Raw genomic sequence first — 72089 nt, 5'->3', positions numbered from 1 at the left:
TTCGCATATGAATTGGATTTACAAGAATTGTTCAATTAATATGCGCGGAGTTTTGACAAGGATAATGAATGGTTTTGATGGGAAAAAAAAATAGTTCAACTATTAACTTTGAGCAATTTCGACTAGGGTGTTTACATTCTGGTAAAATTACTACTATTTACTGCCCTAGTATCAAAACCAATGTTGCACTTACCGTAGTATTACAACCATTTACTGCTTTAGGATCCATTATTTCGAAATGCACGTTGGGCCGGAAGTAGACAAAAGCTGTCTCGCTTAGGCTCCGGGGTGGGGACCCTAAATGTCTCTACCAACACAACTTGCCGACAATATTTGACTATTTTCAGGTTATGAGAAAAGTTGTAAACCTTGAACTAAAGTTTATTCAAGATGCAAATATGATCTCAGAGTGAATAGAAGGTACAACAATGGAGATATGCTGCAGCAGTAGCCGTAGTTGCTTTGAACTCGCTCTCGATTTTCTGGGCTTGATCGATAAGACATTCCATTATTTCGGTGATGTTATCTATGAGCTGGAGATCGACGTGAGACTTTTACAAAGCTTTGATCTGTATCTGACAAAGTGTAGGAGGAGGAGGAGGAACCATAAAACCTGTTTGGAACAAGATAAGGAAGAGAAGGATGTTACTTCTTTCAGAATTCAAAATCTGATTATCAGAAGAATGCAAGATCTTGAATTTGCTTGCAGCGAATGCTTGATTCCTTCTCATTTAGCTGGTTTGACTCAGATCCTACGTGAGCTCACCAGATTTCGGGAAGCAATCAAGTTGTTTTTCGAGCGACATATCAAGGAACCGTGCATCAACTTTTTGTTGGAGTATTACTGGCTGAGAGATCCAGAACTAGTTATTGATTTCATTGATTCGGTTTCAAAGGCTCTGGCTAAAATGAATGGATTCCATTTGGAACGCCTTGTAGAGAACCTAATGTTCTTGAAGAGTTTCATTCTTTTTGCCATGCTTCGCGGCGTCAAGGGTCAGCAACTGATAGATCTCTTGATTCACGGTGAAGTGGTGGCTATCAATGCATTACACCTGGCTTCTGTATGGTGCTTTCACACAAATAAAGAAGTACAGAATGAAACAGAACTTCAAATGACTCGACTAATACGCGAGAAGATTAATCCCGGTGATCCCCAGGTCCGAGAAAGTTACATCCATGTCTTGACTGCTGCAAAGTTATCAAGATCATCAGACACTTCAGCTCTGGAGAAGAATAAGCATCTAGTAGTTGACTTTATGGATTATCTCGTTCACAATATTAAGGAGCTGCTGAAATCTTGTACCAGTACTCCAGTCCCGATTATGAATCAAATGCTCAAATTTGTCGAGGGGCTAAGATTCCTGACAATCCTCCTCAGGCATCAGGAGAAGTTCAAAGAGCTATGCCATGAAATGAAGAATCTGATTGGAGTTGTGTCCTGCGATGCAGCGGTTGTAATCTTCTCTCTCTCTCTGAATCAAATCAAAGAAGGCTTGGCCAAGGAAACCGATCTTGCTCTTTTTCATTTGCTTAAAGCGCTCAAGTTTATTAGGGCAGAAGTTACCGATCCAGTAACATCATTCTCGCCATTTGGTTTTCCTAGGACCAATGAGTTGGGCTGTATGGATTTTCTGCTTGAAAATCTGAAGGAACTAGAAAGTTGTAATGAGGCTGACGATTCAATTGCATTCCCAGAAGATCAAATCCACACAGTCCTAGAAGATCTCGTATTCTTAAGATCTTTCCTTGCCAAAATAGTAGACCAGCGCAACCGGAATGGAAAACTCCAATCTCTTTGGAGTCATGTTATGGAGGTTGCACACAGGGCAGAGTTTGTCATTGACTCTATAGTGGTTGGTGATAAACATCAATATTTGGAAAGAGTTGCCAGCGATATCCAGCTTTTGAGGACTGAGGCCCTTGAAACCTATGATAGCACGAGGCATGACTATGAAGCTCAGAGAACTAACCAGAAATCTTTCCGCATTGAGGCAAAACGTAGCACCCCAGTGTTGAATGAAGTTCTGGTGGGTCTTGATGATGAGGTAAAGACAATTATTCATAGTCTTACCAGGGGTTCAAAGCTGTTGGATTTTGTTTCAATTGTGGGTATGGCTGGACTTGGTAAGACAACAATGGCCAATAGAGTTTACTGATCCATTAATTTTAAGCCACTTTCATATCCTTGCTCGGTGTACTGTTTCTCACGTGTATAGCATGCACAGTTTGTTAGTTCAGCTTTTATGTAGTATTTCTTCTAAAAGTCCTGATCAATATCTTGAGATGGACGAAAGTGATTTGGCTCACAAGCTGTACAAACTTTTAAAGAGAAATAGGTATCTCATTTTTTTGGATGATGTGTGGGAGATTAAGGCATGGAATTTGGTCAAAAGTTCATTGCCCGATGATGCTAATGGAAGTAGGATTCTCTTCACCAACAGAATTCAATTGCAATTCAATCCTAATAGCAAGGCTCACAATCTCCGTCAGCTTACCAACGAAGAGAGTTGGAAATTGCTGCAGAAAAAGGTATTTGGCAAAGAAGGTTTTCCTCCGGCACTGGGTAAAGTTGGATCTCAAATAGCAAAATTATGTAGGGGTTTACCTCTCACAGTTGTCCTCGTTGCTGGAATTCTTGCTAATACTGCAGAAGACTGCTGGGAAGAAGTTGCAGAGAGTCTAACTTCCAGTATTGTCCTTGATGACGAATACTGCAGGAAGACGCTTGAGCTGAGTTACAGTCATTTATCGGATGATTTGAAGCCATGCCTCCTTTACTTTGGTGCATATAAAGAAGATGAAAATGTTCCTATCCGAAGGTTGTTATGGCTCTGGATCTCTGAAGGCTTCGTGCGAAAGACTGAAGAAAAGAGTTTAGAGGATGCGGCAAATGACTATTTGAAGGATCTGGTTGATAGAAGTTTAGTTATGGTTTCTGAACAAAGATCTATGGGTGGTGCCAAAGCCTGCCGAGTTCATGATTTGGTACATGAGTTTTGTGTGAAAAAAGCCAAAGAAGAAAACTTTCTACATGTTTTGCATGGTCGGAATGATCGTTTTATTCTTACTGGCCCAAGCAACCCCCTCCGAGTTTGTGATCAAAATGGCAGGAATTTCATGATTTGGGAGTTAATGTTAGAATTTCCCAATGTACGCAGTTTGTTATTGTTTAAAGAGGATGATTTGGGATTTTGGTTACCTAAACTTCTTAGAGTGTTGGATTTGGGGGAATTGGAGTTTGGTGCATATTTTCCTATGGAAGTATTTTTGCTTGCTCACTTGAGATACTTGGCTCTTCGTCTTAACTTAATAGATTCTATCCCAACTGCAATTGCTAACCTCTCGAGGTTACAAACTTTTCTGCTACGAGGAAACAACGCTGATTGTTTGTTACCCAAGACTATCTGGAACATTAAGACATTGAGGCATCTGTGGACTACAGATTCCTCTGTTGGTTTTATTTTTCCTGTTGAAAATCTTGAAGTATCCCCAGGCTTACTTCATTTAGACGCTTTAAGCCTTGCCATTGATCCCTCCTCTCAAAGCTTACAAAAGATACTGACAAAGTTACCAAACATCCGCAGGCTAAGATGTAAGATGACGGAATCAAGCGAAGAACCTACTAGAATTGGCGACGGGATTCTCGTGTTTGACTGTTTGAGTCAACTAGAATCACTTACTCTGCGTTACTTTGGCAGATATGGATTTAAATTCCCTTTGAATTTGAAGAAGTTGACTCTCTCTCACAATGAGCAGCCATGGAGTGAAATCTCAACAATTGGAATGTTGCCCAAACTTGAAGTGCTTAAATTACTCGATGACTCTGTCGTTGGGGAAGAATGGGAAATGAAAGAAGGGGAGTTCCCTAGCCTCCGAATCCTGAAATTGAGAGGCTTGTGGGACTTTCGCAGCTGGACTGCATCTTCTGATAATTTTCCCCGTCTTGAGAAATTGGTTGTGCGCGATTGTGAGCATTTGGAAGAGGTGCCTTCTTGTTTAGGGGAATGTCCGACTCTTGAAATGATTGAGGTGAGAGAGTGTCGTGAGTCTGTTGCAAGTTCAGTGAAGCAAATTCAACAAGAACAGATAGATATGGGAAATGAGGTTCTAGAGATCTTAATTGAAGATTGTGTTGATCCATGTAGTCCCAGCGAAGAAGAAGAAGAAGAAGAGTCAAGTCCCTCAGAAACAGAGTCAATCTCCTCACAAGGAGTCTAGTTGAAGTTAGCTAAGCAATTCTTCTTTTAATTCTGCTACAGATTGATATAGTTAGCTAAGCACAACGATGCACTTTTCCTTCTTTGTATTTCGGTCAGAGTAGTACAGAAACTTTTAAATTGCTTCTGTTTTTCCTCAACAAAGAACCATACACTCAATTAATTAATATGTTAAAACATTCTGCTGCTATTTAGTTGCTTGCCATGTTATTATTTTTGTAGTATGTGTATTACGGTTATTATTAGTATTATTTGTATTAGAATATATAATTTTGTGGTGTTTCTACATTTCTTATATTGGTTTTGTTCTCCTTTTTTTCCCGGTTTCTTTTTCCCTTTTTCCCCCAAATTCTCTTGCTATTAAATTGCTTACCATATTATTATTAATTTATTATTATATTGCTATTATTATTATTATTATTATTATTATTATGAGAGGTCTTTGCTGAATTGTGGGATTTAATAAAGGATCTTTGATGTGTGAATGAATAATGGAATTTGCGTGTGTTATGAGTTAAATAGGTGTAATCAGCTGACGACGACGTCCTAGTTTAGTAGCTAAAAATAAGGATGCAGAAATTAAGTGTCCTAACTTTAAATCTCATATTTATTTTTTTTTACCGACAATATTTTTTCTCAAGGTTATTGTTTTTTATAATATTTTTGTTATTCTAATAGAATATGCAATTGTGCTATTATGTATTTTTCTCCTTTTTCTTGAAAAATAGTTTGCCAAAGAAATTGCGCCTGCCAAAATTCTTTATTATTACGCGGTACTTTCCCTTTTTGGATGGAATGCTTCCTTCAGTTGTGCTCTTTTTTGTTCTTCTTATTTTATATTATTATATCTGTGGTGCTGCCGCATAGCAGTTGGAAGTTATGAAGAGCTCATTGGCATTTTTCTGCAAATTCTCGGGGCAAAAGGTAAATGTTTCCACTTTCCAAGTCAAAGTTGTATGTGTCGTCAATGAGGTCCAGGCAGGAAGACCTGGGGATGTATCTGGGGAATCATGAGATTGCTATGGCTCCAGTTTGGGTTAGAATCGGCTGTCTCTCACATAAGGAGTCTCTCTAGGGAGTTCCCCCTTCTTTTCCTTTTTTTTTTTCCAAAAACTTTTTGCTGTTAAATTGCTTACCATATTGTTACTTTTAATATTATATTACTATTATTATCTTATGATTATTGCTGTTATATACCTTTCATAGGTAGTAATAATAGCAGCACTTCTACTAGAGTTCTTACCTTTAACAGCACTTCTGCTAGAGTTCTTACCTTTTTATGTAAATGTAAATAGTAAATGATGGTATAATTGTGGTGCTATTGGAATGCTTATTGCTTTTGAAATGTTTTTTTTTTTTGAATGAATTACAATATTCCCCTGTGTCTTACAAATTAAATACGGATAGGATCCCCTTTTTCCCCTTGCTAGATGGGGTTGTTATTTTTTCTTTTCTTTTATACCTTTTTCTTTTTTTTTATATACAATTGATATCTTTTTCTATATTTTGTGGGGTTTTATTCTTTCTTTTTTTTTGTTATTTGAATTCTATTGCTTATGTAATAATAATCGAAAAAGACATCCTTTTTAGTGCAAAATTTTTTGTGCACATTTATTCTTTTTTTTTTCCTAATATGCAATTGTGTTACTATATTGTTTACTGCTTTTTTCTAATGATAGATTAAGAAAAAAATTCATCCTAGATTTTTAACTACCCATTTTACTGCATCTTTGTCATAATTATTTGTCTAAATTGTAATTTTTTGTGAGCTTTTTTTATAATAAAATATATAATTGTATTACTCAGTTGTTTTCTTTCTATTTTTAATAATAAGTTAGAGAAACAATTGTTCACAAATTTTTTTACCCACTTTGCAACAGATTTGTATTCATTTTTGTGCCTGGAGTTTTATTAAGGCCTTCACTTTTTCAATTTAAGGAAAAGAAATAAGCTTGATATATGATTGTAGTGCTGCTGCAATCCTTATTATTACTTTTATTAAGAGGGCTTTCATGTATAACTAAAAGACATAGAGGTGTAATCAGTTTCTGAGGTCTTGGTTTAGTAGTTAAATTTGAGATTCCAGAAATTAGAGGATCTAAGTATAAATCTCCTTGTCAGTTCCACCTATCCTCTACTAGGAAAAAAAACATAGATACAAGTGCAATCTATTTTTTGTTTTAACCTCTTGGATGGAATTGTTATTTTTTAAAAAAACAATTCATATCATTTTCTCTTTTTTTCGGGGGGGGGGGGGGGGGGGGGGGGGGGGGGTTTATTCTCTTTGCTATTTGAATGCTATTGCTATGATTTCAATGCATAATAATAATCACAAAATATTTTTTTTACCGACAATATTTTTTGTATGAGTTTATTGACTTTTTATAATAAAATATACAATTGTGTTACTATGTTGTTTTATGCTCCTTTTTTCCCAAATAATAAATTAGAAAAAATATCCCTACAAAAAAATCTCTATAAATTGTATAGTTTTAAGAGGTCTTTTATGTATTACTTTTAAGAGGCCTTTCATGTATAAATAAATGATGGAATTCATGTGACAGCCCCACCTTCCCTTAGGGCGTACCCCAGGGTTTAGCGGACCGCCTGCCCATCTCTCATCGGGACTCAGTCGTTCACTTCAGTTCTCAATTAAAACTAGAATAAAACCACAAGAAAAAGTATAATAACAATCCAAAACTTAAAACGAAACTTATATACATTGCTATCTCAAAAAGGAGTACAAACATCGAATATACAACGGTTCTCAATTCTGCATACATCCAACCCGTGCCAAGCACTAGGGCGAGAACTATTACAAAAACAAAGAACTAGACTAGGCTAGTCTATACCGGGCTCTCGTCCTTGCTCGTCTTCCCTGTTAAGGAAAACAAAACTAAAGAAATGAGTCAGAAGCTCAGTGAGGTTCCGAACACGTAAGCAAACAATAAAGACAATGCATTAACCATAGATAATCCATAATTCAAGAAACAAGTACAATGGAAAGCGATAAACATTCATTAAAAGGATACGTGCTCACAAGGAGCCATTTATTCGTTCGTTCATTCGTTCTCCTGTCATTCCCCTTATTCCTCCAATCATTTGAAAATGCATTTTTGTAAGTAAAACCCTTGTTCGTTCGTTCATTTTATTCACCCCCTTCTAGACGTTGGCCAGGCTCCACCCGACAACAAGGCAATACTCGAGTATACCAAACGTTCACCCAGGGTCACCAAATCGCCCGACCGAGTCCGCTTCTGGCTCGAGTCGACCGGCAACGAAGGGCAAGGGCCCAGTTCAGCCAAACGGCTTATATTCATGCGCAACTAGCATTTAATTATTTAATCATTGAAAATTTCACATTCATTTAGGTCGAGTGCGATAAAGTACACACTCGCCTAGAAAACTCATTTTAAGCAATCATTGAAGACATTTAACATGTTATCATTCGTTCATAACAAGTCATATAGTCAAGAACAAGCCACATAGTCAATGAAAATATAACAAACAAGGAACACTCACCTATTTACGCAAAACAACGTCCAAAATATCTTTCCGGGTAACACTCTCAATCACCAATGAACCCTAAGGTTAATCAAGAGAAAATATAACAATTCGTCCAACAAAAGTTAGGTGAATCGAAAACAATTCAAATACTACTAATACAAAGTATAAATATGATTTTGGAAGTGAAAAGAGTATATTTAAACCAAAGGACATGAGTAAAATATTTGAAAAACTTATACTCGCTCGCAAATCGTTACCTAATCCTCGAGTGTCAATTTGGGCAGCACGCCCTTTGTATTTACCTATTTTCCAGCCACTTATGACTTCATTATTTTCCTCAATCAATCCCAAAGTCATACACAATATAAATTCATCACAACAGCCGTTCAATAGGCTCAAAGTCATTCAAGTACAAGATTTAGCTAGGAAAATGACCGGAAATGAGTTTTAAGCTAAGAAACCAAAATGGCAGATTCACCGCTACTTAGCGTATCGGACATAACCGAAACTACGCTTATTGGATTAAGTGCAAGTTATACCGTTTCGAAACTAAGATAGAGGGCTATAACTTTGATGAAAACTACTTAGTCCAGTTCTCACCCTAACTAGGTCAAATTTACCAAAACAACCCCAGATTTTCCAGTTCGAAACTCACTGTGAAATTCGACTAACAGTCCTGATTCATTCAATCATATCTCAGCACACACAACTCCGATTCAGATAATTCCAAAGCCATTTGAAAGCTAAGATAAAAGGCTATAATTCTTAAGAAGACATCAACAACCAATTCGGTAATATTCCTGGTCAAACTAACCACTTACAGAGGCTGATTATCATATTTGACAGAAACAGGGCAGCAGGGGCAATTTTATCATTTCACGAGTTACAGTACTTGGATTGGGCTGAAATTTTACAGATAGCTAGATAACTCAATTACCAACAACTTTCATGTTTTGGGCAAGAACTAATTCGGCCTCTATCATGGCATAACATGTCCGGGCAGATCAGGGTAAAACAAAACCCTAAACTGGAATTCATGCATTCAAGTGCTAATCTGTGGTGCTGCCGCATAGCAGTTGGAAGTTATGAAGAGCTCATTGGCATTTTTCTGCAAATTCTCGGGGCAAAAGGTAAATGTTTCCACTTTCCAAATCAAAGTTGTATGTGTCACCGAATGTCAATGAGGTCCAGGCAGGAAGACCTGGGGATGTATCTGGGGAATCATGAGATTGCTATGGCTCCAGTTTGGGTTAGAATCGGTTGTCTCTCACATAAGGAGTCTCTCTAGGGAGTTCCCCCTTCTTTTTCCTTTTTTTTTTCCAAAAACTTTTTGCTGTTAAATTGCTTACCATGAGACTCTAAAAATTAGAGATCTTAGATTCAATCATTCAATAATACTTTTTTTTCATGAGACTCTAAAAATTAGAGATCTTAGATTCAATCATTCGACAACACTTTTTTTCAAGTTTAACCTCTTTTTATAATAAAAATATCTATATCTACTTACTAGGTAAATAAGGGTCCTCTTTCACTATAGCAACCCTTATTACGTGATACGTGGCAGCTAGAATGGAGAGATTTTTCTTAAGGGTCACTCGACATTTGAGTCATCAAACGACATCAAGGACAATTCTTTGTTGGGCTTTAAACTTTTAACAATGGAGCTCAACTACTTAGGGTCAGAGAATGCTTCTGATGGCCACAGTAGACGACCATGCATTTCCTCCAAATTCTGCCTTTCTCCAACTTTTAGGTGTACCTGTTGTCCATCAAAATCATACATGCCTTTCAAAGTTGATATGTTTGTCTCCAAAATCAGCCACTTTTGTGCTATTTATTGACCATGATTCAATATTTTTTGTAATGAATCTCTCTCAACCCTTAGATTTTTGGGCCATGTACCTTCTCGTTGTCTTGTCATTGGATTACACTTAATTATCATATTTTCAGCAATATATTTTCTATCCCTTTTTCCTCAAAATTTGCAAGCCTTTCTCTCATTTCTCTTTATTGAGGAGGACTCAACTCTCGCTGCTTCCCCTATTTTATTTGTTTTCCATCAAAGCTTTTCTTTACATTTGATTTCTTTTTTGTTTCGGCAATTTGCTTACTTTATTTTGGGAATTTTATTTTATGATTTGGCAGGAAACTAGGATTTCATACGAAAGCATCTTTTGCGTTGGGGTTTATAGGCAATAGAAATCACATGACATCTTATTTTCACTCTCATTTGGATTTTAATGATAAATGATGTCCTATTAGTTCATATTTCGGGTTTTGAGCTAATATTTAAAAGGCTGCTATATTTTGGCGAAGTTACCTTGATGGAGTTATAGGTGGCTTCTTCCTAAATTGCAACCTTGAATGTAGCCATAGCATTGCTCTTATCTCCTTGGTGATTTCGTAAGAATCGGACGCTAATTTTTAGTTGGGAAATCCACTACTTCAGTAATTTCAATTTGAGTAGATTTTTTCTGTTGTGTTCTGATACTAATTTAAACTCATATTTGTGATTTTGGTTATTTATAGGTTTTCTTGCCATGTAAATATCTACACAGCAATACTCTAATACAATAGCTACGTACTCCTTGTATGTTTTGATGTTCTGCAAGTCTTATTTTTTGTGCATTTTTTATTTAGTGTTAGAATTTTCTGGAATTAAAGTCTTCTAAATATGCTTGGGTTTCATTCAGATATATACTCATAGTTGTTAGCATGAACTGTTTCTGAATGTGGTAAACTTAATGTCTTGAAAGGACTGTGCATTTCTAAACTTAATGTCTTGGAAGGGCTGTGCATTTTCAAAAGTATTCATGTTTTGAAGGAGGGGCTGCTACATGAGGTTTTGACTTCTATAACTCATGATGATCAGTTTTTCATCCTGCAAAAGTCATGCTTTGGAATTATTTTAAATTACTTTGCAGGATGAAGGATTACTTATTAAGCCTTTGACCTCTTTTTGAACAATTATTAGAAAGGGGAAATAAAGTTATTCATTTTGATCTATTTCTCCTTGCATATTTTGGGTCTCTATCCTATGCATCTTCCTATTTTTTTTCCACTCTTTTTGGTTAGAATCTCAATGGTTGTTCTTGATACTAATGTTTTTGGTACTTTACATGGTACTTGCGGCTAAATTTTGTTCAGATAATTATGCATGTGTCTGTGTGTGTGCTCTTTTGTTTTCTGAAAAAATGGCAGTCAAGTGTGAAATTTTGAATAAGTAAGAATGTGTGAGTCCGTCTATTTTCTCCCCCTTAAAAATGGCAGCTACATGTGTTTGTGTGCCTTTTTGCTTCTCTAAAAATGGTAGCTAACTGTGAATGTGTATTTGGTATATTCAGATAAGTTAAATGTAGTATTGATTGAATATGTTGAATATTGGTTTCTTAATAGGAATGTCAATAGCTTAAATCTTTTCGTTGCATTATTTGTAGGGAATGTTGAACACCAAGGAGGTTTTTTCCCTCTCTAATTTGGATTTAGTCCCAGGGGAATATGAAGGTTGCATATCTTTTTGTCTTTGTGGTTTTACTATCTTCCAAATCAATGAAAGATATAACTAAAGCAACCAGTTTTTATGTGGTGCAAGTTAGAATATTTATGTGGCCTACATGACCACATATAATATTATTAAGATAACTCTCATTAATTAGAAGGATAAATAACTATATAAATAAATATGAATAACTAATTATAGAATCCCAATGTGAATAGATGATTGAAGGAAGTAGGGAGTTCTATATTTGTTGCATGTGGACATATTATATGATATTTACCATGATACTTTATCCGATAATTACAGTGATTATTAAGTTGTATCTTTTCATTTTATTTAACAAATAAAGTATGATATATCTGAAGAATGTTAGGGTCTATTGTTATCCAATGATGGGTGGGATTATAACTGCATAAATACTCTAGAGCTCATGTTCCCTCTCACCACTCTAATAAAGCCCGTGGGGCATGCATCTAAAGTACAAAGTAAAGCACTTCCTATGGAAGTGTCTGCAAAATAAACTGTCCGTAAAGGATCCCATATATAGGCGAACAGGCAAAGGGGGATGCACTATACACAAGATGCGGTGAAACTGAAGAAGCAGTTGACCATATACTCTTCTTTAGCAAATACGCAGAAACAGTATGGAAACTATCACCAGTCCAATGGGATGGATTGGAGGAATTACGCGGGAATTTTTGGAGATAACAGGAGGGCATTTAGATGCAAAGGCTAGCTAACAGGGACAAGAGCATGTCACATTGATAGCTAACATTCTATGGCAAATCTGGAAGGCAAGAAATGAACATGAGTTTAATGGCAAAAGGAAATATCAGATAGTTAAAGCACAAAGTGAATGGCTGGAATTCAAGGAAGCTCAAACACCTCAGGATGGAAGGCATAGTGCTGAACCAACTCAAAAGAACTAAAACACCAATTAACTCCTCCAAGTGAAAGTATCATTAAGATCAATACCGATGCTGCAATCTTAGCAAGCATGACTAGAACAGGACTGGGCATTGTAACAAGGAATTGGACTGGAAAAATAGTCAAAGCTTGGGGGTGTAAAAAAACAACAAAAAGGGGACGAAATGATAGAGGAAGCAGAGCCAATAAGAATGGCTCTAATCATGGCAACGGAGGCAAGGTGGCAGCAGATTGTGATCCAATCAGATCTTAAATCTATAGTAGAAAAAATCCAAGGAAAGAATGAGGATGATTATTCTAGTGAGATGTTTGTCTGCTCAGAATAAATGCTTGTCCAATGTACCTTCTCACTTGTATATAGAACTGGAAATAAGTGTGTTCATACTCTTGCTCAATTTGCTGTGAAGCTAACCTCTGATGTTAAATGGGATTCAAGCTTTCCCTTGTGGCTAAATAACAGTGCACAGGATGATATTAGGGCAGTGAACCTCTTTTGGAAATATCAACCATCCATCCAAAGACACTCAGGGGTGAACATGTGGACGGTGGATATGAGGAGTTACATGTCATCCATTCAAAGGATGGACGGTCGAGATTTACTCGATCTAATACATGGACGGCTATGATTGAAGGTGCATCAATCCGCAAACTATTTATGATCTGGTACTATGCGGTGCATTAGCATAAATAGTTTGTGGATAGTACCAGGTCATAAACAGTTTGCGGATTGATGCACCTTCAATCATAGCCGTCCATGGTATTTAGGTGAAGTAAATCTCGACCATCTATCCTTCGGATGGATGACAAGTGGCCCCTCTATCCACTATTCACGTGTCTGCCCCAAGTGTTCGACCACATGACAAAATGGCTGCTGACACAGGGGATTGACTAGTCAAAAAGTCGAAATACATTGAAATCCAGTTTATGGGTTTTTCTTGTCAAAAAGTCGAAATACAATCGGTAATATTTGTTGTCAAAAGCTGAAACAGGGGATTGACTAGTCAAGAGTCTTTTGGTCAGTTTTTAGTCTACAGACCTCTAAATTGGATGATTCTTGAGGCATTGGAAAGCTAATGCAAAAGGATACAACTTTCATGCTTTGCAAAATAGCCAGTTCAGCCTCCACATCAAGAAAATATCAGTTGAATTGATACTAAATTTGTAGAAATGAAAATGTGAACTCTAAATACGTGGTATCAGCTCACGTATTCAGAGCCTGCATATTCTCCCCAATTTCTTGAACTTGCACATCAACTTGCTCTACTTTCACACAACTTTTCTAACTTATTTCCAATAAGGAATTTTGGTGGAAACAGTTCAAGAAAGCTACCAAAGAACTTTATAACTCAAATCTGGCTTGTTTATAGGTTCAAGGAGAATCATAACATGGTTTAACATTTTGTCTTTTGCACAAATTCCTTCTATAAATAGAGTCTTGGAGAACATTTTCATAACTTTAGAAGGCTAGAGACACTACCCAAATATAGTCTTCACTAGTTTTCTTAGTTCGTTAGGTTAGTTCATTAGTTTAGTATAGAGTAGTATAGTTTCCATCATTTCTTGTATTAGCTAAACTTGAATGAGATAAAGGATAAAGATGGAGATGCTTGGAACACAAGTGACAATGGTGACTTCTCTCTTACCTCTTTATTTCTTATGTTTATTCTTATGTTTAATTATAATACAAGTTTGGTGTTTGTTTCTATGTTTTGCTAAAGTTTATGTCTAAAATTATGGATAAACTTTCTATATTTTACTTGTGATATTAGTTTGGTTACTTGATGATATTATGTTGAGCAATTTATTTATCACTTTTGCTTTCTAATCATGATTAACCGGTCATTAATTGTGATAATCTTAAAATGTTAAGTTTGCAATGAAAATTAAGATTTAACACTAGTTCAAATAAGTGATAAATTTAGGGAGTACATTCACGAGAGTAGAGGTGCACCTATGTGGTTTTAGTAACTTGTTTCAAATAATTTCATTGAAGAAATGAACTTGTAACTAATTTCATAACCACAAGAGTAGGTATGACTTAGTTACAAGTATAATTAATTCACTACGAGAATAGGTTTCATATATATGAGGAAATTACGTCATAACTAACCAAGATAACACCATTCAATTAATTGATAATTTCATTTGTAAGAGTAGTGAGGAATTTCATACCTCTAAGAGCTTTCCATTGTTATTTTTATTACTTTTATCTCATGTTTATAGTATAAATTTAATTTCTTGTACTTGTTATAGTCTAAATAATAAAGGAGTTTGAAAATTATCGATAATTAACAATCTTCCATGTGGGTTCGACAATTAATCCCTATACTCAATCACGACTCGTATACTAGTGAAAAATCGCATTTGGGATATTTAAGATTTTATAAATGCAAAACTTGACTGTAGAATGAGCTTAATTGTTATATGCATATCCCGCGCTAGTCACCGAAATTTGAACAGCTGTTAAAAAAATTGCTGTGAAAGTTAGATGGAGATGAGTTAAATTATAAAATTGATCAAATTGATCTTGATATATAATTAGAAATCTTTTGGTGTTATTAGGCAACTCAATTTTTCTTTCTTCCCTTTTTTTCCCTTGTAGCACATACAGTGCTGAGCATACTTAGATGTATTGGTTATTACAACTTAAAAAATCTACTATTTGAAAAATCTTTAACTACACATTATCAAATCATCATTCACATATAAATCAAGTGTTCTAGAATACACTCAATTGACATACTTATTAATAAGAGTGCATAATACATTTTAAAACACTAAAAGAGTGACACGTAAACCAATAGTTCAAAGAAAACATTTAGTTGGCATAATAATGGAGTTTAGAGAAAGTATTGTTTGTAATAAGTTATATAGGTTTGGGTATTAATATTAACCAAGTTAAAATTTAACAATTATAATTTTTTATTTGCAGTTTGATGAACATAATTTTTTTTTTACAAAAGCAAATAACTGCGTCAATGGTAGTTAATTTTTTTACTACAAAAGTATTCTTGAAATACTAAATAATAGAATATTGATAATTGTGTGAACATGAAGCTTACTTTCATATAAAGCTGAATAGATGCTAAAGGTTTTCATAGATTATATCCAGTCCGTCCAACTATATATTCGGTTAATGTTGGGTTGGGTCATGTTTAATCAATTCAAACCCATGAACCCAAATATAAGTCAACATACTATTTCATATATTTTAACATATTTATCAATATCATTTGTTAACCCACTGGCTGCATTATTACTTTCAATTGAGTCTTGACTGAATATAGTATCTTTATCCTCTTCATGGAAAAACGTGAAGTGACATATAAGATGAAATGAAAAATATAAAATAAAATGGTTATTACTAATGCAAGAAAGAAAAAATGATTTTACAAGATACATAAATTTTGCACATGCCTTGAGAAATAGTCAAGAACACTCTAACAATAAATCCTTTTATTGAGAAAAATGCTAGACTACTTGAGAAGTTTAATTACCACAAAAATATTTGATAAATATTAGTTAGGTTATTGATATAATTATGGTTTTGAAGATGATGGAGTATCCTCCCTCATACATACACAATGATTATTTCGCGCACATAAACACATTTTCATACAAAGACTTGTTAACACATACACAATTGATAGGTTGCATTTTTGTTATAACTTTTATGATTGTTTCCCTCTTTTATTTTACTAAATATTGTGTTAATTGGTAGATTCTATTTATTTTTGGTAATTGGTGTTGGTTGCAGGAATTTGGAGCAAAAAGGGATTAAAGACATGATTTGCATTGGGTTTTTATGCTGTTCGGCGTAGGCATGTCAAAGCTTAAACTCTGCACATTCAAGAAGTTCGGGAGTTGGCTCGTGATCTCAAGCAGTGAGTTGAAGTCACAAGAGTTGGATTTTTCACCAGATGGATGGTATTTTATTCCTACTAGGATGCTGGTTTATTCGGATAAGATTTGGTTTTCTGGAACCAATTTGATTTCGCTTAGTAGAAGTAGGAACGAAAAATTGGAGGCATTATCGTTCCTTTACCTTTTCTTTCTCCCGGGGGACACTGGTAGTAGGTATGTTTCTTTTTAGCAAGAAACAACAAGAACATCTTTCTCTTCGTTTCTTTTGGACTTCATCTCATAATTTGGAGAATAGTCATGTTAATTAGTTTGACAATTTTGAGCGCGACTTCTTTAATGGAGATGAACTAAACTCGTCATTCTAGTCAAGAAATACCTAGGGATTTGGTTCATCTAAAATTATGAGATCGAATTAATTATATTTATTTCTTTTATTTATTGATATTCTATATTCTCTAATTTTATTTTTTATGGCTGTTATATTAATTGAATATCCAGGACCCGAAATTTAGATTCATCTAATAACCTAAAGCCAATTAGAGTAGTTAAATCTGTAATTATTTAATTATTTTAAAATAGTGGTAGTTGGCATGATTGGATTTGTATCAGGGAATTTATGGGCTAATTTAATAGCATGTTATTTGGTTAGAACATAGCTTCTTTAATTCGTAAAGTTATTGGAAACTTGAACTTTAAGTCGTACCTAAAGTTATTTCTTGATTAAGATAGTGGTTAACGGTCGTACCTTAATCACCAATATAATAAGGAGAAGTTGATTATCATCATTATTTTGGCAACTATAACTTATTTATTAGTGAGTAAATGAAATTATCATTGCATCAATGATCAATTGAGTGAATCACCTCCAAAGTTATTTCTTGGTTAGAGTTTATTTAATACTGTTTCATTTTTAATAAATTATAAGTTAGGCCTTTTTATTTAAGTTGTTTAATTATTCCCATTTTTATAAAAACCCCTTTACTCTGGACTCTAGAAGAAACTAATTTTTCTCAATCCATGTGGATTCGACCCTGCTTATCATGATATACAAAAATTTTATATTTTATTTGAACATGTATTTATTATTGTACAGGCTTGACACTTGTCAATAATGGCTTTAACACATACAAATATACTAACTTCTTAAACTACTTTGATCGACATACATAACTTTCACGCACATAGACAAAGTAACACATATTTTCACACTTATCGATACGCACATTAACTTCTTAAATTGTTTGGATGGACATACATTATTTTTACACCTAGAAATGCTAACATATGGACATTAATACACTCACACATAAATATACATACTAACTTCTTGAATTACGTACATGGACAAATATCATTTTCACACTCTAAGACACTACCATGGTTAGCGTAGATTTCAAATTTATGACGACTTTTGGTGCTATAGTCTATGATGATAAAGATGGTTGAAGTTTGACATTGGTATTACAGTCTATGTTTTAGTTTAGAAATCTAGTATTCTATCTTTTGAGATGGATATGTATCGGCCATTAGTACTTGAACTGATCATGTAGGCTTTGGGACCCAATATTTTTGGTTGACTTTTGTTTTGATGAATTTACGGATGTTTATGGCCATATATGTGAATTTGGGGCTTCATTCTGCTTTAATTTTGCTTTTTGTCGAATTGAATGTTCTGCTATAATTTGTTGGAAATGCTATGGGAATGCTATATTCACAATGGTCAATTTCAACTTTTCAAAACAAAGCTCAGTGACAACTTTCAAACTAACATGCAAGTTCACTAAGTGACGACTATTCTTGTCACTGAATAATAAGACTGAAAGTGACAAACTCAGGTTGTCACTGTAGATTTCAAATTTGTGACGACTTTTGCTACATTTATGACAAAAACATATGTGAAACAGTGACAAGAAAAATCATCACAAAATAATATCCATTAGTGACGACTTTCTCCTCGTCATTGAATAACAAGATTCTATGACAGGCCTTCAAAAAATTGTCATATGGACCCATTTATGACATAGAACCTGCAACCGAAAAAAGTCATTGCTATATCCATATAATCATGACTTTTTGGTTTTCAGTGACGACCTTTTGTTATCACAAAAGCTCGATTTTCTTATAGTGCCATATGATTCCCTTTTTTACTTTTATATATTTTACAAAATATATAGATTAAATATGTGAAGATAGCAAATGAATTGATGCTAATAGGCTACATACTTTTGGCTCCCATGAAAAATTATTAAATAAAGTACTATATCTATATATATATATATATATATATCCTTCCCAAATTGAGTTGCAATTGTATAACCAATGATCTAACATCGTGTTCAGTAGAAGAAAATAGACTATATTTTTGTGAAATGCAAGAATTTTCAAGTTGTAAAGGAATTCTATCGAGACCACTTCTTTCAGTCAAATAATGAGTTTCTATAACACTTGGCATGAATAGTGCATATTTATTCTTTTTAATTTAATTTTTCTAAATTTTTTATTTGATAGTAATTTGTATTTAATATATGATAATATTGAGATTTGTCTAAATAAAAATATTACAGAAATAAGTACATCAATGAAAATAATAAGATTTAAAAATATTTTTGCAGGTAAAAGGAATGTTGCATTTAAAGTTCAAGAACATATAACTGAGCAGTTGTTAAGAATACCTTAGAAAGTATCAAACAGAAGATAGTGTTAGTTTCAACAATAAGCATTATGTGGTGAAAGAGAAAAGAAAATCAATAGGGATGACAATGAATCAATCAAAGTGAAAGTCAAGATTGATGAAAAGAAAGAAAAACCAATTGACTGGAATGAGTTAAGAAGAATCTATTTTAGTAGTAAAAACAATGTATCTACTATCATAGATTCAATTGACTAGGAGAAAAATAGACATGCAACTGTTGGAGAAATTAATGGCACTATTACATGAAGAGAAATGCATAGTATAATTTCTAAAATAATTAATGTAAGCTGATTATTTTTGTTGACCAAATTTGATGTTTCCATACATATATTTTTAAAAAATGTATTCTTATGGTGGTAATTTTTGTAAAACTTTCTTAATCAAATGGTTAAAGTTCGTCCGAAAATTGATTTAGGGTAGTTACAAAATGTTCCGTCAAATAAAGCAAAGTAAGTTGCATAAATAATTGAAACACTAGATTTGAAAATAAGTGGACGCTTTCGTTGATTACTAGATTGCTGAACTTGGGTTGAAGGGCATGAAATGTGTTTGGCTATTTACACTTCATTATCATATTTTCCTAGTAAGATTTTTCAAACTTAACAATAAACTATCATCTAGAAATTGATTTTATCTCAATTTCTAATTAATTTTTTGTTTCTAAAGATTGATAAAAATGTTTTTCGAGTAATAATAGATTTGGCTTTGACAGGTGCCGAACCTGTACAATAATAATAATAAAAACCTATATACCACCAAAAGCAGTCAAAAATTAATCCTAGGTACTGGAGCAGGGATTCTAGGTGTGCAATGGGTTACTTGATTCACCCTGTTCCCGAAGAGTTTGCTGAATCCGATATACCTGAATTAATTAATTGACGAAATGTACTAAATAATAGACAGTGACAAGTAGGGTCGTCTCCTCAGGGACTGGGGATATTTGTCTCTTTTAAAGTCCAGTTGGTAAGAGGGGGATTTCACCGATATGCAACTAAAAACAATTAAACAATCCAACTAAAAATAAATAATTAACTAGCACAAATATAACAGGAATTAAATCAAGAATAAATAAATTCTAGCCAAGGATACAACTACTCAGGCACAGTCCATTTATCCGATCATTGATGCAAGAGAGGTTCACTTAATTTATTAATAGACTAGTTATAGCCATCGAGGAGCTCTAATGACCAATTTTTCCTTAATTTATAGATGACCAAGGTACGACCATTAATCACCCCTAACCAGAAGAGTATTCCTAGGTACGACCGTAGGAATTAATTTTTCAATTGCATTAATAGCCAGAAACACCCAGCCCTAATCAATAACACGCTACGAGGGTTATTTAAATTAGATTGCACGTTCCTCTAATGTGTAAACACACCAGTTGCCACTAATATTAATCAATCAAACAATTACGGATTTAATTGACTAAATTGGCACGAGATTAATAAATCACATTGAACATCGGGCCCTTGAGATCTAAGTAATAAAATAATCCCATGAAAATACAAGCAGGCAACGTGCAAATATTAATAAATTAAGGAGCGCGTGAAAACTAATTAGATCTCACAGATTTTCGGGTCCTTCAAGTGTGGGGGGGGTCCCTGTTTGAGTGCTAGTAGTCCCTGATTGGTGTTTTTCCTTTGCTCTTAGTTTAATGGTTACCGCATTTTCGTTTATCTTCTCTTCCTTTCTCTAGTGGTCAGTTCTAATTTGGATACCAAGTCGGATGTTGGTTTTTGTCTCTAATTTTGATATTGCCAAGTTTTAGTAAAAAAAAAGATGTATCAAGCTAAGGGGGTTAAGTCAGGAATATCTCTCTGGTGAATATCAACAAGTGCTTGACTTTTCTAATTTTTAGTTAACTTTTCTAGGCATAGGGAATGATTGTTGGCATTTTTCATGTGAATTGGTCCAATTATTAATTTTAGTTCTCCATGTTTGGAAATTTGGGGCTGACTGCTGCTATTTTTGTGTTATTTTTAGTTATTGTGCTGTATGGTTATAAATAAGAATTGACTGTGCTCCGCTAGTTGCTACTACCGAGTAACCGGGGATCTTCACCTAAAGTGTCGATTCTCGCGTCAAAAGGTAGTGATTTCTATGAGTACGTGGTCATATAGCGATAGGAGTTGAGTAACCGGGCTCCTTCATCTGACAAATGTTGGACCTTGCGTCAAAAGGCTCTAAATGGCTAGAGACTAAGTCTTTTGCTATTCCCAAAAAAAAAAAAAAGGAAAAAAAAAAAGAGAAAAAAAAAGAAAGTCAGCTAGCCTATTTGTGATCTTAATATCGAGATTTTGGTTAATAATTGAACCGTTTGCTGATAAATGTGAGCAACCATTCCTTTTTCTTAGATTAGTTTGCTTTAAATTGGAGGAGTTGGTAGTTTAGATGCTAACCGGAATGATTTTTCTTGGATCTTGACCTGTGTCGCTTGATATATGATTTTCTTGGTGTCTTGGCAATACGGCAGTTGGAGTAACAACCATGGTCAAATTTTGGTGTTCAATTGTTGTTCTCATGCTTGAGGGCAAGCATGATTTAGGTGTGGGGGGAATTGATAGGGTGTTAATTGTTAGTAATTTTGTTGTTAATTTTCCCTTTTATTCTTGCCAAATATCGTTTTAATTATTAATATTTACTTATATTTGGTATTGAGACTTAATTTCAGGAATAAAGCAGAAAATTACCAAAAAGGAGGGACTTTTATGGGAAAATGGAGACTTCTAAGGACCTTGGACTCTTGAATTGGTGGGGACCACAAGCTAGTGAAAGGCATTTAGTCATTTTGGCCTTTCAAAGAAAGCAACGTAGAGAGACTTGGACCAAGAAGTAATTTGGAGGCTTTTGTCCACATGTGTGGGGACCACAGGAAATGGCTTTTAGGCTTCTTTCTTTTGGCTTTTTAAGGGAAGACGTTCAGAAGCAAAAGGAGATCCTTTTTAGACGGCTTTAGTTTCAGCTTTTAGTTGAGTTTTTAGTTTTCTTTCTCTTCTCTCTGACTGGCCTCTGACGCACGCCAGGTGTTTGACAATATTCCCCAACGGGGAAACATCCTTTATTCCTTACTTTCTAGTAAAAAAACAATGCCTTCGCAATTTATTAACTCGTGTGGTGATTTAATTCTGCGGCGTGGCTAAGTCTTCCATCTAGTCAAGGGTCAACTCGACGGCGCAGTCCCGAAAATCTGTGAGATCTAATTAGTTTTCACGCGCTCCTTAATTTATTAATATTTGCACGTTGCCTGCTTGTATTTTCATGGGATTATTTTATTACTTGGATCTCAAGGGCCCGATGTTCAATGTGATTTATTAATCTCGTGCCAATTTAGTCAATTAAATCCGTAATTGTTTGATTGATTAATATTAGTGGCAACTGGTGTGTTTACACATTAGGGGAACGTGCAATCTAATTTAAATAACCCTCGTAGCATGTTATTGATTAGGCCTGGGTGTTTCTGGCTATTAATGCAATTGGAAAATTAATTCCTACGGTCGTACCTAGGAATACTCTTCTGGTTAGGGGTGATTAATGGTCGTACCTTGGTCATCTATGAATTAAGGAAAAATTGGTCATTAGAGCTCCTCGATGGCTATAACTAGTCTATTAATAAATTAAGTGAACCTCTTTTGCATCAATGATCGGATAAATGGACTGTGCCTGAGTAGTTGTATCCTTGGCTAGAATTTATTTATTCTTGATTTAATTCCTGTTATATTTGTGCTAGTTAATTATTTATTTTTAGTTGGATTGTTTAATTATTTTTAGTTGCATATCGGTGAAATCCCCCTCTTACCAACTGGACTTTAAAAGAGACAAATATCCCCAGTCCCTGAGGAGACGACCCTACTTGCCACTGTCTACTATTTAGTACATTTCGTCAATTAATTAATTCAGGTATATCGGATTCAGCAAACTCTTCGGGAACAGGGTGAATCAAGTAATCCATTGCACACCTAGAATCCCTGCTCCAGTACCTAGGATTAATTTTTGACTGCTTTTGGTGGTATTTAGGTTTTTATTATTATTATTGTACAGGTTCGGCACCTGTCAATTTTTGGCGCGCGTTGCCGGGGACTGGCGTTATTATTTGTTTCTTTTTTTAAATTCATTTTTGTTCTAATTTTCTGGTATTTTTCTAGTGTATGCCTCGGTCTTTTCGTACAGGTGATTTGATTTTTGACCCTGAAGTAGAGAAGACCGCGTGTAGAACGAGAAAGGAAACCAGACAGCTCAGAGAGGAGCATTCCAGTGCTACATCTCAGAGACCTGAGTCAGGAGTTGAACCAACAGATTCATTTGGTGACACTTCGAGTGATTCGGAGCAAGAAGAAATCCCCATGGCTAATGCACGAACATTAAGGGAGTTGGCTGCCCCTAATTTAAATCAGCAGCCTTTGTGCATTACTTTCCCGAGTTTGAGTGAAAACACTTCATTTGAGTTAAAATCTGGTCTGATTTCTCTTTTACCCTCTTTTCATGGTTTACCAGGTGAGGAGCCGTATAAGCATCTGCAGGAGTTTGATGTCGTGTGCAACAGTATGAAGCCCCCGGGCATTACAGAAGAGTAGATAAAAATGAGGGCATTTCTCTTTTCCTTGAAGGACTCTGCAAAAGACTGGTTATACTACCTACCACCAGGTAGCATCACCACGTGGGACTAATTGAAGAAAAAGTTCTTAGATAAATATTTTCCTGCGTCCAGGGCTGCAAGTCTGAGGAAAGAAATTTGCGGGATCAAGCAGTACCCAGGGGAGTCATTCTATGAGTATTGGGAACGGTTCAAGAAATTGTGCAGAATATGCCCCCAACACCAAATAAGTGAGCAGTTGCTCATACAGTATTTTTATGAGGGGCTCTTTTTCAGAGACAGGAGCATAATTGATGCTGCAAGTGGAGGGGCACTGGTGAACAAAACCCCTCAGGAGGCACGGGGTTAATAGAGGGGATGGCAGAGAATTCACAACAATTCAGTTCGAGAGAGGACGTCCCAATACGTAAGGTGAATGAGGTAGAGACATCCTCTATGCAGCAGCAGCTAACTGAGTTGACCTCGTTTGTTAGGCAATTGGCTGTAGGGAATGCATCTCAGGCCAGGGTGTGGGGGATTTGCACTGGTATGGGTCACTCTGCAGACATGTGCCCAATGCTTCAGGAAGAAACTGCAGAACAGGTGAACATGGCTGGCCACGCGCCCGCGCCAAGAAAGCAGTACGACCCTTACTCAAGTACCTACAATCCCGGGTGGAGAGATCATCCCAACCTCAGTTATGGAGGGAATAGGCAACCCAACTTTGCACCGAACAGGCAGTCTAACTTTGTGTCAAATAAGCCACCAGGGTACCAGCAGCAATACCAACCCCGACCATCTCCGCCCCCAAGCTCTGGTCCATCTTTGGAGGAGATGATGAAATAAATGATGACAACCATGGCGCAAAATCAGCAAAGGACGGAGGCAACCATTATGCAAAATCAGCAAAGGACGGACTCCGAAATGCAGGATATAAGGAATCAGATAAATCAAATGGCCACAACAATCAACCGTTTGGATTCCCAGAACCAAGGTAAATTGCCATCTCAGCCCGAATTAAATCGGAAGAACGTGAGCGCAATGACCCTAAGGAGCGGGAAAGAAATTCAGGGGCCTGAACCTGTGATCCCTAAGGATAAGGATGAGGAAAAGATCGAAAATGAGCTTGAAAGGGAGGACAGCAATGGTGTAGATCTAAAGGTACTTCCTGACCCAGTAATTACAGCTAAAACTAACCCGCCTCCTTTTTCTAGCAGGTTGGAAAAATCGAAGAAACAGGATAAGGAGAAGGAGATCTTGGAGGTTTTTCGCAAGGTTGAGATAAATATCCCCCTCTTAGACGCAATCAAACAAGTACCAAAATATGCCAAGTTCCTAAGGGACTTGTATGTCAACCGAAAGCGGTTGAGGGGAGATGAACGGGTCATTGTTGGGGAAAATGTGTCAGCGGTACTGCAGAGAAAGCTTCCACCCAAGTGCGGGGACCCAAGTATGTTTACTATCCCCTGTAGGATAGGGAACACTGTGATTAGAAGGGTCATGTTGGATTTGGGAGCATCAATTAATGTCATGCCTAAATCTATATATGCTTCTCTAAAGCTAGGTCCATTAAAAGAAACTGGAATAATCATTCAATTAGCTGACCGAACTAATGCATATCCTGATGGGTTGGTTGAAGATGTGTTGGTGAAAATTAATGATTTGGTGTTTTCAGCTGATTTTTATGTACTTGATATGGATGATGATCACTCCCCCGATCCCTCACCTTTGTTATTGGGTAGACCCTTTATGAGCACAGCACAAACAAAAATTGATGTTAATAAGGGTACCTTGTCCATGGAATTTGATGGGGAAATTGTGCACTTTAATATCTTTGATACTATGAAATATCCCTCAAACTCCAACTTTAGCTCAATTTTTTCTGTGAGTGCTATTGACCCTGCGGTGCAGGAAGTATTTGAAACTGTTTGCAGGGATGAGTTGGAGGTAGCTTTGACCAAGCACCTCGAGTTGGAAACAACTCCTGAGGTGGAGTGGAGTGAAAATTTAAAATGCACAATAGGAGCATTACACTCATTGCCAACCTCCACAAAAAGGTACGAAGTTTTACCTATATTCATTCCCGAACCTCACCAGAGGGTATTGCCATCGGTGGTGCAGGCGCCTGTTTTGGAATTGAAGCCCCTACCAGAGCACCTGAAGTATGCGTATTTGGGTGATAATGAGACACTCCCGGTGATTATTTCGTCAGCATTGTCAAAAACCCAAGAGGAGAAACTGATCCGGGTCCTTAGAGAGCATAAAGAGGCGATAGGTTGGACAATCGCAGACATTAAGGGGATCAACCCGGCCGTCTGTATGCATCGGATTAGACTGGAAGAGGATACTAAACCTGTTCTGCAGGCTCAGAGGAGGCTCAACCACCTCATGATGGAAGTTGTAAAGAAAGAGATTTTAAAATTGCTAGATGTGGGGATCATTTTTCCAATATCAGACAGCCCGTGGGTGAGCCCGGTCCAGGTAGTCCCAAAGAAGGCAGGAGTGACGGTAGACGCTAACCAAACGGGTGAACTCGTGCCAGTGCGCAAGCCCACTGGATGGAGGCAATGTATAGACTACCGTAGGCTAAACGCCGTCACCAAAAAGGACCATTTCCCTCTCCCTTTCATTGACCAAATGGTTGAACGTTTGTCTTGTAGGGCTTACTATTGCTTTTTGGATGGATTTTCAGGATACTTTCAGATAGCAATTGCCCCAGAGGATCAAGAGAAAACAACCTTCACGTGCCCGTTCGGGACCTTTGCCTATAGACGAATGCCATTTGGGTTGTGTAATGCGCCTGCAACGTTCCAGAGGTGTATGGTAAGTATTTTTTCAGAATATGTGGAGAAAATTATTGAAGTTTTTATGGATGATTTCAGTGTGTATGGTGATAGTTTTGATACATGTCTAGATAACCTGAAATTGATCCTGATAAGGTGTATAGAGACTAATCTTGTGCTTAATTGGGAAAAATATCATTTTATGGTTGACCACGGGATAGTCTTAGGTCATGTTGTATCGTCTAAGGGTATCGAGGTTGACAAGGCTAAAATAGACATTATATCGGCATTACCTTACCCCGCAAATGTGCGGGAGGTGCGTTCTTTTCTTGGACATGCAGGTTTTTACCGAAGGTTCATCAAGAATTTTTTAAAATTGGAGCCCCGTTGTTCCAACTTCTACAAAAGGATGTAGCTTTCGAGTTTGATGACAAGTGTGAGAGAGCCTTCGACAAGTTGAAGGAATTGTTGACCTCACCTCCAATCATCCAGCCCCCTGATTGGAATTTACCATTTGAGATCATGTGCGATGCCAGTGACCATGCTGTAGGGGCTGTATTGGGGCAGCGAGTAGGAAAGGCAGCTCACGTCATCTATTATGCATCCCGCGCCCTGAATGGAGCCCAGTTGAATTACTCCACCACTGAGAAGGAGCTTCTTGCAGTTATTTTTGCTTTAGAAAAATTCAGGTCATATTTGTTAGGTGCTAAAGTGATTGTATTTTCTGATCATGCAGCATTGAGATACCTGATGACCAAGAAAGATGCAAAACCGAGGTTCATACGGTGGATATTGCTCTTACAGGAATTTAACCTGGAGATAAGAGATAAAAGAGGGTCAGAGAATTTAGTAGCCAACCATTTGAGTCGTATCCCCGTTGGAGAGGATAGTGAACCATTGAAGGATGCATTCCCTGAAGAGCATTTATTTTCTTTAAATTCTCAATTGCCTTGGTATGCTGATCTGGTCAATTATTTGGTAACCGATAATTTTCCTGCAGGTTGGCCAAAATCGAAGAGGGATAAATTGAAGAGCGACGCCAAGTATTTTATCTGGGATGACCCGTACCTGTGGAAGAGGTGTGCGGATCAGGTGATGACGAGATGTGTAAGTGAAATGGAATTTCAATCGATTTTAGCTTTTTGTCATACTTTTGCCTGTGGAGGTCATTTTGGACCCAGGAGAACTGCTCATAAGGTTTTAGAAAGTGAATTTTATTGGCCTTCATTGTTTAAGGATGCCTATGTGTTTTGTAAGACATGTGATAAATGTCAGAGGATAGGCAATTTATCCCGAAGGGATCAACTGCCACAGGTGCCCATGCTTTTCATTGAAATTTTTGATACTTGGGGTATAGATTTCATGGGTCCCTTCCCAAATTCTTGTGGATTTTTATACATTTTACTAGCAGTGGATTATGTCTCGAAGTGGGTGGAAGCAAAAGCCACCCGCACTAATGATTCTAAGGTGGTTGCAGATTTCATAAAGTCTAACATTTTTGTGCGATTTGGAATGCCACGGGCAATTGTGAGTGATAGGGGGACGCATTTTTGCAACAAGACAATTGCTGCTTTGTTCAGAAGATATGGTGTACTTCATAAAGTTTCCACTTCCTACCATCCACAAACCAATGGCCAGGCTGAAGTCTCGAATAGGGAAATAAAGTCTATTTTGGAAAAGATGGTCCGCCCTGATAGGAAGGACTGGAGTTCAAGGTTGGAAGATGCTTTGTGGGCATACAGGACCGCTTACAAGACACCTATAGGGATGTCTCCCTATAGGTTGGTATTTGGTAAGCCTTGCCATCTTCTAGTGGAGTTCGAGCATAAAGCATTTTGGGCGGTTAAGTAATGCAATATGGATATTGAGGAGGGCGGAATCCAAAGAAAGTTACAGTTACAGGAGTTGGAAGAGATTCGCAATGAATCCTATGAGAATGCGGTAATCTATAAGGAGAAGAATAAAATTTTTCATGACCAACAGATTTCAAGGAAGACATTCGAATGTGGGCAAAAAGTTCTACTGTATCACTCCAAATTGAAGTTATTTCCAGGTAAATTACGTTCTCGTTGGATTGGTTCTTTTGTTGTGACTAATGTCTTTCATTATGGTGCAGTAGAGATCCAAAGTTTGAAGACTGAGAAGAAATTTGTAGTGAATGGTCATCGTCGCAAACCGTATTATGAAGGGGTTCCAATTAAACGGGTGGAGATGATGCACTTGGAAGACCCTGCTTGCTTAGTTTAAGCAAATTTTTGGGGCTACGTCTAGCCAGAGACGTTAAAGAAAGGCGCTTTTGGGAGGCAACCCAATTGTTAATTTTGTTGTTTTAGTGCTTAATTATTTAATTAGGTCGTTTCTCACGTGGGTACTAGTCACTCTTGATGTTTTCTAACTTTGATCAGGATAGGTAATCTTGGCGTGCCCACGCGAGGAGGGCACGCGTTAAGCGTCTAAGTCCAAGTCCCATGGGTAGAGGATGTTAGTAAAACATGGCGTGCCCGCGCCGTGTTGGTAAATTCTCAACATCTCGCGACACCGGCAGAAAATAGAATCTTGGCGTGCCCACGCGAGGAGGGCACGCGTTAAAGTGCGTAAGGTAACTCTCGAAGGCAGTGGATGCTCTCTAATCTTGGCGTGCCCACGCCATGTTTGACGACTCAAAAAAAAAAAGTATTTTAGCAATTATAATTTTCGAAATTTGAATTCCAAAAAGAAAAAATTTTAAGCAATTTTTAATCTGGACAATTTGCGTTGGAGTAATTTAAAAAAAAAAAAAACATTTCCCTTTTCTCTTTTCTTCTTTTTCCTTCTTTTCTTTCTTCCTCTCTTTTCTTTCTTCCTTCTTCTCCGCTGCTTCCTTTTTCCTCTTTTTCTTTTCTTCTTCACCCGACAACCGCAGCCTGCGCTGCCGCTAGCCCACGACCTGCGAGGCACTAGCTCGCGCGCCTCTACCACCAGCTCTCCTCCAACTTCCTCGCGCGCCGCCAGCGCGCCTCCTCCTCAGCTCAGCACGCCGCAGCCCCTGTTCTCCCTCGCGCGCTACCAGGGCTGCCGCGAGCCACCGCCCGCAGCTGACCCCTGCGCGCCGCCAAGCTTCACGCTGCGTCGCCCTCGCGCGCGGCCCTCTCGCGCTCTGCTCCACCACACGCGCAACCCCAGCAACCGCCACCTGCAGCCGCTGGCCTGTCAACCTCCATTGGCACCACTAGCTCCATTGCCACGCGTCACCACCTGCCCAAATTTGGCAGGTGGAGGTATTCCAATTTCCACCTTAATTAGTAGTCCTCTGGTCCTTAAATTGCTGGATATTTGCGTTTTTTTGTTTCGTGGGCCTTTTGTTGGAATTTGGCAGGCAGTGATTTTGGACATTTGCTGGGGCTAATTTTGGGGCATTTGCTGCGATATTTGGGGGTTGAATTAAGCAATTTCTGGGGTTCATTTTGGACAGATTTGGGGCTAATTGCTACCATATGTGGGGATATTTTCTGATATTTGTTGAATTGTTGGCCGTCTGACCTTCCCTGTGTGTATACCAGTGGTACTGGTTGGAGTGTTTTGTTTACATTCATTGATTTTATGTGGTCGCCTGTCTGATTGCGAGCTAATAACCTTGTACTTCTGTTGTTGTTCGCATTTTGACCTGTGGTTGCTGAAATTGCCAAATTCTGGAATCATTTGCTACTTTTCACAGGTTGGATTTCTTGTTGGATCCAAGAGGGTGATAATTTGGGCATTTTCTAGGGTCAATTTTGAGGCAAAATTACGTTTATTTGCTGTTTCGTTTGGGGATATTTTCTGGCATCGATTACATTATTGAGTTGGCCATTTGCTTTAGTTTTCCCTGTGACTCACCAGTAGTACTGGTTGAGATTTTTGGCCTATCGTGGTGGTTCCAAATTGAAGATTCTTGCTTATTTTAAAGTTTAAGTTCCTGTGATTGAGTTGCTGCCGTTGAATTTAATTCTTTCCTGTCTGTGCACCAGTGGTACTGGTTGCAGTGTTGCTTTCCAATTCTTAATCCTCTGTGCTGGACTGCCTATTCGATTCTTGAGTTTTGGTGCCTGAACTGTCTCTCGATTCTTACCATTAGTTGCTGGAAATGCTAGCTCTTTGGGTTAATTGCTGCTTGTAGTAACCTGTTTTGGGTTCTTGACTGTCCATTTAGAGACAGTGACGCCGGTTTTAGGTTCACGTGTGTCTGATTCATATATTTGGTGTCCAATTGTGGGTGAATTGCTGCGATTGCTGGTTCAATTTGGGGGCGCCCGTGACGCTTATATTTGCTTATTGGGGCGCCCGTGACGCTTATAATTGCTACTCAGTTGGGTATACTGGACTTGCTTGGGGTCCTTTTCTAGCTCTTTGATTCCTGTATTGTGCTTTCTATTGTTTTGGTTTCCCTGTTGGTCACCATGGTGTGGCCTCGATCTTCGTCTAAGTCTAGGACTCCTAGGCAATCACAGCCTCCACCACCCCAACCCACTATTCCCGCCTCTGACTCCTCGCACGAACCTTCCTCCTCTGGGAGGAGAGCTCGCCTGAGGAGACAGAGGGGCGTCCATATTTCTGACCCTGCACATTTTGGGGGAAATTTGCACTTCACTAGGGCCGCCGACAAGCAGCGATATGCTGTTTGTTGTGAGCGGCAAATCACTCCCTGCCGATATCTGGACGCCGCCACCTTGGGCCTTCTAAATATTAGCGACCCCTTCCACCATTTGATCAATGGCATTGGGTGGCGCCCATATTCCCGTATTGTTGATCTCCCTGCCTTTGTTGAGTTGGTTAGGGAGTTCTATGCCACTTTTGAGTTCACCATTACTACTGGTTATTCTGTGTCTACCCCCGATGTCATTCACTTTCGATTGATGGGTCAGGAGTTCCACCAGTCGATTACTGATTTTAATTTAGCTTTTGGCTTCATTGATCCGGCCTATGCCGCATCTCGGGAGTATGCCGAGAGTGCGTGCGACTACATAGAGCCTTTCTTCTCTCGTTATCGCAGTATGTGGGAGGCGTTATCCGTCGACCCTGCCCCTTATGATCCTCGCCAGTCCAAGAGCTCTTACATCAAGGACCCGGCTTCTCGCTACATCCAGCGCTTCCTAGCGTATAGTTTCTCGGGTAGGCGAGATAGCTCGGGTATATTGTCCAAGCCAGAATTCTTTTTCTTATGGTGCATGCATAATAATATTAAGGTTAATTTGGGGTGCTGGCTCGCTTCTCAATTTAAGTCTGTTTTGACAAAAAAGAAGCGCCCCTTGATTCTTGGGTCGTATATCACCAATTTGGCTGTTAACTTGCAGTTGCTTGATCTCTCTAACCATGATTTACATGTTGCTTGTCAAATGGAGGCTTTGGACATCCCGTGCTTGGAGCGAATGGGTTTGGTACGGGAAGGTGACAACGGGTGGGAGATTGTTCCCCCGGGACCGATTAGACCTCCTCCTCGTTCATCCTTTGCCAGTGCATCCACAGCGGGCGGTGATCCCGGTCCTTCTTCTTCCGCTCCCCCCTCCGGCCCTACGGCCGAGGAATGGCACCAGCTCCGAAACACGGTCGAGCGGCTTGAGACGCGGCAGAAACACATGGACGTTAACATTCACAATATGGCGCAGAATTTCGCGGCATTTATGCAGCAAGCCGGGTTCCCTCCTCAGTTCCCGCCTAACCCTCCCATGTTCTGACGACTATGGGGAAGTACCGTTGCCCTTTTCTTTGTTCCCGAAGAGTTTGCTGAATCCGATATACCTGAATTAATTAATTGACGAAATGTACTAAATAGTAGACAGTGGCAAGTAGGGTCGTCTCCTCAGGGATTGGGGATATTTGTCTCTTTTAAAGTCCAGTTGGTAAGAGGGGGATTTCACCGATATGCAACTAAAAACAATTAAACAATCCAACTAAAAATAAATAATTAACTAGCACAAATATAACAGGAATTAAATCAAGAATAAATAAATTCTAGTCAAGGATACAACTACTCAGGCACAGTCCATTTATCCGATCATTGATGCAAAAGAGGTTCACTTACTTTATTAATAGACTAGTTATAGCCATCGAGGAGCTCTAATGACCAATTTTTCCTTAATTTATAGATGACCAAGGTACGACCATTAATCACCCTTAACCAGAAGAGTATTCCTAGGTACGACCGTAGGAATTAATTTTCCAATTGCATTAATAGCCAGAAACACCCAGCCCTAATCAATAACACGCTACGAGGGTTATTTAAATTAGATTGCACGTTCCCCTAATCTGTAAACACACCAGTTGCCACTAATATTAATCAATCAAACAATTACGGATTTAATTGACTAAATTGACACGAGATTAATAAATCACATTGAACATCGGGCCCTTGAGATCCAAGTAATAAAATAATCCCATGAAAATACAAGCAGGCAACGTGCAAATATTAATAAATTAAGGAGCGCGTGAAAACTAATTAGATCTCACAGATTTTCGGGACTGCGCCGTCGAGTTGACCCTTGACTAGATGGAAGACTTAGCCACGCCACATAATTAAATCACCACACCAGTTAATAAATTGCGAAGGCATTGTTTTTTTTACTAGAAAGTAAGGAATAAAGGATGTTTCCCCGTTGGGGAATATTGTCAAACACCTGGCGTGCGTTAGAGGCCAGTCAGAGAGAAGAGAAAGAAAACTAAAAACTCAACTAAAAGCTGAAACTAAAGCCGTCTAAAAAGGATCTCCTTTTGCTTCTGTATGTCTTCCCTTAAAAAGCCAAAAGAAAGAAGCCTAAAAGCTATTTCCTGTGGTCCCCACACATGTGGACAAAAGCCTCCAAATTACTTCTTGGTCCAAGTCTCTCTACGTTGCTTTCTTTGAAAGGCCAAAATGACTAAATGCCTTTCACTAGCTTGTGGTCCCCACCAATTCAAGAGTCCAAGGTCCTTAGAAGTCTCCATTTTCCCATAAAAGTTCCTCCTTTTTGGTAATTTTCTGCTTTGTTCCTGAAATTAAGTCTCAATACCAAATATAAGTAAATATTAATAATTAAAACGATATTTGGCAAGAATAAAAGGGGAAATTAACAACAAAATTACTAACAATTAACACCCTATCAGGCTTAGGTCCTGTTACAATCATTACTTGAGTATTTTGAAGTTAACACCCTATAATTATCTAAATATATTTCTTTTCATTTGCAAGCTCATAGATTCTATTTAAAAATATTTATGGTCAAGTTTATGCAAGCTTTTCTTAACATATGCTATAAGTAACAATTTTGCGTAATTTTTACAATTATATTTAAAATGAATATTGTGTAAAATAAATTTTTTAGTAGCACATGCATTTTGACTGTAATTGTAAATTGTTGAGATAACATCTTATATTTAGTCACGTTGTTTTTTCATAATTTTGTTAATAATAATTATTAGTTTACTAAGCAAGCTCTTGTTGCAAAGATGATTTTAGCAATTCAGCCTTGATGATGGCTTTTATCCTATCTAATTGCCATAGTTTTTTCTACCCTCCACTAGTGGTCTAAAAGGATAATCAATTCCTTTGGCAAGAGAACTATGGTTAAAAGTTTATTTTATTCCTAAGTTGGCAGGATTTGTTTGGTGAGTTCGTGTTTGAATTTTTTTAAGAAATGTTACATGAATAATGGGAGTCGCAATGGGTATAGTTTATCGGAGTTATATGTCTTGATTTTTAGGTGTTCTAAAGCTCCTAACTAAGTTGGTGTTCACAAGGATAATGATGGTATTCATGGGAAAATAATTTAAGCTATTAGTGTAAGCAGTTCTGGATATGGTATTTACATGTTAAATTTTATGGACCATTGAGGCCTTAATAATGGATCCCTTGAAGACCTATGCAAGGTAAATATGCTATGTGTCTATATTAAAAAAAAAGTTTAGAAATAGATTTGAATTTATGGGTTTTTCATTTTTCAAATTAAATATTATTTTGCAAAGATGTTTTTGATTTGTAATTCTGTATTCCTAAAATCTAATACAGCAAGACAATTCATATTTTTATTAAAACCTTTTTTTTTCCTACACTACTAGTGATGGGCTCACAGTTTGTCGCATTCGGAAATCCCATTTTTGGCCGTTTTGTTTTCAAACCCAAGTGACTATTGGCCAAACATAATTTTGAGAAGCAGATTGGAAGACAAGATATCATCAGCTTCAGCTTAAGTCAAGCTTTGAAGATAATTATGTATACATCAAAATGGTGTCCATTTAGACTCGTAAACTTTTCAAAGTCTTGTGACTAATTTCCATCAATTAGACGATTTGTACGATGCAATTGCAGAGAATTTTCATGAATTAGATGAATTGTGATTAATATTCCAGGAGTTGTTTTCCTCTTACAATGACCCATACACATTACAAGCAGGAACATTTTAGGAATTTTTCTTTTAGCTTCATCATTTTTATAAAGCTACTACAAGGTTTTAATTATGAAAAAATTTATGATGTCACATTAATGTCAAAGAATATCTTCATTGGAGAAAGAAATTTATATTAGCTCAAAAATGACAAGAAAGTAAGGTGATTGTCGCACGTCTCTTGGGAGAAACTTAGAGAGGTAATCCAATTAAGGGGATTGTCGCACTACATACAATTCATTTTATGCATAAATGCTTTCTGAATGCTCAAATCTCTTATTCAACGATGCAAATTTTTTTAAATTTCAAATTTTAATAACGAGCAAATACAAAAAAAAGTCGAAATCTATACAAATTTTTTTTTATAAAGTTTGCACTTTTTTTTTGGTAATTATCCAACATGCATTGCAGACTACTTTTTTTTGTTGACAAGAAAACCCGCAGCCGCTACACTCTTGCTGGGTAAACTCCACCCCAGCATTGTAGACTACTTTTCTAAAATTAATTGTGTCCCTCGTGCATTAGATTTTGTTTATACCAACAAATTTGCAATTATTTCTTTCCAAATAATGGCACTATGGAATATTAAATATCTAACTACTTTATAGTGCTCCTTAAGGGATCTAAATTCTATGTAATTTACGTGGTAGTGACTGCAAATGACAATTAGGGGAGGGTAACGAGTTGGATTGAAAGTAGAATGATAGATTGAATGTATGATACATATTTTAACAGAGTGAGATATTTTATTTTGTTTTCACATAATTTGTTTGAGGGGACAAAAATGAGGAAAATTTTATAATGGAATAAAGTGTGCAAACCCCATCTTTTCAGTAATTTTTTTGGGACCTGCTTGTACACGTTGTAGATGTCAGAATTTAGCTATTAAAAATTGTTGTACTTCCGCTTTCTCTATTGGTAATATGGACACAAACCAATATTAAAAAAAAAAAAGCATGAGCTGGAGATGCGGTGTTAGAATTTTGGCATCTTTTACCCCAATTTCTAGGAAATTAATTGTTATAAATAAATATAACTTGAATTATTTACACACACATACAACGTGTCTTCATAACTAGTTAACATGAATAACAAACCATAGGTTAGTAGGTATCCAAATAAAAAATGAATCCGCATTTTCATTTGTATGTCGCCAAGGATATTCCCCACAAGCGCTCAAGGATTTTCCATATTTCCATTTGTACGTCGACAAATTCTTTTCCACAAAGACTTGAAGTCATCGTCATTTTATTTCGTACGATTTGTATAGTTCCTTCGTACTTCCTAAAAACACACATTCCAGCACATCCGCAAAATCTTTCCCACGACGACTTCTTGTCATTTTTATCACCTTTGTATTATAGTTCCTTCCTACAAACATAGAACAGTGACTTAATGCTTTTTTAACTTGTATAAGTGAAACCACCCATCTGATCTTGCTATATTAAATAAAGCAATAATACTAAAGAAATTCGAATGGAGCATCATCTTCTTTGTACTGATTCATGTTTACTATTACTTTTCTTATTCAGTTCTATTCTTGTCACCAGCCAATTCCCATTGGCAGCAACAAACAAGCTTATAATTATTCAAATGTCATCTGTATTGAAAGAGAACAATGTACTCTTCTTCAACTCATACATGGATTGACAGATGAATCAAGTTATCTTAGATCGGAGAAGACTGTTGTTCATGGGAAGGAGTTGGTTGCGATAAAACCACTGAAAGTGGTTTGAATCTTGATCTGTGCGATACGGGGCAATTCTAAGATGATGATAATTACTACAAAAATTGCTTGGGAGACCAATTAAGTCCATCTTTGGTCAAGTTAACCAATTTGTGATACTTGAACTTGAGCTTGAATAATTTCTCAAGAATCCAAATTGCCACATTCCTTGGATTGTTGAAAAACTTGAGATGGCTCAATCTCTCCAGTGCAGGATTTAATGGTGAAATTCCCGCCTGAAGAGGTGATTTTTGGCGGGTAGTTGAACCGACTAGAATCAGGCTCCTCTGAGATGAAGTGAGGTATATTCTCGTGTCCGAAATGAGTGGCGGGGCTTCTCCCCTGGGATCACTCCGACGATCAAGTTAGTATGAGAACGAGAGAAAAGCAATAATGTTGTCAAATGAACAGTACGCTTACTTGTTAGGAGTACATGAGGGGTATTTATAGAGTGAGAGTGGAGGGCAGGACGGAGGTCTTACGCCGGTGGGACCCATGCCCTGCCATTACGGCTCTGCTCCCTGTCAGGCGGCCTGACTCTGACACTGTAGCCTTCTGGGTATGATGACGGAGATCATGGTGCAGGGGCCATTAAGTGCCTCCAGTGCTTTTCAGATAAAGCACTGGTCCCAGTTGATGTCAGGTGGCTTGACATCATCAGCGTGCAGCTGAGGTGGAGGTGCCGAGGTCACCTGCACGGTAGACTAGGGATCCGACCGAGATCAGACGATATGCCCAAGACTCGGGTGAGCTCTGATGAACGACGAGGTAGGTTCACCTCGGGCACACGGGGTGGCCGAGGTGAGCATCCTCAATAAGCCCCCCAAGCCTCGGGAGCTCCGGGTTAGGGAGGTAACGAGGCTTCCTTGTACCGAAGTCGTAAAGAGTCAGGGTCCCGAAACTGCTCCGGAAGATGCGGGGACGAGACACGTGGGCGAGTCAGTTGAAGGGACGTGGTCACTGGTAACCGTCGCGTCGTGAAGTAGTGGGACGTTTCGTGCAGAGGGTGTCAGTCGAAAGGACGGGGCATTAATGAGGAGAGAGGGGGGCATGACGTTTTGAATTCGAACGTGGCTGTCCTTTCGCATTCTTGCCGCCTCTTCGGATTCTCGCCGAATCCCTATAAATAGGGGGTCCTTTTCACCACATGGCCCTTCACTTTATCTCTCAGCCTTCGACTTGTAAAACTCACGAGTGTTGCCGAGATCAATCCTGCCATCCGAGATCCCAGCCGAAGTCATCCACTTCGTCCAGTTCCGTAGACAATAGTAAGTACCCCCCTTTCTTTTCTTATCTCGTCTTTCACTCATGGCCAAAACAGCCAAAACCCACAAAGAAACAGTGACACCGAGCTACCAGACCGAGGTGAGGTCGGATCCTGAAGAAGTGCCGTCGTCTAGCTCTGAGGGGTCGACGCCGAGTTCTGAGGAAGGATCAACCGAGGTGAGAGCCGGCGAGACGGGCTCGGAGTTGGAGTCATCCGAGATGAGCGAGGGTGGCTCCGAGGTGGTCTATAACGAGGAGCTCGGCGTTGCGGTACCACGCGACGAGGGCGTGGAGGAGCCAGTAGCTCCAACGGGTGCAGCCAACATCGACTTCGGCAAGATGCCGAAGTTCAGAAGTCGAATAGGACGAGACATGGCCGAAAATGTGTTGAGTAAGTACCCTTTTCGGCCGCATTATGCGATTAGACCGCCCGGACCGGATGACTCGGCCGAGAAGCCCCCCATGGGTATGGTGGCCATCTACGTCCAACAGTTGGAGGCCGGGCTGAGGATGCCGACGTCGAGATTCTTGAGAGACGTATTTCGTCACTTTCGCGTGAGGATTACTCAGCTCACTCCGAACGCCGTCCGCATCCTCGTGGGCTTCGAGATGTTGTGTCGACATCAGGAGGTGACTCCCTCTGTGGATCTCTTCCGCCGATGCTACACTCTCAAGGCGCATGGGACGGACAAGGGATGGTTTTATATCTGCAACCGGAACAATGCCATCCCGAAGTTCGTGATTGGTGCTCCCAGCTCGATCAAGAATTGGAAGCGCGACTTCTTCTATGTATCCGTAGTGGACTTTCCCAGGGATTTTTGGTGGAGGCCAATTAAAGCGAAGGCCGACCCCTCCGCAGGGGATGCCGAGGTGGAGGCCTTCCAGAAGCTGATGGGGTCAGGACTTCGGATATACAGTCTGGACTACCCCGAAGCCGTGCTGGTTGACAGGGGAATCAGTCGAGATTTGCTCAATCCTGACAAAACTCCCTTCACTTCCACCAAACTTAAGATTCCTTGTAATTTTCTTTCATAGCTTTGCTTTCACTTCGACTAAGGCATATGATAATATTTGTTTCTTGTGCAGTGACTAAACTGTCCGATATCGTCGTATCGGGCTCGTCCGAAGTGGCCAAGAGACAGAAGAGGAAGAGCTCTGACGAGACATCGGCACCTCCGTCGAAGAAGAAGTCAACAGGACAGGCTGCCAGGACTTCAGCGGTCAAATGCACCCCCACTTCGGGAGGCCAAAGCAGCTCGGCCGCCGCGGCTACTGGGTCCACCTCGTCTGTGCCAGAGGGAGTGCCCCTTGGAGTCGTCACGGCACTCCCGCCTCCTCGTGGCCGAGGCAAGCAGTTGAAGCCTCCGGTAAATGCAGTCTCGGGGACCTCGCTATGGAATCGTTTCCATAGCCCCCCAGTATTTCTCGGGGAGGAGAAGACACACCCTGGCGAGCACTGGTGTCCGAACTGGAAGATTACGGTCAACGACAGGTGTAGCCATCCTCGGGTTGCTCAAGAGCTAGTGATGCACTCCACTTTGCCAAGGGACTTGGAGTTCATAAAGAAGCTGAGCCCAGCTGAGATGGATCAATGGTTCAAAGCCTCATGGTGACCACAGCTTCCAACTCAGCCTTTGTGGCCGAGATGGCACACCGATACTGTGCTTTGGTCGAGGAGCAGGACTCCGGAAAGCTGCAAAATCAGATCTCCAAGTTGGAGAAGAAATTGGCGGTGTCCGAGTCTGAAAAGGCCGAGCTTCAAATGCAGCTTAAGGAGGCCGAGGTGAAGGATGAGGAGGCTGTGGCTACTATCAACAGCCTCAGATCGGCCCTCGAGGAAGAGCAGAAGAGGGGGGACGAAGTGAAAAAGTCCCATGAACAAGCTCTCAAAGGTGCTGGAGCCTCGGCCGTGGACGCCTTTCGGAAGTCTGAGGCCTTCACCAAGGATCTCGGCCAACTACTCACGCCGAGCTTCATGTTTGGCTTCACGTCAGCTATAGACGAGGCTGCAGCTCACCTCCCCTCCGAAGCCTTGGAGTCTTTGAAAAATCATGCCAACTACAATGAGGACTCCAAGGATCTATGCGATCGGATGGCCGAAGGCATCCAGGCAGGAAGGAACCTGGCCAAAGTCCAGAACGAGTTCAACAAGTGGCTGTCCGAACTTGACGAAGTGTTCGAGGAGGATGAAGAAGCTGGAGAAGAAGACGCTGGGGAAGACGAAGCCGGAGGGGACATCGGCGAAGAGCATGGAAGAGAAATTCACCCCGGCGGAGAAGAGGCCGGAGAGAAGACTGCCCAGGAGGGAGTCGAGAAGGGGGTCTAGGCTCGTGGGCCTTATAGGGGTGGCCGAGGTGGAGAGTGCTTAGTAGCACTCCGACCTTGGCCTTGTATTCTTTGTAACACCTTTTTTCCGTTGAATGAAAGTCTATTTCTTCTCATCTCAACACTTTAATTTCTTGCTTTGACTTCGTCCCTTGCTTGTCCCCCTTATTTTTTAATAGCGTAACATCGATGTTGAAAAATAACATAATATCCGAAGTCATAACTTGATTAAAAATTCAAGCATAGTACAATTTGAGGTTCTCGGCGTGCCAAGACCTCGGCACTAATGAGCCATCTCGGTAACTCAATTTACAATATCCCTGAAGGTCAGACTGCACAACTCGGTAAGGGCCTTCCCATTTCGGGCATAATTTTCCTTGTGGTTCAGCTCTGCTGACTGAGTTTTTTCTAAGAACCAAATCTCCAAGCTGGAATCTACGGTGTCTGACGCGGGCATTGTAATAGTGTGCCAGTGTGTTCTTGTAGGAAGCTATCCGGGCTGAGGCGAGGTCCCTTCATTCATCGGCGAGGTCGAGATCCAGCTGTGTCTCTTCGTTGTTCACCTCGGCGGCATATGCTGCCAGCCGAGGGCTGGGGGTAAGGATCTCGGCAGGGATGACAACCTCGACTCCGTAGGTCAAAGAGAAGGGGGTCTCTTGCGTGGCTGACCTCCGCGTGGTCCGATAAGACCACAGGACACTGGGGAGTTTTTCGACCCAAGATGTTCCAGCTCGGTGTAGTCGGGTCTTGAGGCCATGCAAGAGAGTTCGGTTGAAGTTTTCTGTCTGACCGTTGGCCTGGGGGTGGCCTACCGAAGTGAAATGTTGTTTGATGCCAAGGTTTGTGCACCAAGTTTTAAAAGGGTTCTCTGCAAATTGCCTTCCATTATCCGAGATGATGACCTGAGGTATGCCGAAGCGGCAGACGATGCATTTTTAAAAGAATTTTTGAATTGTCAGCCCGGTGATGGTCCTCAGAGGCTCAGCCTCAACCCACTTGGTGAAGTAATCCACAGCGGTTACCAGGAAGGTATAACCCCCGACGGATCTGGGGAAAGGACCTATGATGTCTGTCCCCCATTACTCAAACGGCCAGGGTAAAGTGATGGGAACCATGAAGTTTGCGGGCTGGTGATGCTCTGGTGCGTGGACTTGGCAGGAAAGGCAGCCGAGAACGAGGTCCTGGGCGTCTTGCCGAACTGAGGGCCAGAAATATCCAAGAAGCAAAGCCTTCTTGGCTAGCATTCTGTGGCCGACGTGAGCTCCACACAAGCCTTCGTGGATCTCGTGGAGGACGTGGCGTCCTGTTTCGGGAGTGACACACCTCAGCCATGGGCCGAGGTAGGAGCGTTTGTACAGCTCTCCATCGCGGAGAGCGTACCGAGCCGCCTTGCGTTGTATTTTCCTCGCCTCGGCTCGGTCTTCGGGGAGGGCTCCCTGACCCAAGAAAAGGATGAACGAGGTCATCCAGGTTTCTTCAGAGTGCACGGGGCAGGCTACCTCTTCCACGTATCCTGGTTCACTCAGGACTTCCACTAAGACTGTTTTGTTGAGGTCAGAGAATGATGTGGAAGCCAGCCAGGATAAGGCGTCGGCTCGCTTATTCTGGGACCGGGGTATTCTTTGGATTTCGAAAGACTTGAAGTACGCAGTGAGTTGGTGAACTTTGGAGAGGTACCGTTGCATGGTCTCATCCTTGGCCTCGTATTCACCAAGAACTTGGCGTACAACGAGTTGGGAGTCACTACGGACGTGGATTTGCTGGGCGCCGAGCCTGCGGGCCAGCTGGAGTCCAGCAATTAAGGCCTCGTACTCGACTTCATTATTGGTGGCTGGGAAGCCAAAGTGGAGGGCGTAAGAGCACACTTCTCCCTGAGGTCCTTCCAGGAACAGTCCAGCTCCGCTGCCATCCCCATTAGAGGACCCGTCTACGTACAGCGTCCACGGGGAAGGGGTGGATACCTCGGCACTGGCGGAGGTGGACTCTGGACCTTCCGTGAAGGTCAGCTCAGCCAAGAAGTCGGCTAAGGCTTGAGCTTTTATGGCGGTGCGCGGCTCATACGACAGGTCATATTCTCCCAACTCGACAGCCCACTTGATAAGGCGACCGGAAGCCTCGGGTCGCACCAATATTTGCCGAATGGGCCGGTCGGTCCTGACGGAGATGGGATGAGCAAGGAAGTAGGGCTTCAATCGCCGAGCGGCGTGGACTAGCCCCAGCACCAGTTTTTCCACCTGAGTGTATCGAGTCTCCGGTCCGCGGAGAGCTCGGCTGACGTAGTAGACTGGCACTTGGGTGCCCTCATCCCGGATAAGAACAGCACTGACAGCCTCGTCGGCTGCTGAAAGGTAGAGGTAGAGTTTCTCCTCGGGCCGAGATGAAGCGAGAGTGGGTAGGTGATGGAGGTATTGCTTCAGCTTGTCGAAAGCGGCCTGGCACTCTTCCGTCCAGGCAAACTGATCAGCCTTCTTGAACACCTTAAAGAAGGGCAGAGCTTTCTCAGCTGATTGGGACAGTAATCGATTCAGCGCGGCCAGGCGTCCATTCAGCCGTTGGACTTCTCGGATGTTCCGAGGTGGGGACATGTCCTGAATGGCCTTGACCTTGTCGGGGTTGGCCTCGATTCCCCGGCGGGAAACCAGATACCCCAAGAATTTTCCCGAGGTGACACCGAAGACGCACTTCTTGGGATTCAGCTTCATCCTCGAGTCTCGCAGGACACCAAAGACTTCCCTCACGTCTGACAGAAAGGATGAAGTGGCGAGACTTTTGATGAGGATGTCATCCACATAGGCCTCCACATTGCGGCCGATCTGATTCTTGAAGAGTCGGTTGATCAGCCTTTGGTAGGTTGCCCCGGCGTTCTTTAGCCCGAAGGGCATGGTAGTGTAACAATAAGTACCTCGGTCGGTGTAGAACGCCGTTTTCTCTTGGTTCTCCTCACTCATTCCTATTTGATGATACCCTTTGAATGCATCTAGGAAGTAGAGGACTTCATACCCCATCGCCGAGTCGACGAGGGTGTCTATCCTCGGCAGAGGATAGCAATATTTGGGGCAGGCCTTGTTGAGGTCGGTGAAATCTACACACATTCTCCATCCACCGGTGTCCTTTTTGACCATGACTGGATTGGACAACCAGGTGGGATATTGGACCTCGTGGATTATCTTGGCCGGCAAGAGCTTGTCGACCTCATCCGATATGGCCTTGCTACGTTCGGGGCTGAAGTGCCCTCTTTTCTGCCGCACAGGTCGGGCCTATGGGCTAACGTTCAGTTGGTGAGTCATGAGTTCGGGTGGCACTCCGACCACTTCATCTGCGGACCACGCGAAGACGTCTCGGTGGTCCTTGATCAGGGAGATCATTTCTTCTTTCAGGGGTGAGGGGAGTTCGGCCCCTACTTGGACCACTTGGTCAGGTTTCGCTTCATCCAAGACCACCAGTTCCACCTAATCCCCGGGCTCAAGCCTGTTGGGTTCTCCTGCCTTCTGAGGGTCGATGCAGTCTATGGAGATGACCGCTGGCCTCTTTTCTTCTGACCTCGGTGAGGGCCGGGGTGTGACTGCTGCTTGAATGGTGGCGAGGTAGCATTCCCGGACGGCGCCCACGTCGCTGCTCACCTCGGCCACCCCCGCAGGTGTTGGAAATTTAAAGCTCAGGTAGTAGGTGGAGTATACGGCTCTCAAGGCGTTGAGCGTGGGCCGGCCTATCAGCATGTTATAGGGGGAGTCTGCTTTGACCACCGCAAAACTGACAGGCACAGTTCGGCAGCGTGCATGACGTCCGATAGTTACCATCAGGGTCACCATGCCCTCCGGGTGGACGACGTGTCCCCCGAAACCGACAAGGGGAGTTCTGACCGGAGTGAGTTGGTCCCGAGTCAGCTTCAAACTCTCGAAAGTTCGGTAGTACAAGACGTCTACCGAGCTTCCGAGATCAACATAGACCTTTTTGACTATGTAATTATTGGTAAGGACTTCAATCACGAGGGTCTCGTGATTGCTGGAGGCTGCAGGGACAGGGTCATGGGGTCCATAGGTAATCACCTCGGATAACCTGGAGCTCGATTCGGCCACCTCCATATCGGCTTGGCGGTAAGTCCTTTTTCGGGAGTTTTGACTGTCTCCTCCAGTGGGGCCACCTGAGATGGTGTTGATCACCCCGGCAATGTTCGGGCCATAGCCTGGCGATCCGTCGCGTGGGGGCCTCTGATCCCCCTTTCGGTCCTCGGGACTTCGGCATTGAAGCTTAGTGTCCCGCCTGTCTTCTCGGCGAGGACCTCGGCTCTCCCGGTGGGAGGCGTTTCGGTTGAAGGTTCCATCCTTGCGGACAAACTATTTCAAGTATCCCTGGCGGATCAGATTTTCAATTTCTCGCTTCAAGTCGTTGCAGTCTTCGGTCTCGTGCCCCACATCTCGGTGGTAGGCACAGTAGAGGTTGGAATTCCTCTTATCCCTTCTTCCTGGGATCTCAGGAGGAGTTCGGCCGAGGTGATTCTGCCTCATCACAGCCAAAACATGGGATCGGCTGGAATTGAGGGGTGTCAGCTTGGCGTCCGAGGTGGACGATCTGCCTTTCACGATCCGGTCGAAGACACTCCGGCGGTCTCGGGGTTGGTTTGAAGTGCCACTTGGGCCTGATTCACCTCGGCCGGTGTCTTTCCTCCTCCGGGGATCTTGCCCCGTACGAGATGCTTGGGCTTCTCGCTTCATGCGATTTACATCTTCACTTCGGATTCCCTGGTCCACTCTTTCCCAGAGCTCCCGAAGTGTATGGGGGTACTGTCGATGGATTTCAGTGTTGAAGATCCCTGCCACTAACCCGTTGGTGAAGGCAGCGATAGTTACCTGCTCATTCTGATCAGGTATCTGCACATTCTTCTCGTTGAACCTTTGAACATACGAGCGAAGTGACTCGCCTTGACCCTGTTGCAGGTTCAAGAGGTAAGCAGAAGTCTTTGTGATTGGTCGAGACGACACAAAGCGGTGGATGAATCGGTCTATTAGCTCATCCAGGGAGGAAATGCTCCTTGGTTCCAAACTCCAGAACCACTTCCGGGCAGTCCCGTGTAGGAAGATGGGGAAAGCCCGACAGATCACGGCGTCGGGGACGCATTAGAGTCGGAATGCGGAGATGAAGGCGCGGAGGTGATCCTCGGGGTCACCTCGGCCGTCATAGGTGTGCAAGTTTGGAAGCTTAAAGTTTGGGGGCACCATCTCCCCGTTGATGTCATCTGTGAAGGGCGGGGCCCGCATATAGTTAGAAGCTAAGCCTCCGGGGCGCCGGGGCGGGTCCTTGGCTTTTTTCCCTAGCAGTCCCCGGGAAAACGCCCTGGAGATGGAGGCAATTTTAGAGGTCGCCTTGGAGGAGGCGCGCCTAGAGGTACTCCGAGAGAGACGCCCCTCATCGGAGTCCTCACCTGAGGGCACTTCAGGAGACTTCGTCGGTCTCCTCTTGGAAGATTCGGCTTTTTCTTTCCCCTGTCTTTTGAGGTATCTTCCTAGCTCCTCAAAAATGTTGGGGTTGTCTGATACGAACTCGGCCATCTTGGCGATGGCGTCCTCGTTGTTGGACTGGGTCCTTTGGGACCCTTGTTCTTCAGAGATGCGGTCTTGCTGGGCTCCCGAGGTCTGCCCAGCCCCTGTTGAGAGAAATCTTCCGCTTCTAGAGCGCGTGGATCTCATTTTAGTAATAGTAGTCTCGTTCCCACAGACGGCGCCAATTGAAGAGGTGATTTTTGGCGGGTAGTTGAACCGACCAGAATCAGGCTCCTCTGAGATGAAGTGAGGTATATCCTCGTGTCCGAAGTGAGTGGCGGGGCTTCTCCCCTGGGATCACTCCGACGATCAAGTTAGTATGAGAACGAGAGAAAAGCAATAATATTGTCAAATGAACAGTACGCTTACTTGTTAGGAGTACATGAGGGGTATTTATAGAATGAGAGTGGAGGGCAGGACGGAGGTCTTACGCCGGTGGGACCCATGCCCTGCCATTACGGCTCTGCTCCCTGTCAGGCGGCCTGACTCTGACACTGTAGCCTTCTGGGTATGATGACGGAGAGCATGGTGCAGGGGCCATTAAGTGCCTCCAGTGCTTTTCAGATAAAACACTGGTCCCAGTTGATGTCAGGTGGCTTGACATCATCAGCGTGCAGCTGAGGTAGAGGTGCCGAGGTCACCTGCACGGTAGACTAGGGATCCGACCGAAATCAGACGATATGCCCAAGACTCGGGTGAACTCTGATGAAGAACGAGGTAGGTTCACCTCGGGCACACGGGGTGGCCGAGGTGAGCATCCTCACCGCCATTTATGAATTCTCTCACATTTACAGTATTTTGATCTTGGAGTTGCAACTGAAATTTCCTTCTCAACATGGAATTGGTTGAAGACTAAGGATCTAGAGTGGACTGCTAGGCTTTTTTGCCTAGAAGTCCCAATCTTGTCCTTGGTGAACCGTAAGGCCGCTCAAATTGGATTATGGGCAATTAACTTGTTTCTTTCACTAATAACACCAGACTTGTACAGTGGTCTACTTTTCATCAATCCTTATCTTTCGCCAGTTAATTTTATTTGACCTCAATGGACATAATCCAGCAACTCATGGTCCCTTCTTGGCTCCATAATGTTACTGGCTTCCATGATCTTTGTCTTAGCGCTAATAATTTTTCTGATCCAATTCATGGCCTATTTGAGCAAATGACCTCTCTAGTTCATCTCGATTTGGAGGAAAACCACTTTGATGTTTTAACGCTGAAATCACTTTGCAACATTAGTAGTCTTACCTATTTTGATCTAAGTTCTAATGACTTGCAAGAGTCAATACCAAGTGAAATTGGTAAGTTTCCAAAACTAACTAGGCTGGCACTGTATTCGGATAAGTTACATGATTCCATACCGGGTATTACCGACAAATCTTTGGTAGCTAATGGAGATACAAGCATTGGACATTGCTGACAAGTCACTAACCGGTGTATTATCTGGAGACCATTTTGCAAAACTCGGAGAGCTAAAGTTATTGGAGCTATCTGGAAACTTTCTTGCTCTGAATGTGAGCTTCTGGTGGGTTCCTCCATTTCAACTGCAATATATTCTGGATGTCATCCATCAGAGTAGGCTTGCTATTTCCAGCTTGGCTTCGGACGCAAAAGGAGGTTGAAGTGTTTTTTTTTTTTTGAAGCAAAATGAGGTTGAAGTATTAGTCATGCAAAATGCGAGCATTTCGGACATCAAACCCAGCTGGTATTGAGTGATTTGTTATGATATTAGGAGCTGTTTGGTTCGAATTCCACAATCACTATTACTATTGGTATCATAGGGCAGTCAATGATAATGGATTTTGATAAAAATCTGTAATATATTTGTTAATGTGGAGTGGGTTTTACAATTTTATTATTTTTCTTTTTTATTATTTCTTTTTTCTTTTCTTTTTTTCCATGTGCTGAAACCAACAGAAATTGTGGCATTTTGTTTTCTTATTTTTAAATTTAAGGAGAATAAGGTGGGTATTTAAGGAGAATAAGATGGATAATTAAGATGATTTCCTAGTGACAGGTGGTTAATCAGAAAACCCATAAAAGAGGCCTACCATTCCCATTGATTTATTCCTATTGGCCCCGAACAAACATCATATATGGGTATAAGTGACTTTGAAACCCATAGCAGGGGTTGAGAACCATTTACCAAACACCTCCTTAGAATTGTAGATCTCTCCAACAACCACCTAATTGGTAACCCCTGGAGAGTTCAAACAAATGAAGAAGAGTCATGAAGGTTATACTAAAAGCATAGTTCAAAAGTCCAGCAAATTGGATGGATGTCTCAAGTCATTTCCATTTTATATTTACGCTTTAGATCTTTCAAAAAATTTTCTTACTGGGCAGTGGACATATTCCAATGCCTGGTGTTGATCAAATTGTAGCATCTACTGATCAACTCATACTCAATGATAATAATTTCACAGGTAATATTCTGGAAGAATTGTGCAAGTTAAAATATTTAGAATATCTCGATCTGTCCAACAATTTTCTATCAGAAAGAGTTCCTTTGTGTTTAGGAAACTTAAGCAACTTGTGGGTACTAAACTTGCCAAATAATAGTCTATGTGGTCAAATTCTAAGTTCACTAGGTTGTTAAGAAGAAAGAGTTTTGGGGAAAATGTTTTCTCTTTTTCAATCACAAATGTCACAATGGTATGAAGCCTATATGTAGGCTTACAATAGGGTAAGATACAGTGAATCTAGACAATTTTATAAAATGTTAGTTATCTTAATTAAATCTCTAATTGATCTATAGCAAAACTAAGAAGATATTTACAACCACCAACCATCACCTAACAGCCAACAACAAACAATTTATTCCAACATTCCCCCTCAAATTGGTGCATAGATATCATACAAGCACAACTTACCAAGTGAGTTGTAGATGTTTCTAGTTGGCATAGCCTTCGTGAGTACATTGTATAATTGATCTTCAGACTTCACAAATGGGGATCGAAACGGATCTTCTGTTCCACTTCTTGTGCTACTATTTGTTCCATTTTTTATTATATTTATATTTCTCCTTCATAAATATTATGTTTTATTTCTTTTTTGTTTCTTTAAGATCAAATATCTATTAACTAAGTAATACACAAAATTTAACAAACTCAAAAATTCAAAATGCATAAAAAAATGAGATCTTTTATGAATTTTTTGCTGTATTTTTTAAGTTTCTATTATATATTGCTTTTTGAGGTTGTTGTATTTATTTTTCACTTAGTTAATAGTTATTGAATCTCAAAAAAATAAAATAGAAATAAAACATGATGTTTATGAATGAGAAATAGCAATAAATGAAAAGTGAAATAGAGAATGATACAACAAATGGAACAAAAGATCTGTTGCGAATGGGAATCGTATCACTTTATCTTCAAGATTTTGTTTGATAAAGTATTGATCCACCTCAATGTGCTTGGTACGATCATGTTGAACTAGATACTGATATCAACCACTACTCTATTATCACAAAACAAATTCATTTCTGATTTTGGAGTAAAGTCGATATCTGTTATTAGTTTCTTAAGCCATAGAACTTCACATACACCCTTAGGCATTCCTCTAAACTTTGTCTCTACACTGGACAATGCAACCACTTTTTGTTTCTTATTCCTCCAAATAATTAAATTACAACCGACAAAAGTGAAGTAGCCTAAAATCGATCTTCGATTTGTGAGGTCTCTCGTCCAATTGGCATCAATGTAACCATCAATGTTGAGATGATTATTCTTGGAAGATAAAAGACCTTTCTCAGTTGAACCCTTCAAATATCGAAAGATCCACATCATAGCTTTCATATGCCGATTACTCGGAGAATGCATGAACCGACTGATAGCACTAACAGCATATGCTATGTTAGGATGAGCATGAAACAAATAGATCACCTTACTAACTAATCTTTGATAGCTTTTTCTATTAGCTGGCTTCGGATTTAGACTTTTCCCAAATCTGTGGTTTTGGACAATCGGTGTGTTAGCAGGTTTACAATCCAAGAATTCAAATTTTACCAAGAGATCAAGTACAAACTTTCGTTGAGATAGGAAGATACCTTGTGCCAACCTTACCACTTCAAAAATTGAATAACTTGACTTCAATTTGAGGCCAAATAAATACTTTTTCATACAAAATGAGATATTTCACATACAAGTTAAGGTACTTTTTATACAAGTACTTTTCTTACAGTTGTTAATTATGTTAAATTTATGATCAAATAAAATTCAAGTGGATGGCTTAAATTACCTTCTAATTATACATTTTTTGAATAATAAATTTGCAAGAAATGAAGCTCATAATAATCACTAACTGATTTTTTAAATTTATTATGCTAGTCATAGTGGATTTGAGATCAAAGAAGCATTTTTAGTTTACAAAATTTGTATTTTACATTCAAATTGGAGTATTCTTTTTTTTTTTTGTTACATTACTGAATCAATTTAAGTTCATACTAATTGTTAGTTGATTATTCTAGCTTATGGTACTTGCTAATGTTGAATTCAAGATTGAACAAATATTTTCTTAATACCAAACCAATACTTTACGTACACAACTTAGGTAATTGTTAACAATTAAGTGATTAGTATTTAATTTCGGACACTTGTGCACCTTTATATTCACCAGAGTGCACATTAATGTTCACAAAATTACGCTTATGTAAGTTGCTTATATGTATGAACAAATTATTCGATTTAGGTGATATTGGAATATGCTTCCCTGCCGGTCAGAATTTGCACATCCTCAACAAACTTCAACCCTTAACAAAAATTCATGAAAAAAATTTAGTATAATCTGAACAAGAACTGGAACTTGCTTATGAAAATCAATCACACCAATTAAAAGATTACCACTAATGATATTTGAATGAGAACAAAGTCCTAGATAAGAAAAACAGAATTTCCTTTGTTTGTCTGGAAAGCAGTATTTATTTCGACTAGAACGAAAGTTTCCATTTAGGCAAGTTCAAAAATTGGATAACTTTGTACAACAATTATTGACCTCTGAAATTCCCCTGTAAATGCTTCTAGTATATCACCAATTATTCCAGCAATGGACGGTAGGGATGTGATATCAAACTTGGGCAATAGATAATTGTCAATTAGGTGAGAGATAATAAGTATTGAGTGACTTTCTCCCTGATTTAGTTCTTGGGACTTGTTTTGATGAGAACATAGGATCCAATGATTCATATTCAAATCATACGAGAGGATTCGTTGAAGAGAATGTGGAAGTTCATCAAATCAGTCCCTTCCTTAGTTTAGCCTTTAGTTTTAGTTATTGATATTAGTTATAATTGTTGTCTTTTGTTCCAGCCGTTTATTTCAATGTTGATTATCAATATTAGTCTACTGAATAGTATTAATTTGGGGTTAACTTGATTCATTAGTTTGGTTAACTAAACGGCTAGGTCATGTTAACCATAGTGAGCCAATTTTGAGTTAGTTTTCATTAGTTAAGTTGATTTAGTTTTTTAGTTCTAGCCGAGTTAGGGTTAGTTAAGTAAGTACTAGTTTTGTTAGATTTTTGAGTCTTTGTAAAGGCTATAAATAAGCCTAGTTCAAACATTTTTTTTAAGATGGCATGATGAATTAAGAAAATTGCAGCAAATACTTTGTGTTTCGCGAATCTCTTGTCTAGGGGTGTGCAAAATCGAAAAATTTCGATTTACCGACCGAATTCCAATTGAATTCGGAATTTTCAAAATCGGTAAATCGGAAATCGGAATCGAATTCGGGTTTTCCAAATTCATATATTTCGAATTTGGTTCGAATTCGGTAATGGAGTTTTTCAAATCGGAATTTCCGATTTCGAATTCACAATTCGAAATCAGAATTCGAATTCCGATTTCGATTTCAAATTCGTTTTTAATATATAAATATATTTTTTATACATGTAATATAAAATTTATACTATATAATATTATATAAAATTTATATTATATAATATAATATTATATAATAAATTTTATATTATATAATAATATATAAATTTTTCTGAATTCGGTGAAATCGGAATTTACCGAATACGAATTGGAATTGGAATTGGTGAATTCGAAATCGAATTCGGTCGAATTATCAGATACCAAAATTTCGAAAAATTCCGAATTATCGATTTCGAATTCTATGCACACCCCTACTCTTGTCCACAAGTTCTAAATTTGAATACTTGAGAAGATTCTTAAGTTTTTAATTAATTTTTCAATCTAGAAGCACACTAAATTGTGACGTCACTCTACCTTTCTAATATGGTTTCGAGCTGTCCTTGATCGTCTAGAATCCAGCCTCCAAACTTTGATACCAAATTCTAGATCCTTGGGACTTGTCGTGTTATAGGATGCGTAGTGAGTCAAACACGGGTCATATCATGTTTGGTTTGTAAAAAAGTTTTTATATTTTCTATGAATACATTTTTCAATCATTTTTTGATGTCACACATATCAAATTGTTATATTATATTTTTCTATAAAAACTCCAAAAAAAATAGAAATGTAAGATGGATCGTTTATGGAAAAGTTGGTGGGGCGGTAGGTAATGGGTGGTGACAAAGGGAAAAGGGGAAGGAATTCTTTTTTTTTTTTTTTTTTCAACAAACGAAAGGGGAAGGAATTCATTTTGGTAGAAGTTGAATGATCTTTCGACCTGGACACTTTGATAATTTTAATGTTGGTTGAAAAGTTGCACACCATTTTTGAATATTGATTCTTCCAGTTTCCACATCTTAAATTCTCTCAAATATTTAAGATGATGGGGCAATATTTTTTTTTAAGGTGTGTTTTATTTCTTCAATTTTTACGTTTTCAGCTAGAAAAATAAATGTTGGAATAATATCTTGTATTTAGTCACGGTTTTTTTTTTCATTATTTTCTGGTAAATAATTGTTAGTTTACTAAGCAAGCTCTTGTTGCAAAGATGATTTTAGCAATTCAGCCTTGATGATGGCTTTCATGCTATCTAATTGTCATACTTTTTGTCCGGCCTCCACTAGTAGTCTAAAAGGATGTAATCAAGTTTTTTTCCTTTTGACAAGAGAATTACAATTAAAAGTTTATTTTATTGCTAAGTTGGCAGGATTTGTTTGGTGAGTTCGGGTTTGAATTTTTTAAGAAATGTTACATGAACAATTGTAGTCCCAATGGGTATAGTTGATCGGAGTTATATGTCTTGATTTTTAGGTGCTCTTAAACTCCTAATTAAGTTGGTGTTCACAAGCATAATGATGGTATTCTGGAAAAATACTTTAAGATTCTAGTTTGCGTGTTCTTTAATTTTATAAATCCAAAAAAAAAAAAGAAAAAAAAAAGAGAGAGCAAAACGTCCAACCCAACATCTATGTGCCTTGTACTCTTCCTTTTGTACCTAAGTTAGTTCCATCCTATTGTCCTTAAAGGAAATACATGGTTAGAATAGAATTTCATTTGGGTAAATAGCAAAACAAATAATGCATTTTTCTAATGGGTGTTTGCTTAATATCTACTAGTAGATTGGGTATATGGCCAAGGCATCATAGTAAGTATCTTGTCAGTGTTTGCATCATTTTAATAATCTCAGTCTTTTCTCCTTCTGGACTTCTGGGGAGCAATTGAATTAATAAATTGATCTTCTACATAAAATCCAACTGAATTAATAAAAGTGGAACAAAAATTAACATAAAAAATTAATGTGACAGAAGATCCGTTGTGATTCAAACTATTGGTTGTATTGAAATCGGTTTAGTGGACTCTAGTCAGCAGTCATCGTCGCTTTTCCATCATGTCGTTGTGCGGCAGGCTGCATTAGGCCCGGAGCCCGCTGCATCATAAAGTCTCCACCAAAGCAAAAAGCAAAAGAACAAAGAGTCTCGCCAACAATATTTGACTATTTTCAGGGCGAATAGAAGATACAATAATGGAGATACCCTCCCGTAGTTGTAAATATCCTAAATACTAGCATGCAAGCTCATAAGATGTTTTCTTATGCTTTGCAAAAACCAGGAATAGTCAATAATATAAAACAGTTAGTTACATATAAATTGTGAAATTCATTCTTTTATACAAAAACTTACTATTGGTTATACGCAATTTACCGCCACAACTTTGTCCCTAGTGAAACTTATAATAGCGTATTAAAACCTACATGTCGTATTACATTGGTCACTCATTTGTGACTTATGGTAACTCTTCCTCACTTTAGACTTTTCCAACACCTGGAGGAACTTTAAGCCTCAATTTTTGGTGTTCGAGGAAGATTTGTACTTTTCCAAAATTTTACCATACAAATTCTACTCTTGGTGACTCTATGGACAAATATGTTTTGGTCTTTGACAAGTTTAGGTGAATTTTCAGTAGCCTCTGCTTATCATTTTATTCGTCTTTGACAAATAAGTGTTGAAGTACATTGTCGACAGAAAGCTAAAAATGGGCAATATATGTGGAAGACTTTAGAAGCCTGAAATTTGGATTACTAATTTAACGTGTTGGCAAACACGCTCCGGAGATTATTTGCCTAAATATATTTGTTTATATCATTATTACTGTGTTTGGATAGGGTATTATTTAAAATATTATTTAGAATAATTACTGTAGCACTTTTTGTGATGTGATGTATGTGAGATAGAACGGTAATTGGGAAGATAAAAAACTGTATTGAAAATTGTAATGGTGATAGCAAATATATTTGACCAAATAATATGCTGTCCAAACAAACCCTGTACAATTTTCAATACACATTTTTATTTTTTCAATTATCTTTTTATCCCACATACATCACATCACAAAAAATGTTACAGTAAAAATATCTCAAATAATTTACAACCCAAACACACTATAAGGGGATGCTATATTTCTTCAATTTTCATGTTTTCAGTTGGAAAATTCAAATGTTGGGCTAATATCTTAATGTCAGGCAAGGTGATTTTTCATTAAAAAAGGGTGAGTTTTCGTTGTTATGACTACTAGTTTTTCCGAGAAATTAGCCGCCGAAAGTAGACAAAAGCTATCTCGCTTAGGCTCCGGGGTGGGGACCGTCTGTGTCTCTACCAACACAGCAGCAGGACAAGACAAGAGTCTCGCAACTTGCAACGGGAAAAGAAGGAAAAGTCTCGCCTACAATATTTGACTATTTTCTGGTCATGAGAAAGTTGTAAACCTTGAACTAAAGTTAATTCAAGAAACAAATTTGAACTCAGAGTGAATAGAAGGTTCAACAATGGAGATATGCTGGAGCGGTAGCCCCAGTTGCTTTGAGTTCGCTCTCGATTATCTGGGCTGGATCAATGAGGCATTCCCTTCTGAGTTTAGTGTTGCTATCAGCGAGCTGGAGAGGGAGGTGAGACTATTACAAAGCTTTAATCTGTATCTGACAAAGTGTAGGAGGAGGAGGAACCATGAAACCTGTTTGGAACAAGATGAGAAGGAGGTTACTTCTTTCAGAATTCAAAATCTGATTATCAGGAGAATGCAAGATCTTGAATTTGCTTGCAGCGAACGCTTGATTCATTCTTGTTCAGCTGATTTGTCTCGGCTCGGAAGTGAGCTCACCAGAGTCCGGGAAGCAATCAAGTTGTTTTTCGAGACACATATCAAGGAACCGTGCATCAACTTTTTGTTGGAGTATTACTGGCTGAGAGATCCAGAACTAGTTATTGATTTCATTGATTCGGTTTCAAAGGCTCTGGCTAAAATGAATGGATTCCATTTCCATTTCGGAAAGAAGCTAATGTTGTTGAAAAGCTTCATTCTCTTTGCCATGCTTCGCGGTGTCAAGGGTCAGCAACTGATAGATCTCTTGATTCACGCTGAAGTGATGGCTATCAATGCATTACACCTGGCTTCTCTATGGTACTTTCACACAGATAATGAAGTACGGAATCAAACAAAACTTCAAATGTCTCGACTAATAGATGAGAAGATTAATCCTGGTGATCCCCAGGTCCGAGAAACTTACATCCATGTCTTGACTGCTGCAAAGTTATCGAGATCATCAGACATTTCAGCTCTGGAGAAGAATAAGCATCTAGTAGCTGACTTTATGGATCATCTCGTTCAGAATACTGCAGAGCTACTACAACCTTGTACCAATGCTCCAGTCCTGATCATGAATCAAATGCTCAAACTTGTTGACGGGCTAAGATTCCTGACAATCCTCCTCAGGCATCAGGAGAAGTTCAAGGATCTATGCCATGAATTGAAGAATCTTATTGGAGTTGTGGCCTGTGATGCAGCGGTTGTAATTTTTTCTCTTTCTGTGAATCAAATCGAAAAAGGCTTGGCCAAGGAAACTGATCTTGCTCTTTTTCATTTGCTTAAAGTGCTCAAGTTTATTAGGGCAGAAGTTACCGATCCAGTAACATCAGTATCAGGATTTGGTTTTCCTAGGACTAATGAGTTGGGCTCTATGGATTTTTTCCTTGAAAATCTGAAGGAACTAGAAATTTGTAACGAGGCTGATGATTCAATTGCATTCCCGAAAGATCAAATCCACACAGTCCTGGAAGATCTCGTATTCTTAAGATCTTTCCTTGTCAAGATAGCAGACCAGCGCAACTGGAATGGAAAACTCCAAGCTCTTTGGAGTCGGATTATGGAGGTCGTACACGGGGCAGAGTTTGTCATTGACTCTATCGTGGCTGGTGATAAACATGAATATTTGGAAAGAGTTGCCAGAGATATCCAGCTTTTGAGGACTGAGGCCCGTGAAACCTATGATAGCACGAGGCATGACTGTGGAGCTCAGAGAACTAACCAGAAATCTTTCCGCATTGAGTCAAAACGTAGCATCCCAGTGTTGAATGAAGTTCTGGTGGGTTTTGATGATGAGGTAAAGACAATTATTCATAGTCTTACCAGGGGTTCAAAGCTGTTGGATTTTGTTTCAATTGTGGGTATGGCTGGACTTGGTAAGACAACATTGGCCAATAGAGTTTACAATGATCCATTAATTTTGAGCCACTTTCATAGCCTTGCTCGGTGTACTGTTTCTCAAGTGTATAGCATGCACAATTTGTTAGTTCAGCTTTTATGTTGTATTTCTTCTAGAAGTCTTGATGAATATCTTGAGATGGATGAAAATGATTTGGCTCACGAGCTGTACAAACTTTTAAAGAGAAATAGGTATCTCATTTTTTTGGATGATGTGTGGGAGATTAAGGCATGGAATTTGGTGAAAAGTTCACTGCCCGATGATGCTAATGGAAGTAGGATTCTCTTCACCAGTAGAATTCAATTGCAATTCAATCCTGATAGCAGGGCTCACAATCTCCGTCAGCTTACCGAAGAAGAGAGTTGGAAATTGCTGCAGAAAAAGGTATTTGGCAAAGAAAGTTTTCCGCCGACACTAGGTAAAGTTGGATCTCAAATAGCAAAATTATGTAGGGGCTTACCTCTCACAGTTGTCCTCGTTGCTGGAATTCTTGCTAATACTGCAGAAGACTGCTGGAAAGAAGTTGCAAAGAGTCTAACTTCCAGTATTGTTCTTGATGATGAATACGGCATGACGACACTAGAGCTGAGTTACAGTCATTTATCGGATGATTTGAAGCCATGCCTCCTTTACTTTGGTGCATTTCAAGAAGACGAAAATGTTCCTGTCCAAAGGTTGTTATGGCTTTGGATCTCTGAAGGCTTCGTGCGGAAGACTGAAGAAAAGAGCTTAGAAGATGTGGCATATGACTATTTGAAGGATCTGGTTGATAGAAGTTTAGTCACGGTTTCCGAACAAAGAACTATGGGTGGTGCCAAAGCCTGCCGGGTTCACGATTTGGTACATGAGTTTTGTGTGAAAAAAGCCAAAGAAGAAAACTTTCTACATATTTTGCATAGTCGGAATGATTGTTGTATTCTTACTGGCCCAAGCAACCCCCTTCGAGTTTGCAATCGACGTGCCAGGAATTTGATGATTCGGGAGTCAATGCCAGAATTTCCCAGTGCACGCAGTTTGTTATCGTTTAAGGAGGATGGTTTGGGGTTTTGGTTACCTAAACTTCTAAGAGTGTTGGATTTCGGGGAATTGGAGTTTGTTGCATATTTTCCGATGGAAGTATTTTTGCTTGCTCACTTGAGATACTTGGCTCTTCGTATTAGAGGAGTAAATTTCATCCCAGCTGCAATTGCTAACCTCTCGAGGTTACAAACTTTTCTGCTACGGGGAAACAACTATGATTGTTTGTTACCCAAGACTATCTGGAACATCAAGACATTGAGGCATCTATGGACTACAGATCCTGATATTGGTTTTATGTTTCCTGTTGAAAATCTTGAAGTATCCCCAGGTTTAGATCATTTAGACACTTTAAGCCTTGCCGTTGATCCCTCCTCTCAAAGCTTGCAAAAGACACTGGCAAAGTTACCAAGCATCCGCAGGCTAAGATGTAACATGAAGAAATCAAGCGAGGAAACTACAAGAATTGGCAACGGGATTCTTGGGTTTGACTGTTTGAGTCAACTAGAATCACTTACTCTGCGTCATTTTGGCGGATTTGGATTTAAATTCCCATTGAATTTGAAGAAGTTGACACTCCGAAAGACTGATCAGCCATGGAGTGAAATCTCAACAATTGGAAAGTTGCCCAATCTTGAAGTGCTTAAATTACTCTTTTACTCGTTTGGGGAAGAATGGGAAATGAAAGAAGAGGAGTTCCCTAAGCTCCGAGTCTTAAAATTGATAAACTTGCCGAGCTTTCGCAGCTGGACTGCATCTTCTGATAATTTTCCCCGTCTTGAGAAACTGGTTGTCGACTGGTGTCCGAACTTGGAAGAGGTGCCTTCTTGTTTAGGGGAATGTCCGACTCTCGAAATGATTGAGGTGAGAGGGTGTCGTGAGTCTGTTGCAAATTCAGTGAAGCAAATTCAACAAGAACAAATAGATATGGGAAATGAGGCTCTAAAGATCTCAATTGAATATTGTGTTCATGCGCGGAGTTCCAGCAAAGAAGAAAAGAAGAGTCAAGTCCCTCAGAAACAGAGTCAAATCCCCTCACAACGTGTCTAATTCAAATTTCTTGAAAGCAATTTCTGGAGCTTCCTTTTTTTTTTTTCCCTTTTTGTTTGAGTTGATGCAGCCAGTCTCAATTCCTTTTTTTTTTAATTCTGCTACGGATTGATATGATGCTTCTAGTTGGCTGAGCACAAGTCTATATGCAAGATACACTTTTCCATCTCTGTATTTCAGTCAGAGTAGTACAGAAACTTTTAAATTGCTTCTATTTTTCCTCAACAAAGAACCATACGCTCAATTAATTAATATGTTAAAGCATCCCCTTTTTTTTGCAACAAATATTAAGAAGAGACAAGAAAAAAAGGAAAAAAAAACTTGGTTATGTTCCTTTTTACCTTTGGAAGTATTGTATATAAAAGGAGTTACATATTAAGTGGGAAGGAGTGCTTAAATTAGGGACTTGAACTCCTCTCCATTGGACTTGAACTCCTCTCCATTTTCTACAATGCACATCTGGTGGATTAATTCAACTTCAAAAGATGATGTCCAAATCCCTTAAAAATCGGTCGTCCTCCTGCACGCTCAGGTCAAGTCCCTTAAATTAGTTCTTTCTGTTTTCTTCTTTTTATTCTTCTTGTTGTGTAATATTATATTTGTTGTGATGCTGGATTTCATTTTTTCCCCTCTTCTTTTTCCCCCTTTTCCCCCCAAACTCTGCTGCTATTTAATTGCTTGCCATGTTATTATTTTTGTAGTATGTGTATTACTGTTATTATTAGTGTTATTTGTATTAGAATATATAATTTTGTGGTGTTGCTACATTTCTTATATTGCTTTTGTTCTCTTTTTTTCCCCGGTTTCTTTTTTCCCCAAATTCTCTTGCTATTAAATTGCTTGCCATATTATTATTAATTTATTATTGTATTGCTATTATTATTATTATTATTAGAATATTTAGTTGTACCACTATGTTGTTTTCTGCTTTTTCCTGAATAATAAGTTGCCAAAAATAAAATTGCCCTTGCAAAAATTCTTTATGAATTGCGGTACTTTTGAGAGGTCACTGATGAATCGTGGGATTTAATAAATAAATAATAGAATTTCGGTGTGTTATGAGTTAAATATAGGTGCAATCGGCTGATAAGGATGGCAATGGGGCGGCCACCCGTCCCGCTGAGGGCTAATAGGGCTAGGGTTGGTGTGGGAGGTGGGGTCGGGGTGGGGGGAATTCCCCCCCCCCCCCCGGCTTAGAAATGAGGGCGAGGGACGGGGGAGTGTACTCCAACCCCATCCCCCGCCCCCCCATCGGCTTTAAAAAAATAAATAAATATATGTATGTATATAATTATATATATAATATATAATTTGATTAGTTACAAACTTATGATAATGATATTATTAGTTATATGTATTATATAATGTATATTGGTATATGTAATATAATTGATATTATCAATTATACTAATAATTATATATATGTACTACTACAAATTATTAATTGGTTATACTAAATTTACTAATACATTTATACTGAATCCCTAATTACAGTTAATACAATAACATTTTTTTCTCAAAAAAAGCACAAACAAAATAATGAATTAGTGATTATATTTGTGCCAAAAGTGAAAACTTGACTACTTTAGTTGTATTTATTTCATTATGTTGGATTGTATTCAAATAACTTTTGTTTGATTGTTTTTATAAGTTTCAATTGTGAAATTACAATGAATAATAATTTGATGATGTATTGATATTTTAGTATTTGATTATTTGCTAAAATTTAACTATAATAAAATTATATAACAAATTTTTATTAACCCCACGGGAATACCCGCGGGGGAAGTGGGGCGGGGCGGGGCGGGGCGGGGCGGGGGAATTTGTAGGCAACGGGGATGGGGATGGGGGAGGGGTTCCTCCTTTTTCTTGAATAATAGTTTGCCAAAAAAATTGCGCCTGCCAAAATTGTTTATTATTACGTGGTACTTTTCCTTTTTGTATATAATGCTTACTTCTGTTTTGCTCTTTTTTTGTGGTGGTGCCGCATTTCTTACAAGTTTTGCTCTTTTTCCCTTCTTTTTCCTTTTTTTTCCAAAAACTTTGTTGCTGTTAAATTGCTTACCATATTGTTACTTTTATTATTATATTACTGTTATTATACTATGATTATTACTGTTATTTACCTTTCATAGGTAGTAATAATAGTTGCACTGCTACTAGAGTTCTTACCTCTTTTATGTAAATGTAAATAGTAAATGATGATATAATTGTGGTGCTACTGGAATCCTTATTGTTTTTGAAATGTTTTCTTCTTTTTTTTTGTATGAATTATGATGTTCGCCTGTATCTTACAAATTGGATATGGATAGGATCGTATTTTTCCCCTTGCTAGACGGGGTTGTTATTTTTCCTTTTCTTTTATTCCTTTTTCTTTTTTTATATATAGTTGATATCTTTTTCTATTTTTTGAGGGGTTTTATTCTCTTTTTTTTCATTATTTGAATTCTATTGCTTATGTAATTATAATCGTAAAAGGCATCCTTTTTTAGTGTGGATTTTTTTGTGCGTGTTTATTCATTTTTATTGTGTGATAAAATATACAATTGGGTTACTCTATTGTTTACTACGTTTTTCTAATAATAGATTAAGAAAAAAATCATCCTAGATTTTTTACTGCCTATTTTACGGTATCTTTATCATGATTATTTGTTTAAATTGTTTACTGCATCTTTATCAAAGAAGCATTTTTAATTACAAAATTTGTATTTTACGTTCAAATTGGAGTATTCTTTTTCTTTTGTTACATTACTGAATCAATTTAAGTTCATACTAATTGTTAGTTGATTATTCTAGCTTATGGTACTTGCTAATGTTGAATTCAAGATTGAACAAATATTTTCTTAATACCAAACCAATACTTTACGTACACAACTTAGGTAATTGTTAACAATTAAGTGATTAGTATTTAATTTCGGACACTTGTGCACCTTTATATTCACCAGAGTGCACATTAATGTTCACAAAATTACGCTTATGTAAGTTGCTTATATGTATGAACAAATTATTCGATTTAGGTGATATTGGAATATGCTTCCCTGCCGGTCAGAATTTGCACATCCTCAACAAACTTCACCCTTAACAAAATCCATGAAAAAAATTTACTGTAATCTGAACAAGAACTGGAACTTGCTTATGAAAATCAATCACACCAATTAAAAGATTACAACTAATGATATTTGAATGAGAACAAAGTCCTAGATAAGCGAAACAGAATTTCCTTTGTTTGTCTGGAAAGCAGTACTCTGTTTGGATTGTAAATTATTTGAGATATTTTTATTGTAGCATTTTTTATGATGTGATGTATGTGAGATAAAAAGGTAATTGAGAATATAAAAAGGTGTGTTGAAAATTGTAATGATGATGTATGCAAATAAATTTTGACAAATAATCCTCAATCCAAACAAACCCAATTTGATTTCGACTAGAACGAAAGTTTCCCTTTAGGCAAGTTCAAAAATTGGATAAATTCCCCTGTAAATGCTTCTAGTATATAACCAATTATTCCAGCAATGGACGGCAGGGTTGTGATATCAAACTTGGGCAATAGATAATTGTCAATTAGGTGAGAGATAATAAGTATTGACTGACTTTCTCCCTGATTTAGTTCTTGGGACTTGTTTTGATGAGAACATAGGATCCAATGATTCATAATCAAATCATACGAGAGGATTCGTTAAAGAGAATGTGGAAGTTCATCAAATCAGTCCCTTCCTTAGTTTAGCCTTTAGTTTTAGTTCTTGATATTAGTTGCACACCATTTTTGAATATTGATTCTTCCAGTTTCCACATCCTAAATTCTCTCAAATATTTAAGATGATGGGGCAATATTTTTTTTTAAGGTGTGTTTTATTTCTTCAATTTTTACGTTTTCAGTTAGAAAAATAAATGTTGGAATAATATCTTGTATTTAGTCACGGTTTTTTTTTCATTATTTTCTGGTAAATAATTGTTAGTTTACTAAGCAAGCTCTTGTTGCAAAGATGATTTTAGCAATTCAGCCTTGATGATGGCTTTCATGCTATCTAATTGTCATACTTTTTTTCCGCCCTTCAATAGAATCAAGTTTTTTCCTTTTGACAAGAGAATTACAGTTAAAAGTTTATTGATTAATAAATTGATCTTCTACGTAAAACCCAATTGAATTAATAAAAGTAGACAAAGATTGATCAGGAAATAAATGTGACGGAAGATCATTCCGATTCAAACGATTGGTCGTATTGAAATAGGATTGGTGAACCCCAGTAAGTAGACATCATCGCTTTTCCATCATGCAGTGGTGCGGCAGGATGCATTAGGCCCGGAGCCCCTTGCATCATAAAATCTCCATTAAACAGACCAAGACAAGATAAGAGTCTTGGAGCTGCAAAAAGGAAAAGAACAAAGAGTCTGCCAACAATATTTGACTAATAACCAGCTCCCTTCGGATGAGTTGGTTATCATATTAATTGTAGGATAGAATGTTCAAGGTTCAAATCTTGCTTTTTATCAATATGTCTTTATATGAGATTTATTTTAAATTTATACAGGTATATGGTGCACCCGTCAGGTTCCTTCGACTCAATTGAACCATCTACCTCATCAGGTTCCTTCGACTCAATTGAGCCATCTCTTAGAGTAGGCTCCCTCCTAAAAAAAAGTAGGAGTAGATTAAACTAGATTAGATGTGCTGTTACGTAAAAAAAAGACTTTGACTAATAGTAGTTGTAAACATCCTAAATAGTAGTATGTAAACTTATAAGATGTTTTCTTATGTTTGCAAAAACCAGGAATCGTCAATAATATAGTTGTAAATTTACCAAGAAAATTGGTATGTTCCTAATAAAATTACACTTTGCAATAAAATTATCAATAATATTCATGAGAAAGAATAGTGCAATGATAATCCTTAAGGCATTGGTTGCGTAGAGTAGAATATTTAGTGTTTTGTTAAAATATAGTTTTATTTAAACACGTATTCAATTGTAAATAAGCAATGACTGTGAATACATGAGCTATAGATTGAAAAGTGTATGCACTAACTAATTTATTCATAGAAAAATATTATTTATAAATAAAGTAATAAGTTTTGCTAATAACGCTATATGTTTTTGCTAAGTAAGAGTGCTTTAAAAAAAAGCATAAAAAGTGCCTGAAGAAATGTTGTAAATATCATTAACAGGATGATAAATTTTACCAAGAGTTTTTAGTCATAAAAAAGTAGTTGTGAATTTCATTAAAAGAACGGTAAATTTTACTTAAAAATTGGAATGGTTTGCATGAAAAAATGGTAAGATATGTTAATAATGTAATAAATTATGCTTGAACAAGTAATAACTTCTGTATAACAAACGGTAAGTTTTGCTTGAAAATTAGTAAGATATGTTTTATATAAAAAATGATAAGATTTGGAGAAAAAGTGATATTTTTACTAAAAATTTAATAAGATTGTTATTTAAAGAGTTAGTTACGTAAATTGTGAAATTCATTTCTTTTATGCAAAAACTTACTATTGGTTATACACAATTTACAGCCACAACTTTGTCCCTAGTGAAACTTATAATAGCGTATTAAAACCTACATGTCATATTACATTAGTCACTCATTTGTGACTTATGGTAACTCTACCTCACTTCAGACTTTTTCCAACACTTCAAGGAACTTTAAGCCTCAATTTTTGGTGTTTGAGGAAGATTTGTACTTTTCCAAAATTTTACCATACAAACCCTCCTCTTGGTTTTCGTCTTTGACAAGTTCGGGTGAGTTCTCAGGGATCCATCTTTTGTATTTAAAAGGCTGTGGTATCTTAGGATACCTTTAAAGGCAGGTTTCTTCATGCTTCGTCTTTTATGCGATCAACTTCCATAATTTAGCAGATAACTTGGCTAAATTTGATTTTCACGAGCCAGCAAAATATTACTGCTGCCAACAGTTGCAGGCTGGGAGTCTAGATCATCTTTTCTATTTGGAAGAGGTAGCTCGCACTACAAGAAATTTGGTCTTCAGTGACAACTACCTTTCGCCACAAAAAAGCAAAAAGTCGTCACTGATGACTTTTATTGACAACATTTCAGTTGTCGCAGGGTCGTCACTAAATCTCCGTCGGTAAAAGTATACACTGACGACCTTAATGTCGTCAGTGAATAGAAACTTTTTTATGACAAGATATATCGTCAGTAAAAGCTATAAATTTAGTGACGACATGCTTTCTTGTCAATGATGCATGAAGAAACGGTAGTGAGTGTTTATACTAATTAGTGACAACTTTGTCGTCAATAAATTCCTTATCAACTGTGGCAACAATCCCTTATCAATGGACAGTTTTGATTGAGTGACAACAACAATTGCCAATAAAGACAGCCTGCCTGGACAAATACTACTCACTTACAATGCCCTGCAATGTGTAGTTTGATGATTTTCCTATTACAATAATATCTAAAAAATGAAAACATCGGCAATGTTTAATAAATAACAAATGTAGGCACCTGTTACAATAGGAAATGCCAGAATAACATATTAAATATTCAAATGTCATAAATAAGTGCAACATCACAATACAAATAGTTTGATAAGTTTTAGCAGAGAAAATTTTGGCATATAAGTCAAGGCTGCACTAAAAAATAATTCCAAGTCCCAAAACATTTTCTGTACTACCGAAACATTTTCTAAACTTAAGATAGCACTATAACCACAGTTTTTGAGACGACATGTAAGCCGTACTGCTAATCTTCTTCCAAACCTCCAAAATGAGCAATATATCTACAATAAAGTAGTAAAGTTATTAGTAGATGATAGAAAAATTTAAAACAAAGAAAATTAGTTAAGGAGTCACCAAAAAATAAAGTGAATCATTTGTTTTAAGTCTCATGTAGATAGTGACTGTATAAATAGTAGAAAAAGAGACATTATATGGGCAGTTTGGAAACAAAGTCTACTAGAGGATGGAAGTTTAATAACATTCAATAAGAGCCAAGGATAATACAGGCAGAATTATTCCACTTCCTTATTTTAATATTTAGATGCCAAAGGACAGCAACAAAGCAATTCAGGTGACAAAAGCAAAACAGTCTCCAAATTTTCTAAATAAACAACAAAAGTAACAAGCAGGAACTGAATCCTAAGGGTTGATGTTACAAGTTAATATTGTCACCTACCAAGAACTAATTTTCAATAACTTAGGTCATTTTTAAACCATAGCAGCCATTATATCTATAATAAATATATGTCCTAGTTACAATTTAGAGTCTCACATTGGCTGAAGAATTATAAGAATGTCCCTTTTACAAACATAAAAAAATTTAGACAAGTTTATATAGTTGAAAATTGCTTACCAATCAGTACGTTCAGATGTGCCTTCATCGTCTTGCTTGTTGGCTTGTAGCTGTGCTTTCAAAGATTTAAGGAGATCTTGCATTTCACTTTGTTGGTTCTGCATTTCACTTTGCTGGTTCACAAGCTTCTCCATAAGTTGCTGTTGAGATTGGACTGTTATTTCCAACTCAGCTGAGCGCTTCTCAGCTTGTTTTGCTCTTTTCTTGAATTCATCTATCTTTGTGAGCTTTTGTACAATTATGCCAGCTATGGAGGGACCACGGCCATTTACGTATCCGGTTACACGTCCAGTTACTTCAATGGAAATGTCTTCTTCAATCCTATTTGCACCACTGGATTCAGATTCCAACTTTTTCTCCTTCATCTTGCTCTGTAATCATATAAATTCTGAAGTTAGACATTCATAAGAGTTGTACAACAATATTCGAGTACCAATTCAATTTTTCTTACTAAGTTCATAGCAGATGTTGCGTCAACCATTGCATTCTTCTTCCTGCTGAAGTGGGTGATGTCATAAAGTTCTATTGGTCCAACTTCCTTTCCCTCTTGTGCTTTCTGTTAGTTTAAAAAGTTAAATAACCTGTCCAAACAATCTAAAAGACATGTCTTCAAGATAATCAATTACTCGGTCAGCTTTATGACGAAGAAAGGATTTTGTTCTAGCTGTATGAGCAGTTTTTTGCTTTGATCTATTGATCTTGTTCCTCTCACTTATCTTCTGCACTTATCAAGTTTAGCCGTGATCAAAATTTCACACACAAAAACATGAGTAAGAACAATAGTAAATGATCAAAAGTCAGCCTATGTACCATAAAATTTGGACTACAGAAATAGTCACAATGGTAAATCCAATCAGATTCTTCAACATATTGTGGACGATTTGCAAGTGCTTCCTCTTTTGTATTAAATTTCTTGAAAATCATATGGAAATTGTAGCGTCAACTTCTGTACCGTGTATTTAACTGCTTAAGAAGTGCTGGCTTAACATGTTCTCCTTCATCATAAGCAAAACTATTCTGAAATATAAGTGAAAAATTTTCTATAAATGTCAGAAAAAGTATATAAATGACCAGTTGTAGAATTATTTGTTACCAAGTCAAGAAGAAAAACAAGCCTTCAAAACAAATTGACTTACACTAACAAGTTTTAGCATTCCTTCTCTATCAGATTCCTGGAGTTTGGACCATTTTTTTGCTTTCCATTTGCCATATTTTCGAATAACACAACTTGCCTCTGAGATATATTATTGTACCCCTTCTCCAATTACTCTTCCACTAACTTCAGAGACCTGAACTTTTACCTTTTTGCCGTCCTTCTTTTCTCTGGACAGTGCAATATTGCGCGTATATCCTCTTTTCCTAGTTACATTGATGACATCTAATCAAAACATAGTACAAGGTTATGAATATGAGTGGAAAAATCTGAAATGAAATTAGCTGTGTCAAATTACAAGTAAATCTCATATATACCGGTATCATTCTGTTGAACATCCTCGCTCTCATTATTCTGGTCACTTCCACAACCAATGGACTGGTTAGATCCGACATGTACTGAAGTAGGAGTAGTATCTTGCTGCTCAATAGATGTAGGAGTTGTCAACTCATGTCTTGATGATCTTGTAGCAGTATTGCGACCATTTGAGGTAGTAGGACCCTAAAATCCAGCCAACTACACATTAGAAATGTACTTTTCGAATACGGACGCCAACTTGCAAGTGAGTATAAATTCCTATTTAACTAGGTCCCAAAGCCAAAAAGTAAGAACTAACCTCAGTCTCATCAAATAGGCGAATTTGAACTGACTTTCTAGATAGGCTAAATTCAGCACCATTATTGGCATTGCTAGTCAGACTACCTTTTGAAACACCAACTTGCTACAGTGAAATAAGAAATACAAAGTTTTGGTAGATGCTTAATTGTTTAGGACCAATGGTATACGGAGGTGAAGGTCCAAGTATATAGTTGAGTCAATTTTCATCACCTATTCACCTATTTTTTCTCTAGCTTGTGCTGCATTAGGCATTTTAGCACCTCGAGTTGGTCGCGAAGGATATTTTCCTTTCTTCCCTGGTCCAGCCATGTAACTACAAGATAAAAAAATTACAATCAACCATGGCAACTTTCATTGGATATATATGTAGCATTTGATTTGATGCATTTAGACTAAATATGACTAGAAAGCCATGACATGTTACAATTACCAGCAATCAAACGAGGAACTTAATTAATATGCCTTGTATTTTACAATAGATATTGCAAATTAGAAGATAAGAGTGACTAAAAATAATTCAAGATAATAAAAACACTTGATATGTACCAAAAGTTACATGGTAAGAATAAATAGAAATTGAAAATGTTATTTTACAACATCATTTAGTCAGACTCATAGTCATCACTTTCTACAAATTTTTCATTTTCATCTTCACTCAAGCTCAATTGCTGAATTTCATCATCAACAAAAAAATCATCCATTTTCCTGGCACGTTTAGCTGAAGAATCAGAATTTAGGCTGCCAGCTGCCAGCTTCTATAGCTTCATCAACTAGCATATCGCCTCTTTTCAAGTTAGACAAATCGACATTCTCTTGTACCGCAATTAGGTCTTCAACATAATCTTCTTGGTAAGCCTCTTCCTCTTCACATGATTTATCTTCATCCTTTTCAAGAACAGCATATGATGAGCGTGGACTAACCGTCTCGACAACATGCCAATGACCTCCAAGCCTCATATCCTTTACGTAAAAGACCTATTCAGCTTGGGAAGCGAATACAGATGGCTGGTCTGTATACCATTTTTTTGACAAATTGATGCTGTTCAGATTACTCTGTTTGTCTATTTTAAGACATGAGCTATTTTTTAAGTCCCACCAATCACACTTGAACAGGACTACTCGGCTTTGAGTGAAGGAGTATTCAACCTCGAAGATATCTGTAATAGCACCGTAGAAGTTTATTTCTACATCAGCATGCTCACCCTTCACGATAATGCCACTATTCTGGGTTTTTCTATCCACCTCACGTGTTTTGGTATGAAATCTAAACCTATTGACATTACAACCAGGATATTTGATCACTCTAAAATCAAGTCCTTTGGCCAAAGACAATAATTCATCACAGCATCTGCCATGTGCATGCATGTAAGTGGCCTATGTAATCCAAATAAGAAATTAGAATGGTTTAGCAAATTAACAACTATATAATGAAGTCAAGTTTCCTAGTAGTTTGTTCCATACTTACATGCTCTTCAAACCACTTTGGAAACTCTAAATCTTGCATCTGCTGTACATTCGACGCATTTTGCTGCAGAAGCAATTCTTTGTGCATCCTATTCAATAGTATTATTAGTTATCTATGTGCTACGGTTAGTGCTATAATTGACTGAACATATTACACTTCTCATATGTATAGGGGAAATAAATTTATTACCTTAAGTAATCGTCAATTTCTTCACAATTTTTCAAGATGAATAAATGTATTTTCATCAACTCTGATTCACTTAAGCAACAAAATGTTGCTGCCCCAAAAGGCCGAGCCATTCCAGAAAAAATAGACAACTTTCCAGCAGCTTGAAAGCGCTCTGTGTTTCGTTCTGGTTCATTAAATATTGTAGGAACATTGTGCAAATACCTGGAAATGAATGTTAGACATTCATCATCCAAGTAACGCTCAACAATGCATCCTTCCGGTTGAGTTCTGTTGTGCACATAACCTTTGTACTAACCCATTTTTCTTTGTCACAAAAATGCAGCCAGAGATGTCACAACAGTAGCACCCTATGAAGCAAAAGAAGATTCAGTCTTAAAATAGCCTCTAAAGTACCTCTCAAATGGGAACATCCACCGGTATTGTGCTGGGCCAGCAAGTTTTGCTTCAGCAGGTAAATGGACCATTACATCGAAGAAATTTGGAGGGAAAATTTTTTCAAGTTTGCAGAGAATTACAACAATGTTTTTCTCCTGTGCATCTAACTCATCTACGTAAAGAGTCCTGGAACAAATTTTCCTAAAAAAATTGCTTAGTTCTACCAAAGTTTGGGATACATCCTTTGGCAGCATGCCTCTAATTGCTAATGGAAGTAGACGTTGCAAGAATACATGATAATCATGACTCTTCATCCCTGAAATTTGGCACTCTTTTGGCTTAACACAACGAGATATGTTTGAGGCAAATCCATCGGGGAACTTGAGTGAGCTCAAAAACTGGCATAGTTTTTGTTTTTCAATGCGTGAAAGAGTGTAGCATGCAGCGGGCATCACCTTTGAATCCCCCTGAGTTTGAAGATGCAATTCTTCCCTCAATCTCATTTCCTTCAAATCCTCTCTATCCTGCCAAGTGTCCCTATTTTTCTGACCCGTACCCATCACTGTACCCAACAAAATTTCACACACATTCTTCACGATATGCATAATGTCCAAGTTGTGTCTAATTTTGTTAGTACTCCAATATGGCAGCTCAAAAAAAATGCTCTTCTTCAACCAATTTGATTGATTTTGTATGCGTTTTCTTTGTTCTCTTTAAGCAATTCAGGTGCCTTGCCAAAATCCATTTTGTCAATACCCTGAAGTTGTTGCAAGATTTCTTCACCAGATAAAGTTCTAACAGGCTGTCTAAGATCTCTCTTGCCATCAAATGACTTTCTTTCTCTACGCCATTTATGGTCAGTTGGCAAAAATCTCCGGTGCCTCATATAACAACATTTTAATCCATTTCTCAAATATACACTAGTTGTCTCATCTAAACAAACGGGACAGGCTTTAAAACCTTTCGTACTCCACCCTAACAAATAGGCATATGCTGGAAAATCACTTATAGTCCACAATAGAGCAGCCCGTAACATAAATTTTTCTCCCATGGCTGCATCATAAGTCTCAAAGCCAGTGTCAAAAAACTCTTTCAACTCATCAATTAGAGGCCTAAAAAATATATCCATATCATTTCCTATGCACTTAGGACCTGGAATAATCATTGATAACAGGAAAAAAGGGTCCTTTAAGCATTTCCAAGGTGGTAGATTGTAAGGAACAAGGATTACAGGGCATGTTATTTCTTGTTATCTTCCTATTTCGTTTTACTTATAAGTATTGCAGTACAACGTCGAAAGAAAGGAAAAAAAATGGGCAATATATCTGGAAGACTTTAGAAGCCTGAAGTTTGGATTACTAATTTAAGATGGTTGGCAAATAGTACCTTTTTTAAGGGGATGCTTTATTTCTTCAATTTCATGTTTTCAGTTGGAAAATTCAAATGTTGGGCTAATATCTTAATGTTAGTCAAGGTGATTTTTCATTAAAAATGGCTGTTTTTTCATTGTTATGACCGTTTGTTTACTAGCAAACTCTTGTCCCAAAGATGATTTTAGCAATTTAGTCTTACTGATGACTTTATGCTAGCTAATTGCTATGGTTTTTTCCTGCCCTCCTGTACAATAGTTCAAAGAACAATCATTTCCTTTTGATAAGAGAATCACAGTTAAAATCCATTAATATTTTTAAATAGAAAATTTTATACTAAGCCATATATGAGTTAAGACAGAAACAAATTAATGGATAACCCAACTCTTTGTAATTTTAGGAATTCTCATGTTTGTGTCTCTCACTTAGAAAGAAATGTCGTGATTTAGAATCATTTTTTTTTTATAAGTGAACTCTTTCAAAATTGATAGGATTTTTGTTGTGACTTCGCATATGAATTGGATTTATAAGAATTGTTCAATTAATATGCGCGGAGTTTTGACAAGGATAATGAATGGTTTTGATGGAAAAAAAAAATAGTTCAAATATTAACTTTGAGCAATTTCGACTATGGTGTTTAAATTCTGGTAAAATTACTACTATTTACTGCCTTAGTATCAAAATTCAAAACCAATGTTACGGTCACCGTAGTATTACAACCATTTACTGCTTTAGGATCCAGTATTTCGAAATGCACTTTGGGCCGAAAGTAGACAAAAGCTGTCTCGCTTAGGCTCCGGGGTTGGGACCCTAAATGTCTCTACCAGCGCAGCAGGACAGAGACAAGAGTCTCGCAACTTTTGCAACGGGAAAAGAAGGAAGAGTCTCGCCAACAATATTTGACTATTTTCAGGTTATGAGAAAAGTTGTAAACCTTGAACTAAAGTTTATTCAAGATGCAAATATGATCTCAGAGTGAATAGAAGGTACAACAATGGAGATCTGCTGCAGCAGTAGCCCTAGTTGCTTTGAACTCGCTCTCGATTTTCTGGGCTGGATCAATAAGACATTCCGTTATTTCGGTGATGATATCTATGGGCTGAAGACCCGGGTGAGACTATTACAAAGCTTTGATCTGTATCTGACAAAGTGTAGGAGGAGGAGGAGGAACCATGAAACCTGTTTGGAACAAGATGAGGAGGAGAAGGATGTTACTTCTTTCATAATTCAAAATTTGATTATCAGGGGAATGCAAGATCTTGAAATTGCTTGCAACGAATGCTTGATTCATTCTCGTTCAACTTATGCGACTCAGGTCCAAAGTGAGCTCACCAGATTCCGGAAAGCAATCAAGTTGTTTTTCGG

The 72089-nt window shown here is 38.5% G+C and overlaps 6 protein-coding genes and 1 non-coding gene across 7 annotated transcripts in view; 6 read left to right on the top strand and 1 right to left on the bottom strand.

The window, feature by feature from the left end:
• The first annotated feature begins 428 nt into the window (after positions 1 to 428).
• On the top strand, positions 429 to 2159 carry LOC140011295 (putative late blight resistance protein homolog R1B-13). The gene has a single exon (XM_072060079.1). It carries the CDS (start codon positions 429 to 431, stop codon positions 2157 to 2159), a length of 1731 nt encoding a protein of 576 aa, XP_071916180.1.
• A 61-nt stretch (positions 2160 to 2220) lies between these two features.
• LOC113700719 (putative late blight resistance protein homolog R1B-16) lies at positions 2221 to 4221 on the top strand. The gene has a single exon (XM_027221175.1). It carries the CDS (start codon positions 2221 to 2223, stop codon positions 4219 to 4221), a length of 2001 nt encoding a protein of 666 aa, XP_027076976.1.
• A 19203-nt stretch (positions 4222 to 23424) lies between these two features.
• Positions 23425 to 23531, bottom strand: LOC113702591 (small nucleolar RNA R71). Its single transcript, XR_003451227.1, has one exon. It is a non-coding gene; the product is annotated as a small nucleolar RNA R71 (small nucleolar RNA).
• Positions 23532 to 24140: 609 nt separating this feature from the next.
• On the top strand, positions 24141 to 27916 carry LOC113700718 (uncharacterized). Its single transcript, XM_072060078.1, has 2 exons — positions 24141 to 25846; positions 26407 to 27916. The coding sequence occupies exons 1-2, from the start codon at positions 24141 to 24143 to the stop codon at positions 27914 to 27916; spliced, it is 3216 nt and encodes a 1071-aa protein (XP_071916179.1).
• Positions 27917 to 27922: 6 nt separating this feature from the next.
• LOC113700717 (uncharacterized) lies at positions 27923 to 28312 on the top strand. Its single transcript, XM_027221173.1, has 2 exons — positions 27923 to 28118; positions 28182 to 28312. The coding sequence occupies exons 1-2, from the start codon at positions 27923 to 27925 to the stop codon at positions 28310 to 28312; spliced, it is 327 nt and encodes a 108-aa protein (XP_027076974.1).
• A 26152-nt stretch (positions 28313 to 54464) lies between these two features.
• On the top strand, positions 54465 to 58244 carry LOC113700716 (putative late blight resistance protein homolog R1A-3). The gene has a single exon (XM_027221172.1). It carries the CDS (start codon positions 54465 to 54467, stop codon positions 58242 to 58244), a length of 3780 nt encoding a protein of 1259 aa, XP_027076973.1.
• A 13243-nt stretch (positions 58245 to 71487) lies between these two features.
• LOC113702499 (putative late blight resistance protein homolog R1B-17) overlaps positions 71488 to 72089 on the top strand; it is a 3355-nt gene continuing 2753 nt past the window's right edge. Inside the window, exon 1 of the mRNA XM_027223734.2 lies at positions 71488 to 72089. This exon is cut by the window's right edge and continues 1769 nt beyond it. Coding sequence (XP_027079535.1) covers positions 71719 to 72089 — 371 coding nt within the window. The 5' untranslated portion in view covers positions 71488 to 71718.

The sequence above is a fragment of the Coffea arabica genome, chromosome 7e, assembly GCF_036785885.1.
Source record: "Coffea arabica cultivar ET-39 chromosome 7e, Coffea Arabica ET-39 HiFi, whole genome shotgun sequence".
Lineage (NCBI taxonomy): Eukaryota > Viridiplantae > Streptophyta > Magnoliopsida > Gentianales > Rubiaceae > Coffea > Coffea arabica.
Note: the sequence above shows the minus strand (reverse complement) of the source record. Positions and strands in the feature narration are given on the sequence as shown.

Coding starts and splice junctions, on each gene's coding strand:
- LOC113700716 (XM_027221172.1), top strand. CDS start 54,465: ATGGAGATATGCTGGAGCGGTAGCCCCAGTTGCTTTGAGTTCGCTCTC.
- LOC113700718 (XM_072060078.1), top strand. CDS start 24,141: ATGGCGCAAAATCAGCAAAGGACGGAGGCAACCATTATGCAAAATCAG. Junction 25,847..26,406: donor CGCAAGCCCACTGGATGGAG/GCAATGTATAGA, acceptor TTGGACATGCAG/GTTTTTACCGAAGGTTCATC.
- LOC113700719 (XM_027221175.1), top strand. CDS start 2,221: ATGCACAGTTTGTTAGTTCAGCTTTTATGTAGTATTTCTTCTAAAAGT.
- LOC113700717 (XM_027221173.1), top strand. CDS start 27,923: ATGGATATTGAGGAGGGCGGAATCCAAAGAAAGTTACAGTTACAGGAG. Junction 28,119..28,181: donor CAAATTGAAGTTATTTCCAG/GTAAATTACGTT, acceptor ATTATGGTGCAG/TAGAGATCCAAAGTTTGAAG.
- LOC140011295 (XM_072060079.1), top strand. CDS start 429: ATGGAGATATGCTGCAGCAGTAGCCGTAGTTGCTTTGAACTCGCTCTC.